We start from the raw sequence: 72,089 nt of genomic DNA on the forward strand, positions 1-72,089 counted from the left end.
TATCAGGTCTCTCCTATGGGTGTCAGGGTCCCAATCACTTGAGTCCCCACCTAATGCCTCCCAGGATCTGAATTATTAGGCAAATGCAGTCAGGAGCCAGAGTCAGGACAAGGATCTAAGTACTCTGATACAACTTGCAAGTCCCTTCAAAGCAGTCTGGATTGCTAGTGGAATCAGTGGAAAAATGTGTTTGCTACTCAATGGAGCAAAGTCTTCATATTATTTTTGATTTTCCTTATTTTTTCCAATTATTTGTTTATTTTAGGCATGAATATTTTTAAAATCAACATATACGTTTTTGTACACCTTGTCTAATGCTCAAATCAGTATAAACATGTCTATCCCCTCAAATATGTATTATTTCTTTCTGGTGAAAACAGGAAAAACTCTCCTTGCTTTTCAATACGCAGTATATTATCATTATCTATGGTCACACTACTGTGCAATAGAACATTAGAATTATTTCTTCTATCTACCTACAACTTAATATATGTTCAGCTTTCTCCAACCCTCCCTCTACTGGTAACTACTATTCTATGAGTTCAACATTTTAGATTGCACATCTGAGTGAGATCATATGATGTTGGGCTTTATGTGCCTGACTTTTTTAACTTAACATAATGGCCTCCAGCTCCATCCATGATATCAAAAATGACAGGATTTCATAATTTTTTGACTTACTAGTATTTCACTGTTTATATATGCTACAGTTTCTTTATCCATTCATTGGTTGATTTACACTGATTATTTTCATTTCTTAGCTATTGTAAATAGTGCTGTAATCAATGTGAGAATCCTGGGGTCTCTTAATATACTGATTTCATTTCTCTAAGATATACACCCAGTTGTGGGATGGTAGAAATGTTACTTTTAAAATTATGAAACTAAACCATAAAGTATATCCCCTGCCTAGCTTTCAGTCACTGTTAGATGAAGATGAATTCTTTGCAACACATTCTAGTAATTCTAAGTTTCTTCTTTATCTATGTGAGGCCATTATTCCAAAATTCTCATTTATGTAGGAGTAAAGCATTGAACACAACAAATCCAATACTCCCTGTATTTTTTTTTTCAATGAGCGAAATTTTCCTAAATAAATTCAGCTTCTGAATTTCCTTCTATCCATCTAGAACAGCGCAGTAATGAATTCTACTGTGTACCAAATCTCAGTTACCTGGTGATCTCAAAGTCCCAGGTACTTACACAGGGAAGGCATACAGGTGTTACATCTGGTCTCAGTGCATAGATTTGTGCATTGCACCTCAGCAGCTTCTTATTTTCAGAATTACAAGAGAATCTCAATTTGGATAAAATTTTACTTCAGGACTGTACATACTACATGATTATTTTCACAATTAATATGAAGAAATGTTTGATTAAACATTCATTCATTATAGGACTGGCATTATGGTGTAGCTGGTAAAAGCCATTGGCTCTGATGCTGCCATTCCATCAGAACACCGAAGAATTTCCTGGCTACTCCACTCCCCATCTAGCACCGTGTTGATGGCCTCGGAAAATGATAGGAAGATGACCCAAATGTTTGGGCCCCTGCCACCACGTGGGAGACCTGGATGAAGCTCTTGGCTTCTTACTTCACCTTGGCCTAGCCCTAATCAATGTGTCCAACTGGGTAATCAGTACATGGAAGTTTCTCTCTCTCTCCCTCTCTCTCTCCCTCTGTCTCTCTCTTTCTCTCTCTCTCTCTCTTCCCCTGGCTCTGGCTCTCTCCCTCTCTATAAAGTTGACTTTCACATAAGTAACTAAATCATTTACAATGAATATGTTATGTATTGTTTAATTCATTTGTTTTTCTCAGGGAATAGATAACTGTGCTAAGCAATGGGGATACTGCACAATACACTTGTCTAGGACCTGTGCCTTCACAGATCATAGACTCCCAAACAAGTCAAAGAACAATATCATCTCATTGCCACAGGTGTCTGTGTTCTAGGTAAATGTAGAGTGTTCTCAGGGCACTTAGAAAAGACATATAATCTGTGGACAGAGAAAGAAATTTCAGGAAGTGTTTTTCAAAACTAGGTGTAAATCATGAGGTGAAACCAGCCAAGGAGAGAAGAAGAGTATGCAGGAAGAATGACAACTCGTACAAAGCTTGGAATTAACAGAAACTAGCGTGGTCTTCAGGGAAGCAGAGTATTTGTGTACTATATATAGTGTAGTCAGAGGATAGTAGATAAAATCCTGGGAAAGTAAGCCAAGAGCTGAACTTGCAGAACCATATAAGCCAAGTTCAAATGTGGGTTTTATTCTCAATACAATGCATGAAAGGAATCTGTGCATTGTTAAGGAAGAAGATATTATCCTCAAATTTTAATTTAAAAAATCACTATAATTGCAAAATCAGTAATTTTTAAAATGGTATTTTAGGCACAAGCAGATACTGTATAATGTAATATATGTATCATTCCATAATTATTTATGAATTTCTAGATACTCAGACACATATGAACAAGTACAAAACAAACATCCCTTCATAGAGCTTTCATAACAATGATGTAAAATAAATACAATAAATTGGTAAGTTACATATCATTTTGTAAAGTCATAAACACAAGGGAAAATATGATCAGAACAAGAGCACAGGATGAGGGTTTGCCCACGGTGTTCACGGCAGCACCAAGAGGTCAGGCTGCCTGGAGCTGAGAGAGGCAGTGACGGACAAGAGCAGGGTGCTCACTGCAAGAACTCAGAGCAGAGGAGTGGCAGTGTCATACCGACGTTTATGAAGAACTGCACTAAATATTGTTTTGAGAAAAACTGTAAAAGGCAAGTGAAGCAGAAGAAAGCCTTCTTAATGAAGTTGTTTGTGAGGATAATAATAGAGGGAGTCCATAGTGATCAAAAATGCATATATTTGAAGTTAGAGGCAACAGGACTCACTGATGTGGCCTAAGCAAATGGATAACTGTAGACTCCAACTGGACCTGGTAAGTTAGTGTGTGAAATAGTCTTGGGAAGAGAACATGGTTTTCATTCTGGATATGATAAATTTCAATGTGATTTCACAGTCTAGAAGAAGGGTCCGTTAGTCAATTTGATAGATAAGTATGTTAGTCCCAGAAAGACATCTCGTCAGAGATCTGAATTTGTGAGTCTGTCAGCAGATAGAAGTCTATCAAGCAAGGTACTGGAAAAAGAAAGCAGGTTGAGATGAAATCATTTCAACATTGAAAGATCAGGGGTAAGTAGGGTTTCTCTGTCGCTGCTGGCCTTTGAAAGGCAGAGAGAGGTAGGAGCCTCATTGCTTGTGGGCTGAGGCCCCTGAGGCATTCTGTTATTGCATCACTAGCAATGCTACCCTGGGAGGCTCAGCACTTGCAAACTCCTATGCGAGACCCTGATGCTGGAGTCACACAACCTTGAGAGGAACTAGGTTTCAGCTTTGTATGAAATGCATAGAGACACTTAGGTTAAAGAGATTTACAAACAGATCCTACAAATTAAGAATACAAAAAAGAAGTTCTAGTGTCTTAACATGATCCCTCTTTTCAGAACAATATTGGACTGGAGAACTGAGATTATGCTAAAATGACTAAGCTTTTTTACATTTCCTAAAAGTTTTGCATATAGAAACGTTTCACCATGGGATGTATTCCTATCTAATGATAAGTTATTAAATATAAGAAACAGGAAATATTATGGCAGGAGAATATCCGAGCATTTTAACAGTGACTTGTTGAAACAGTCAGAAACAAGGAATGCAAATTTCTATGAGAACATACCTCTGAAGAATTTTATGAAGAACAAATAATTAAATTTCATTTTGGAGCTGGTATTGTGGCATCATGGGTAAAGCTGCTGTCTAGAGAGCCAGCATCCCATATGGGGGCCACTTAGTGTCCCTGCTACTCCATTTCTGACCCAGCCCCATGCTAATGATCTGGGAAAACAGCAAACGATGGCCAAATCAGTCGGACCCCTGAAACTCATGTGGAGACCTCAATGATGCTGAGGGCTCCTGGCTTCTGCCTGAGTCTGTCCCTGCTGTTGTGCACACCTGGGGAGTGAACCAGCAAATGGAACCTCTCTCTATCTCTCCTCTCTCTCTCTCATCCTCACTCTCTCTCTCTTTCTCTAGTTCTCTGTCCCCCTCTTCGTTCTGTAGCTATTTCAAATAAAAAAAAATCTCTTAAAAATCACGTTTTATCATAAACATGGATACCAAGTTAGAATAAAGGTTTGTTTTTTTTTTTTAAAAAAAGATTTATTTTTTGAGAGGCAGAGTTAGAGAAAGAAAGAGAGAAAGAGAGGCCAGCACCGTTGCTCAATAGGCTAACCCTCCGCCTGTGGCGCCTGCACACCGGGTTTTAGTCCCGGTTGGGGTGCCAGGTTCCAGTCACGGTTGTCCCCCTTCCAGGCCAGCTCTCTGCTATGGCCCGGGAGTGCAGTGGAGGATGGCCCAAGTGTTTGGGCCCTGCACCCACATGGGAGACCAGGAGAAGCACCTGGCTCCTGCCTTTGGATCAGCACGGTGCGCTGGCCATGGTGGCCATTGGATGGTGAACCAATGGCAAAGGAAGACCTTTCTGTCTCTCTCTCTCACTGTCCACTCTGCCTGTCAAAAAAAAGAAAAAAAAAGAAAAAAAGAGAAAGATAGCTCTTTTATCCTCTGGGTCACTCCCTAAATGGCTTGTTTGTGGCTGGGCCAAGCTAAGTCAGATGTCCAGACTGTATCTGGATCTACAACTTGGTGCAGAGGTCCAAATACTTGCACCATCTTCTACTGCTTTCCCAGGCATATTAACAGGAAGGTAGATTGGAAATGGAGCAGCCAGGACACAAACCAGTTCCCATGTGAGATATCTTGGTGTAGTAGGCAGGGCTAAACTTGCTGTTCCACAACACCAGCCCTGGAATATTATTTTTAATTTAAAATAAATAAATACCCAATAAATGATGTTCAGTGATGTATAGAAAAAGCAAGTTACAAAGTTAAAATATTGTGAAAATCTTACTTTGTTGCTGATGAAGCTTAGAAAAAAAGCTAGCATTGATTTGGCAAGAAAAAGCAAAATATTCAAACGCTAATTTATCCCTTTAATGCTGCTTATATTGAAGAGTTATGCACAGCAAACATGATATATATTTAATTGAAAAACTTTGATGTGTTAATGAAACAGGTTGGAATATTTTCATTAGTACCATGTCACACATTCAGCTTATTTAGGTCAGTGGCAGAAGTCAGGAATTATTTTCAAAATATTTAAATTTTAAAATTCTTCAATAACTTAGATAAGTTTTTATTTAATATATGCCTATATCACTTCTAGGCAAATCAATATGACAGGTAAGTGATCATAGAGTATTTTCTACAAATTCATTATTATATTATCAACTATTACAGATTATACATATATTTAAAGAATATGTGCACAAACAGTAAAAAGCTTTGAGAAGGAAAGAATTCGTAAGTGAAATGGTGATTGAGGGGACAGTGAGACAAAGTGAAGCCAAGTGGAGAGATGGATCACAGATGAGGCTATGTTCAATTATGTCAAGCACTGTTTTTGGCTCAAATAATATTTGAACTGAAAATTGACTATTGGATTTTCCAAAATAGAGGTCATTGTTGACCTTGACAAGAGCAGTTTTTGTAGATTGGTGCAGTAAATTGGGGGTAAGAGAGCATGAGAAGAGAAGAACTAGAGGCACAGTACATAAACTGGTGACTCAAGAAGTTTTGCAACATAGTGAGGCCAAAGAGGAAAAAAAAAAATTGGGCAATAACTGATGAGAGAAAGTTATCAAGAAAGGCTTGATACTTACACTTGTAAACATGGATTTCAAAAATGTACCAAGATAAACAGCTTTTACTTTCTTTTTCCCACTAACATTTTAGTCTCATATATTTGTATAATTATCTAGATAATGAATTATGGGGTATACATTTTATATCAGATAAGAGAGGAGAGAATTCCTTGGTGACACGTTTTTAAATGTAGGCAAGAAAAGATTATCTCTCATTCTCAAGGGAGATATTTTGTTATTAGAGCATTTAAGATCAAAAGAAGTTTAAAAATGCTGGTAATTGCTTCATTGTGGGTTATGCACATTTCTCATAGCTTCAAATTTCTTAGAAGAGTAGGAAGCAAAGTCATTGGGTAGTAACAACATTAAAATAGCTGATGTGATTTAAAGAGTAAGGAGAAAGTATAAAATAAGCAAATAACGCAGTGCCATTATCATGGAATGGTTAGTTCTTGCATGTATGCTGTGTGTTTTAAAGGTTTACCTAGTATTTATAAGTGCAAGTTTAAAGTAACAGTTTTTTTCTGGCTTCAGGTTTTTGTACAGTGCATTCTGTTGAAGGGGTACATGCAAAAATTATGGACTATAACCCACATAATGCTTATCAAAATAACACCATATGTCTGTACTGAACTTGGTAAACAGTGTTTAGATACGGAGCCTGAAGGAAAGAAAGTAGTATTAGTGACTAATGATGCCAAGACTGGTGGCTTGGGGGGCATGTGAAACAATTCAAATTAGTAAGATTCAGAAGGAAGCAGAAATTATCTAAAATTATGTATTTTAGTTATTTGTTGAGGAGATCCAATACTAGATATGCTTAGTTGGCAGTAAGGCATAGAGAACTAGAATCCTCTTTCAGAAAAGCAGTGTGAAAATCAACACATAGAAAGTGCTTTAATCCACTGGAAAGCAGGATATGGTAGACGACATCTGTGAATAATTAGAATAAAAGAAGCCCCAGGGGCAACCCTTGCAGAAAACAAATATTTATGAAATGTTCAGCTAGTGAGCAGCTAGTAGAAAACTCCAAAATGACGGCCAAAGTGCTAGAAAGGAAATTTTAGGGACACATTCAGTGTTTGCTTCTAAAATTTATAACATAGAAACACAGAATATGCATTAGTGGAAATGAAATGCAAAATCCACTTATCCCAAAATCATTAGGAAATTCAGGGTCATTAGCACATTTCAAACTTACCAAAGGTTAATAGTTCAATGGCAAGGGATCTGTTATTAGGTAGCCATATACGGGCTGTCATTGTTGTTCAACCCGTTAAGCCTTTGCCTGCAATGCTGGTGTCCCATAGGGATGCCATTTTGATTCCCTGCTGCTCTACTTCTGTCCAGCTCCCTGCTAATGCACCTGGGAAAGCAGCAGAAGATGGCTCAAGCCCTTGGGCTCCTCTACCCACATGGGAAACTGGGAAGAAACTCTTGGCTCCTTGCTTGGATGGGCCCAGCTCCAGCCATTGCAGCCATCTGGCGAGTGAACCAGTGGATGAAGATCTCTTTCTCTATCTCTCTCTATATTTCTCTATAACTCTGCCTTTCAAAAAATAAAATAAATCTGTTTTAAAAAGGTAGCACATGCTACAATAATAATAAATCAAGTAAAAACTCAAATACTGTCAAGTATCTCTCAATGCGTATATGTTCTGAGAAATACATCTTTAGGCAATTTTGTTATTATAGGAAAATCATAGATTTTACTTTCACAAACCAGGATAAGCAAAATATTGAAAGGTATGTAGGTCTCCAACAGTACTTTTCATTTCACAGACACATGATTCAGGAAGGTATCTTGGAAGAGGTGCTGGGTCATCCGTGCTGTCTTAGTGCCCCTATAGTACTCCAGTGATGTGTGCTTATTGATGTACTTAAAGTCCCTGAGATTCTTGCCCTGCTAGATAACAAAAGCTCCAATGTATTGCCTACAATGTCAAAACTATCATCCTGCCCTTAAAAGCCTTAACACCTGATAATGACAAAGCGTCCTCAGGCATCCATTTCCAGGATAGGAAGTTTTCATATATATTTAAGCTATGAATTGGCAAGCAAATTTCCTCCACAATCAACTTATCTAAAGTTTCCGAAAATTCATGCAAATACTTACAGACTTACCACTCAGTTTAAGGTTAATGAACAACAATCCTTGAACTGTCGAACTCATCCAGAACTGATGGTAAATTCAACATTGTTCAGGAGTCCAGTTCTTTCTTTCGACATAGCGCTGAGACAGACGCTCTGCTGTTGCTCTACAATCCAGATCACTTGAAAACTTTCCGTTTCTGAGGTAAGTTCTTCTCACACTTTCGCAATTTTTTGTTGCCTTCAATAAGGGGAATAGTTCAGCAACAGCTTCTTTTACCTAGTGTTTTATTCTTGAAGATTGTAGCAATGAAAGAATGTGATTGCTGACTGATGAGCAATAACTATCATTGATTTTCTACCTTCGTGATCTTCACTCACTTTTAATTTTGTTTCGAAGTCAGTCACTAGTTGTGATTGTATTGGAAATAGTGGATTATGGACGTACTGGCTTACAGTAATTGTTTTATGAAGAAGAAGGAGTACATTATAAAATAAAGATAAAAAGTGTAGTATACCAAATATACATTAGTAAATCATTAATTATTATTATTGAGTGCTGTGTACTTTACATGATTGCTGCATTTTTATGACTGGCAATCCAATAGATTTGTTTACACCAGAATTACCACAAATATATGAATATAATGTTGTGTTACATTATGATGGCTAGGATGTCACCAAGCAATAGGAATCTTTTAGTTAAAACCCAAGTTAATGTTTTAAAAGATTTACTTTATTTAATTGAAAGGCTGAAAAAGAGAGAGGGGGAGAGGGAGAGAGAGTGAGAGAGCGAGAGATCTCCATCTGCTGTTTCACTTCCCAATGGCCACATCAATGGAGGACGTGTGTGGCTGAAGTTAGGAGTCCAGAACTCCAGCTCGGTCTGCTATCTGGATGGCTGGGACCAACCTGGGCTATCTGCTGTTACTTTCCCAGGTGCAAGAGCAGGGAGCAGGACAAGAAGCAGAGCAGCCAATACCTGACATGGCAATCAGATACTGGATCCTGGCTTGATAAGCAGCACTTAATCCACTGTTTTACAATGGCAGTCCTTCAAAATAAGTTTTAAAGTAAAAATAAATCTCTGAAATACTCCTTTTGAGCAACCTCAGAAAATAACTCATTTATCTTGCTTATTACTTTCTCCGGTAATTTACATTTGATATATCTCCTTTCAAATAGTTTCGTTATGGGTGAAATTTTGATGGAAATGCCATTGTATTTGTAGCTAAAGGAAATGAAAAGTTGGCTTATTTTCCTGTTAGACAGATTTCCACTTCTATTATTGTAATATAATGAAGTGCTTTACCCCTCTCATGCTGATGCTATGGTATAGAGTCACACTAGCAAAGGCAGCTTCATGAGACACTTGATGTTTAGTTGCAAACTAAGAAATGATATATACATTCTATACTTTTTTTTTTTTTTTTTGGCTAGGAAACATATCTAAAAGACAAATCGATAAAAATCATTGAATGCCATCTTTATTCCTATGTAACATCCTCTACTTCTACCCCACAAATTATGTATTTGATATATTTTAAAATAAATTTATTGACACATTAGATTCACAGGGTCACAGCAAATACATGATAATTATTACAATACATGTTCTAGTCAATTCTCATGTTTAAGTGATGTTAATACAAAGAGAACAGATTCCATGTATTTGATAGATGATACAATTCTTTTTTTTTTTTTTTTGACAGGCAGAGTTAGACAGTGAGAGAGAGAGAGACAGAGAGAAAGGTCTTCCTTTACCGTTGGTTCACCCCCCCAAATGGCCGCTATGGCCAGCGTGTTGTGGTTGGCGCATATATGAACTTCTGTGTTTCCACAAATTTTTCCATTCCTTGCTTTTCCACTTATGCTTCATTTGACACAAAAATATTTAGTAAATTTGTCTAAAGCCAACTGAAGACTTTCTTTCATTTGGTATCATTTATGACACACTCTAATCCATCCTCTATGGCAACGCATATTTTATTTCATTCAATTATACTCTATTTACTCTTCTCGATAAATGACTGATCTTTTCATTACCTGAGCATATTTCCAATCAATTGAATTAGATTCATTTAAAGTAAGATTTATTTAAAATGTATTATATGACAAAATACAAAATCATCATTTTGAAAAGACAAAATGTGATCCTGTAATACTCAGATTAATCCTTCTAAAGAAGTGTTATTTCTCTAGATTATGTCATTACAGAACATTTTACTTAAACTCATGATGACAGTCAAAAAAATTCACAAACTTTATAAAAATTAGTCTGTCAAAAAAAAAGACACTGCTATGGTCACATCACTCAGAGGAATAACGCTACTTACAATTATCTCAATGGTCAAGCAAACCTGGTTTATGTCTTTTTTTTTAATGAGCCACATGTCAGCTGCATAAACATTAGCTTTCATTTCTTCCTAGTTATTTCCACTACATTAAAATATTTTAATCTATGACTGTAAACCAAGATAAGGCTGGCAAATGTTTGACAAGTCATAAATTCTGTATTTGTAAAATAAATGTGGATTAATAAATGATGGGAAAATTTCCCACTGAAGACTACTTTCACTGTTATATTTGGAAACTACATTAACAAATTTATGATTCTCATAAATTGAAACAATGAATTTTTTCACCTTGGAAGACAGTAGTAAATAGATTCTCATTGTATTCTATTCTCAAATTGTGCTCTGCAGTGTATTTCCTCATATTAATTGATGCATCTGGAAATGTTTATTAGAAAAAACTCCATGCACTGCTGAATTTTCTTTTTTATGAATTATAACAAATCATCAAATACAGGGAGCCATGCTTGAATTCTCAGTATTGAGACATTTTTACATTGATGTATAAAGGGATTATCATGTGTTAGCCACAAAAATATTATATTTTGGCCACAAAGTGATAGGTTGAAAATGTTTAAATCCAGACTATATCCTTCAAATGCAATACTTGGGAAGTCACATGTAACAACTGAAACATATTGGCATATTTAATGTCACCAAGACAAGTAGGGTCATAAAATAATATATAAATTCTCTAACTTTTGACATTTCTCATCTCACATTTCCAAAACTGGTGAATTGTTTATTTAGTTTAAAAGATGGTGCCAACATATTTAGAGTAAGAAAGTTGACTAATTTTATGCAGACTCAAAATTGGGAGGCTCATTTTTACTAATGACTGTTTTCTGAACAAAGTGATATTTTATTGTCTTTCACTGGTGCATGCTTTTTTCCTGATAGTGTTATATAAATATATATATACACATACATAAACATATGTTTTATTTATGTATATATATATGTATATGTATATACACGTATACATATACTCATCAGGCCATTGATCTTATGGATCAACTATATATCTCTTTGAATACACATGTGCTAGTGTTTATCAATGGTGATACTACCTTAGTCCATTTTGTGCTTCCACATTAGAATATCACAGTCTCAGTAATTAACGAAGAACATAAATTTATTTCCTTCCTGCTTTGGAGGCTGGGGTGTCCAGGATAAATGCATTGGCCTTCAGCAAGGACTTTCTTGCTGCCTGGTCATGGCTAAGGAAAAGGGGAACTGAAACAGAAAGCAGCTGAAAGTCATCTTTCTTAAGGAAGCTACTCATTCATGAGAGCAGAGATCTTATGGACTAGTTATCTCTTAAAGTTCCCAAATTACAGTACCATTAAAAAGACAAATAAACCTCATGAGTTTAGGAGGGGGCAAATATTCTAGTTATAACTAATTATATGACTTCCAAACATATAAATGGACAAAGAGACTGGTGACAATATATATTTGCCAGAATAGGAAAACTAATTGAATTTAATGTTCTTACTGCACTTCTAAGTTTCTCAGCAGTAGCACATATATTTACTAGGGCAATTTGTATTTTCCAAATTCGGCCTGAGAATGTTTTCCATGTCCCATATGGTTTTATTTATTTTATTTTATTTTATTTTATTTTATTTTATTTTATTTATTTATTTATTGACAGGCAGAGTGGACAGTGAGAGAGAGAGACAGAGAGAAAGGTCTTCCTTTGCCATTGGTTCACCCTCCAGTGGCCGCCGCGGTAGGCGCGCTGCGGCCGGCGCACCGCGCTGATCCGATGGCAGGAGCCAGGTGCTTCTCCTGGTCTCCCATGGGGTGCAGGGCCCAAGCACTTGGGCCATCCTCCACTGCACTCCCTGGCCACAGCAGAGAGCTGGCCTGGAAAAGGGGCAGCACCTGCCCCAATAAATCCCTATTCATGCCTCTCCCTATGTTTTATTATTTTACTTATAGTTTAATGCCCATTCAGTTTCATATGAAAATTTATATGGGTATTCATTATTATAATTTTAACAATATTCTCTATATTAAAGTACTGCTATTTAATAGTCTCTGAATGTCATTATCTGAAGATAAGTTATGTTAATGTCATTCAGATATTATTAATAGAAAGGTTATCTAGAGGATTCAGTAATTTCTTGTTCAAATGAAGAAAATAATATAGGTAAAATAAGGTTGATCATAAAAATTAACCACATTCTGTGAATTTATGAACATATTGTCAAACTTTAAACATTTATATTTAATTATATCCTAAAGGTAGGGTTGCTAGTCTGCAAAGGCACATGACAAATGAAGGTCAATATTTTTCAGCTAGTTACTAGTCTATATCTGTCAGACCATAAACAACAATTTTTTTTTTCTACTTCACACACAAAACTTTTCCTAATGATAAAATTATAAACTGGCTTTATAAGCTGTATTAATTATTCAAAGTAAATTTTGATAAAAATAATTGCTCTACTTTTATGAAAACATGCTTTTTCCTAATGAAAAATATCAGATTAACATTGTTCTGTGAATGGTAGTGAATTCAGACATGAGTCATGTGCAGGATAACTATTTATAATGCTTTTCAACTTCCCAAAATGTAATTAAAAATTCACTTGCATACTTACAAGTACTTGTAGGGCCTCAGGTTTAAAACAAATCCACTCACTGCATAAACAGCACGCTGAAGTCAGGAATGTAGGCATCGCAGCACAAGATAGGGGCATTTTAATCACTACATCAAATGTCAGTTCCCACAGACTTAATCTTACGAGTTATCTCTTGCCAAAGGAAATGTAGACTTGATTTCGAATTTCCCTATATCTATTTCCCTATCAGAATTAGAGTGTAGGATTAGACTCTTAGGAAAAATTTTCCTCTCTCAAATCTCTTCTAGATTTGTGGACTTAAAGGTGGTGATGGAAATGTAAGCTATATAAATTACAATGATCAGGTTGAACACTTGGAGTTTACATACATACACAAATGTATTTTCACAAATGCACACTTATTTCTTTGCGTGTCAATATTTAAATACACACATGAATAAAAATATTATCTCATTCCATTACAAATTTAGCCCAATAAAGCAAAGGGCCAAGAATTCCTTATTTATACAATAAAATAAGTATATATATATATATATATCATATCTTTTCTTATAAAAAATTCAGTTCAATGCTTTTTCCTATTTCTTTGATTTTTGTATCGGCTTTAGAATATTTTGAATTATACTCCTATTATAAGCTCCTTAATTCTAAGCCTTTGAACATTTTACCCACTTTTTTCCAACAATCTACTAGTTATAATAATAGTCATTCTTTTGATTTGACAATTCCAAAAAAAAAAATCTCACCTGTATTACATTTTTCCTTCAGTACAAAGTTGATCTTTACAATGAAAAAGTTTTCTGTTCAAAAATATCAGCTTTATCATAAGTTTCTGGAAAATGTATTATTGATAGTCCTACATACTGTATTTATGAAAAAACAGTTTTGTGTTAGATTCAAAAGTCAGATTATGCATTATACATAAAAAATTCTTTTTTTTAAAGATTTGCTTATTTATTTGAAAGTCAGAGTTACATGGCGGGGGGGGGGGTGCGTCTTCCATCCGATGGTTCACTCCCCAGTTGGCCACAACTGCCGGAGCTGCGCCAATCCAAAGCTAGGAGCCAGGAGCCTCTTCCAGGTCTCCCACACGGGTGCAGGGGCCCAAGGACCTGGGCCATCTTCTACTGCTTTAGCGGAGAGCTGGATTGGAAGCTGAGTACCTGGGACTCAAACCAGAACCCACCTGGGATGCCAGCATTGCAGGTGGTGGCTCCACCCGCTATGCCACAGTGCCAGCCCCCTGCCTAGTTTTCATGATCAGATTGACCTCCTCAATGATGAGATCTTTTAAAAGATGTATTTTTTTTTATTTATTTGAAAAACAGAGTTGCACTGAGACAAGGACAGAGATGGAGGTGGGGGAAAGAGAGAGAGAGAGAGAGAGAGAGAGAGAGAGAGAGAGAGAGAGAGAAAGATTGAATCTTCTCTCTGATGGTTTACTCTTCAAATTGCCTCAATGGTTAGGGTCAGACCAGCCCAAAGCCAGGAGCCTGGAACTCTATCTGAGTCTCTTACATTGGTGACAAAGATCCAAGTACTTGGACTATCTTCTGCCGCTTTCCTAGGTCTATTAACAGGGAGGTAGGTTGGAAGCAGAGTAGCTGAGACCTATATGGGATGCCAGCATCACAGTGGCTTAACCTCCTAGGCCATGATGGTGAGCTCCAAACAAGAGATATTAACTTGATCTCTACTAACAAGAAGAAGTCAAACACCTTTGTATTTAGAATCAAAATAAAGGGCAATGGCTGGCATATAGAAGAGAGAGAGAATGAGGTAGGCAAGCACTGCCAAGACACTAATATAATGGTAAGGACTTTGAATGTTTTTCTAATAAGAATTTTTTATGGGGCCGGCACTGTGGAGCAGTGGGTTAACACCTTGGCCTGAAGCGCCAGCATCCCATATGGATGCCGGTTCGAGCCCTGGCTGCTCCATTTCCAGTCCAGCTCTCTGCTATGGCCTGGGAGGGCAGTAAAGGATGGCCCAAGTCCTTGGGCCCCTGCATCCACACGTTAGACCCGGAGGAAGCTCCTGACTTCAGATTGGCCCAGCTCCAGCCATTGCGGCCAATTGGGGGGTGAGCCAGTAGATGGAGGACCTCTCTGTCTCTGCCTCTCTTTCTCTCTCTCTGTCAACTCTGACTTTCAAACAAATAAATGAAATCTAAAAACAAACAAACAAACAAAAAAAAACAAAAAAAAAAAACAAACAACTAAACAGATATTGACCCTAATCTCTCTCTGTTACTTCATGTTTTCCCATGCTTATGGCATTTGCCACCACCTTAAACAGTGTCATGCAAGTTATATATTCACATTACCAGTATGTCTTTTTTTGAAGATTTATTTATTTTCAAGGCAGAGAGACAAAGAGATCTTTCATCTGTTTTTTCATTCCCTAAATAGCCAATTCAGCTGGGGCTGACCCCAGGATTCAGGCCCCAGTAGACAGAGATTTCATCTGGGTAACTAATCTGGGTAGCCAGAACTCAGTTACTTGAGCCATTATTCTGTTTTCCTAGGTTCGTTAACAGGGAACTGGGTCAGAAATCAGAGTAGTAGTATTTGTGACTCCAGCTCTGACATGCGATATGGGTGTTCCCAGACAGCAGTTTTACCTGGTGTGCCATAATGCCCACAGGTATTTTGTCTTGATTTCTTCAATATACATATCACTGCATGTATGAAGTCATACTTGTATGGATATTGCTGTGTTAACATCGAAGACAAAACAGTGGAAAACAGATGTGCATGCTCAATAAAATATATTAACACGCAAATCATAAAGCATTCAAAATTTTATTTTTTTGCACTATAACATTTTTTGGAAAGGGATTTTTAAATATTTTGCTCAGGTAAAATAACTGAAATCTATAAATTCTTTTAAACATGAGAATTTAATCATTTATTACTTTAAAACTTTTAGTCCTAAATTTTACATTATGAAACTTTAGATATAGCAGCACTAGAAAGGTTAAGGGAAACAAGATCAATTTGGACCAGAGGCCAAGAATATTGAACCACTGAGATAACAGTTCTCCATGTGAGGTACAGTCTTGAAGATGATCTGGAGTCTTGATGAAGATTGAGAACAGACAACGGCCTTGTCCTCATGGTAGCAGGGAAAAGTAAGGGGAGCCTCACTGCAGGTTTGTTACACACGAACCTGCTGCTGCCTGGTCTGAATGGCAGTTGATGGACTGAGGATTTACATCTCAGACTTCTGGGCAAGTGGGTAGATACTCCGCAACCTGTTTCGCTTTCTTCACCCAAGTGCAGTCCTATCTCATTCATCAAAACAGTCATTCTTATTCAGTAAGCAAATCTTTTTGTCTGGCGCATCTGTTTGATGTGAAAGTGGTAAAGTAATCTTTTAGGCAAAGACAGAAAAGAAAGCACACTGAAAACCTCATTATAAATGTTCCACTTTATCTTTGCCAAAAGGCTGGGAAGTGGTTAGTACACTTGAAATTCCAATTTGAAATGAAACAATGCCTCACATTTTTGAGCAGATGATAATTAATAACCATGCTTGATAAATTAGGGGCACAAATAGTTTTCAACACAGGTAGATTAATCAGAGCTCTCCAGAGAAGCAGAACCAAAAGAGGATTTACTTGCAGCTAATAGCTCCATATAGTTTTTTGAGCATTGGAATTAATTATACTATTCACCTATGTGTTGTTTTTCATACCTATACTAATTTGGCAGGAAAAATAAATATTACATTCACATTCTATCATTAGGAAATGTAAAAGATTCCATTTCTATGTGAAAAATAAGGAAATGATCAGCATTATATGTCATACTATGAAACTATTGTGTAGGCAATTCCCAATTTGTTAGTATGTTGAGTGGTTATAAAACAAAATATGTATTTTACATATTTTTAAAATTTGGGATAACACAAGATTAATTTTTTGTTAATGCATTGTAACTTTGTACTAGAAAAATCAAAGGTATTAAAACAAATGTATTATTTGCCTATATGTGAAGACACTCAGATTTTAATATCTAGATTTGGTAAAAGAAAACAAAAAGTGAAAGTTTTTGCAGTTATTGAGCCTGTCATAGCATTATTTACATATTTGATACACAACTTTTAGGACAGTTGGGTTTTGGCAGAAGCCAGATCTCATTTGTGTGGTGACTAACGGAGCATCCTATTGCAGAAATACAGTTAAATGTAATTATTGTTTCACAGTAAAATCTGACAATTTCACAGGGAATGTTTATACTTTAAATAAAAATGTCTGAATCAGTGAATTATTTTTCAATTATACTCAATAATTCTATGTAGGCTATATATATGCTTGAAGTTACATATAAGAACATTATATATATTATAAACTCATATTTATATATTTTCAAATGAAGAAGGATGGAGTGAGTGAGTGAAGTATGGTTACCTTCTTAAAAATTGTATCTATAAAATGTATGAATCTGTTCTCTGTATATTAATAAAAATTAAAACCAATGAAAAGAAAAAGGCAAATGTTCTAGTTTATTTGAAATATGACTTGGTATATATTGTATTGTTCTGTTTTTTAAAATATCTACTTATGTATTTTGAAATTCAGAGTTACGGAGAGAGAGGGAGAAACTGAAAGAGAGATCTCACATGTACAGGTTCAATTCCCACAAGCCTGCAGCAGCTACTACTGGGCCAGGCCATAGGCAGGAGCTTCATGCAGGTACCCTACGTGGGTGGCAGGGACCCAAACACTTAGCCATATTCCTCTGCCTTTCCCAGGTCCTCAGTAGAGAGCTGGATGGGAAATGGAGCAACCAGGACATGAACCACTGTCCATATGGGATGTTGGTGTCCCAGGCAGCCACTTTACCAACTACACCACAGTGCCAACCCCAGTATATGGTATTCCTAAGCTGTCTGACATTGCCTGACTTAAAATGCACAACTGTGAACAATAATAATGAAGAAACATTGCTCAATCAAATATATGAGAAAATTTCAGCTTCCATTTAAGCAAAATAATTAGACTCCAGGACATGGAAAAGCAAATTTTATAAAAAGTGTTTTCTAAGATAAAGGAAAGTATCTTACAAATGAAAAAAAGAATAATATTCAGTATTATAAATAGTCATGCCTGCTGGTGTTTGAACAGAAAATAGACAAAGAATTCTTAGACTTTATTTGTAAGAACATCAGTGATACTCAAATTATAGTTGGGCTAAAATCAGGATAAGGGGTTGTCATGTGTTCTTAAATATCAAGTCATGACACAACTAATCTCCATATTTGGTAATATACATATTTGGTTCAACCACATTTCTCAGGGTTATCATCCTACCTAGGTTTTTTTGTTGGGGCTGATTCACTGTCTACTTTCAAGGAATTCTCTATCTAGTGGCAGAATCAACAAAGTTGAATTTGGTTCTTTATTGTACAGTGGGAGCCTGGAAACACATCTACAGAACAAACACCTGAGTCCTAATGGGGGGTCAGTAAGCTTGCCTGAACAAAGAATATTAGATAGTTTTTAATGTTTACCTTACCTAGAAACTAGGAGAATAAAGTGAAACTCAAAGTAAAGAGACAAGATTTATGAGCTTCATTTGGATATCTCACCTGGATGGCAGGGCCTGTACACTTGACTAATCTTCTGCTGCTTTTTTTTCAGGCCATTAGCAAGTAGCTAAGACAAAAGTGGAGGAGCCAGGACAGGAATTGGTGCACATATGGGATACAGGCATTGTAGGTGAAAGCTTTATCTGCTAAGAAACAATGCTGGTCCCTGGACATAATTGTATTAAAGAATATTTTATTTCAACAATGTGGTCTGTCACTTGGAAATACAATTGACTTTTATATTAAATAGAAACATGAATTATTTTTTAAAATATTTTTTATTTATTTGAGAGGTAGAGTTACAGACAGAGAGAGGGAGAGACAGAGAGAAAGGCCTTCCATCCACTGGTTCACTCCCCAAATGGCAGCTATGACCACATCAGAAGCCAAAAGCCAGGAACTTCTTCCAGGTCTCCCATATGGGTGTAGGGGCCCAAGGATTTGGGCCATCTTCTGTTGCTTTTCTAGGTCATAGAGGAGAGCTCGATCAGAATAAGATCAGCCGGGACACAAACAGTGCCCATATGGGATGCCACAGCACTGGCTCCAACAAGAATGATTTTTATACCTTAAAAATTTGTGAGGTGTGAAGATTAATTCAGGATGATGTCCATTTCTCTCATTGTTGTCATTATTGCGTTCTCCAATTTCTTGTTACCTAAAGAGAAAAAGAAGTTCCTAGCTTGATTTTTTCTTTTTGTTGATGAAATAAATTTTAGCATGTGTGTGAATCCAATAGAAGGGTGCTTGAACTTGACACTTAAATATCCATTGAGAAATATAAAATGTGGCTAGACAAGTATTCTTGATGCTAAACAATTTGTTTCAATTTTTAACTTAGTTTTTGATGTTATATTCTATTTATATTTACAATTCTATTATCTTGAAGCAAAAAGGAAGAAAGAAAATAACTCAAAAGAATGATGCTTATCCACTATCATTTTACAAAACCTTGATGTATGAATGAAATGTTAAAAAATGATTCCTTGCCTTTTGATAAGATCCTTTCCTTTGATAGAAATTGTTATGTGTCAAATTTTCCCCATTTTTGTTTTGTCTACCAAATTCCTATTAAGAGGTTAATCTATTGGCTGACTATAAGGGGGTTTCAGGACAGGCTGCTAAATGATTCAAGTAGACTGTCTCCAGTACGTTGAGAAAATTACTGAAAATCAATACTCTCACACAAGATGCTCAGACATTGTCTATCTTCAGGATGGTGTTAGTTTCTGAAAAATTTTCAGCTTTGTGTAATATCTTCTTCACAAATTAATTTGCCATACATGCTGCTGGTTCACTGCCTATAGACATGTCAGAAAGTGCTATTCTCTGTTGGAAAATATTTCCTCCTCTTATACCATGTGCAGCAATTCAGCTACCGTGGAAATACTGTGTAGGTTTTGAGGAAGAGGATTTCTTTTTCTGTACCAATTGATGAAACTAGAGATCAGGAAGAAAACTATAGGTGTTTAGGGAAAGCGGCCTCATTATGTTCCCATGACAGAACTTTCTTAGAGAAAAGGGAATACAAAACTAGTACTTCGAAAGAATCTTGATGATAAAAATCACACATGTTTTTTTCTGTTAAATTCTTCCCTTTTTCATCTCTGCAAGATGAGAACAGAAGTATATAGAATTTCCCCTTTTCTTCATAATTACCTGATTCTAAGAATGGTAATCATTTTGTCCCTTACACAATGGAAGGGCATTTGATTGTTCAGTACAGTACAAAAAATTAAGGAATGAATAAGAACCCTAGCTTACTCACAGAAACACACAAACGCACACACATATATACACACACCACACACAGAGATCTGTGAACACATTTGCTATATTGGATTAACTTTCAATTTTTTGCAAGTAACTGAGTAGTGACAGTAAACTTCTATTTAGTTGATAATAAATATTAAAGATGCTTACCACATGATTTAAGAAAATGTTTAATTACACTAGCCAAACTCCCAGGTAAATGGGCTCTGAATATACATCATCTGCTACATTTCCCAGCCTATTAGCAGGCAGCTGGATGGGAAGAGGAGCAGCCAAGGCATGAATCATCACCCACATGGGATGGCTGCATCCCAGATGTTGGATTTACTTGCTATGCCACAGTGCCTACTCTTTAAACCAGCATCTTAACCATTAGGCCAAATGCTCACCCTGTAGCAATAATTTCACAAGAAGACATTCATTTAATTAGTTCTAGGTTCAGAGTCCATTTACCTGGGACTTTGTGTAGTTTTACAGATATGCTTAAATAAACCAGTATAGGAACATTATTTAAAGTTTGCAGTAGCAGTTAAAGCAATATGCTGCGATACCTAGCTGGAAAACTGAAAAGACAAATGTAAAACAAAATTGATTGAAAAATCTAAAAATCTTAGTGTTTATAGAATCAGAGTTCTCAGTAAAACAAAGAAAGATTTAATTATAATAATTTAATGAGTAAGAGGGATGTAAAATAAAATATGTTTGAACATGAAACGTCAAAGTTGTGAGGAGTCAATGTTATGAAAAAGAGTAAACTGTATCCTTAAAGTAGACATGAAGGAAACTCAGTGTATACAACAATAGCATATAAGTAAGAGGGAGATGATGTTGGCTGTTCAAGATTTTCTTTAAGATTTCTTTTATTTATTTGAAAGACAGAGTTACAAAGAGAGGTAGAGACAGAGAAAGAGGTCTTCCATCTGCTGGTTCACTCCCTAGACGGCTGCAACGGCCAGAGCTGCGCTGATCCAAAGCCAGGAGCCAGCTTCCTCTGGGTCTCCCATATGGGTGTAGGGGCCCAAAGACTTGGGCCATTTTCTACTGCTATCCCAGGCCATAACAGAGAGCTGGATTGGATGAGGAGCAGCTGGGACTAGAACTGGCACCCATATGGGATGCTGGAGCTTCAGGCCAGGTTGTTAACCACTGGACCACAGTGCTGTCCCTGGCTATTCAAGACTGAATAAAATATCTATGAAGAAGAACAGAATATAAATATCTTTAGAAGGACAGAAATGTGTGTTCTAGATTCTAACATCAAAATAAGTGCATTTAAATTGACTTAAAATATTGAGCAGATTTAAGGCCCACTGTAGCTGATTGTTTCTAAACTTTGTAGAATAAGTCTGCTTTAGAAATGCAAGAGGTGGAGAGGGTCTAGAAATAGCACAAAATAAAACATTATGCAAATATTGCTACCCCTTCCTACTTTAAGGGTCACAAGTAAGGCTGAGTAAACAGTGTTTACCTGAGAAGATACCAGAGAAAGTTTTCAGTTTTAATTGCAGCAAGAAGTTTGAAAGGGTCAGGAGAGTTAGGAATGAGAGTTTGTGTTTCAAAGAAAGCACATATTTTAGAGTGTCTAGTGAAATGAACCAGGAATAGAAGAGGTGGCTTTGAGGAAAAGCAAGCAGTTGCCTCTCCATATGGTGGCTAGGATGAGGGGAATGATATGCAACCAAGGGAGCCCCATGTTGGGAGTTATATGCATTGAGAACATAAAACAGTATATATGCTAAGCGTCCCTTATCTGAAATAGTGGGAATCAGGAGAGTTTGATTTCAGAATTTTCCTGATTTTGGAATATTTGCTTATCTATGAAGAGTTATCTACAAGATGAGATCTAAGACTAAACACGAAATTCACTTTTGCTTCATATATATCTTACATACATGACCTGCAATTAATTTATGCAATATTTCAGGGGCACTCACTCTTTGGCCTTGAATTTTCACATGAGGTCATGTGTAGTTTTCTGTCTGCAGTGTCATGCTGCTGCTATAAACGCTTTGCACTTCAGAGTATTTTGTATTTTTAACCAGTCACAGAATTTCCTAGAGTGTTGCAACAATGCTCAATGTGGTTTGAACACACCAGATCACATTACAATCAACATTAATTTAATGAGCCAAAACTCATCAAAGCACATACATTCTAAATAAACACTTAGTCTCAGATATTTCATCCTATGTGATGTTTTTTTTTTCTTCCTAATGTATTTGTCATTAGTGTATTCATTCTGAATTTCATTGGTTTGTTTATCCTATGAACATTTATGAATATGTGTTTAGGGTCACTTTCTGCTATCTAGATAGCAAGGTATCACAAATTAAGATATTAAAAACAGAGTCTACATTCTCTAAAATTGCGCTGATATATATATATATATATATATATCTCTTAAAGAAAGCAAACAAAATTTTTGATATAGACAGAAAAAAGGGAGGATTTAACAAACTAGGATACTGCAAACCCTAGTGCAATGAGCTAGAACAAAAGACTACGATGGGGGTCTGCTTTGTGGCATAGGGGGGTGAAGCCCCCTCCTGCAGTGCCAGCATCCTGAATGGCCTCTTGTTTGAGCACTCACAGCACCACTTCCAATCCAGCTCTCTGCTATGGCCTGCAAAAGCAGTAGAAGATGGCCCAAGTGCTTGGACCCCTGTACCTGTGAGGGAGACCAGGAAGACGCTCCTGGCTCCTGGCTTCAGTCATTGCAGCCACATGAGGAGTGAACGAGAGGATGGAAGAACTCTCATTCTCCCTCTCTCTCTCTCTTTCACTCTCATTCTCTCTCTCTCCCTGCCTCTGCCTCTCTGTAACTCACTTTCAAATAAATAAGTAAATAAATTTTTAAAAAGACTACCAGGACTACTAGGTTTATATTTTCTACAGATGCACATCTTTTGGCTATTTTTAATCAAAGACTTCACAAATAAATAAGAGACAACATCTTCATTAATGATTTTAGTTTTTACTTTTGGAAAAATTATTTTTTCTGAAAACATATTATAAGCCATTTACCAGCATTGTATTTGATTGGCTGGTTTGTTGATTGATTATGGTTTTGTTTTGTTTCTTCATTCACAGGGTCCTGATGGAATGTAACAGCATGAGAATAAAGACTTGCTTGGTGGCAATATGCCTGAGGAGATAAATCTTCCTGAAATGTTCGAGATTAAGTCAACTAAAGTGGTTCTGCAATAGTTGGATATATCCTAGCTCTCTGTTAACAAAATAATAGGAACGTTTTCCCCAGCAAGGAAGAAAATATCCTTGGCCACAGATTACCTCAGTATTGCATTTGGACATATAGGATACCTAACATCAGAATTGTGTCACTCTAAAGTCATATGAATATTCACTCTGTTTTATATTTTTCTGTCTTCTTCTTCTATTTTTTTTTTTTTTTTGACAGGCAGAGTGGACAGTGAGAGAGAGAGAGAAAGGTCTTCATTTGCTGTTGGTTTACCCTCCAATGGCCGCCGCGGCCAGCGCACTGCGCTGATCCGAAGCCAGGAGCCAGGTGCTTCTCCTGGTCTCCCATGGGGTGCAGGGCCCAAGCACTTGGGCCATCCTCCACTGCACTCCCGGGCCACAGCAGAGAGCTGGCCTGGAAGAGGGGCAGGCGGGACAGAATCCGGCGCCCCAACCGGGACTAGAACCTGGTGTGCCGGCGCCGCAAGGCGGAGGATTAGCCTAGTGAGCCGCGGCGCCGGCCTTCTGTTTTATATTTTTAAGAGATTATTTCACTAAATTGACTCCCAATTTGCGGTATTCTAAAAATTTACTGAAAGAACAGGGACACAAAATCTTTTCTAAAGTAGAAGTGAAATGAAACAGTGAAAAATTACTGTGCAAGCTGACACATTTTCTCTTCTGTTCCACTTTACTCAATTGTTAAAGTTTTACTGAAAGGCTGATCCTTAGTAGTAGGCTAAGCCATAGAGTAGGCTAAGCCTCTGCCTGAGGCACTGGCATCCCATATGGGCTTCGGTTTGTGTCCCAGCTGCTCATCTTCATATCCAGCTCTCTGCTTATGGCCTAGGAAACAGTGGAATATGGCCCAAGTGCTTGGACCCCTGCACCTATGTGTGAGACTCCTGGCTTCGGATCGGCTTAGGTCCAGTCATTGCAGCCATTTGGTGAATGTACTAATGGATGGAAGACTTTTCTGTCTCTCCCTTCTTCTTTAACTCTCTCTCTCAAATAAATAAGTAAAATCTTTAAAAATAAAAATACTTTATTGAAATGCAATGGCTATCGCTTCTTTGTATGTAATTTTAATTATGACTTCTATATTAACCTTTATCTCACCTCCATTTTGTTTATATCTGCAGAACTACTAGGATTAGAGGATTTCACTCCACAGTGAGGGGGTCTGTACTTTCATTTCACATATTTCTTTCTTTTCAATTTTTATTTGACAGAGAGTTAGACAGTGAGAGAGAGACAGAGAGAAAGGTCTTCCTTCCGTTGGTTCACTCCCCAAAATGGCCGCTACGGCCAGTTCTGCATCGACCTGAAGCCAGGAGCCAAGTGCTTCTCCTGGTCTCCCATGCGGGTGCAGGGCCCAAGCACTTGGGCCATCCTCCACTGCCTTCCCGGGCCACAGCAGAGAGCTGGACTGGAAGAGGAGCAGCCGGGGCTAGAACCTGGCACCCATATGGGATGCCAGTGCTGTAGACAGAGAATTAACCAAGTAAGCCACGGTGCTGGCCCCTCATTTCACATATTTCAAAGCTGTCTCTCTTGCATAACCTGAATTTGACATGGAATAATACACCTTCTACAAAAACTTTAAAAATGATATTCATTTCTTCATGTATACATCATGATGTAATGATTGTTATGAAAAGAAAGGAACAATGAACAACTTTCATCATTTTATTGTCTGAATTCTCTTTCTGTTGTGTATATGTGTAGTTTATTTTCTCAATAATTGCTTATTTATTGAAATTACAGAGAGAAACAGAGACAGAGACAGAGGCATACAGACAGAGACATTCCAAATGAAGGTTTATTCTCCAGGTGCTCCTAATAGCTTGGATTGGACAAGGAAAAAGCCAAGAGCTTGAGAATCAACCTGTGTGTCTCATTAAGAGGACAAGGATCCAAGTACTTGGGTCATCACTGCTGCCTACCTGGGTGCACATTAGCAGAAAGTTGGAATGCAAAGAGAAGAGAGAGAAGGAGACAAACACACACACACACAGTGGGGGTGGGGGGCAGGAATGCAAGTACTAGGCTGTCTTCTGCTGCTACCTAAGTGGATTTACAGGGAGCTGAATCAGAAGGACAGAGTAACAGAAGTAACAGAGTGACAGTACAGGCACTTGGATACAGGATGGTGATGTCCAGAGCAGCGAATTAATCCACTGCATCACAATGTCTCCCTCAGTAATTTATACTTTTGATGAAGAAGAAAAGAAACTCTAAACACTTTCATCTCAAAAAACAGGCAATCTACTACATTTTTTTAATATTCAGTATTTCTCATTTTGGGCAACCACAGAGTAAAGATCAATTAGGATAAAGAATAAATGCAGAACATTTTTTGAACTCTGACATTAATTTTGAAATCATGTAAGATGAAAGAAGAAAGGAAATATTAGCAATGATTCTTTTAAAATGCTCCTTCATTTGACATGCAATAGTTTTATAACACACTTTCCTATATGATAAGACATGTAAATATGTAGATTCTCTTGGTATTTGTCAATTTTCTCTTTTTCATAACCTTCCTCAAATAAAATGTGAAAGTTTCTGTATAGATAGAAATAAAGTGCCATGTTCTTTAATGTGCTACCTACACAATGAAAAGTTTGACTAATAATCATGAAATAATTGCTCTCACAGGGATCTCTTGAACAGAAACTATAGATCCAACCTTTCCTTTTCCCTACATATGCTTCTATTTGCAGGATTTCCTACAACAGATTTTCCAAATTTAATATATTTTCTTACTTTTTGTCCTCACATGAGAGAGGGAAGGAGGAAAGGACAGAGAGGGAGAGGAAGAAATAGAGATAGAGAGAGAGAGAGAGATAGATAGATAGAGAGAGAGAGAGCAAGAGAGAGAGAGAGGGATTTTCTCTTACTGCTGGAATTGAGGACTTTAAAAACCAAAGTCCACAATAAGATAGTATGGAGTTTTAAAAAACATTTCAAAATGTCTACCCATGGAAGAAAAACAATGCCACAAATTTTGAACTATATTACTGTGAAAGGGTTCCCTTCAAACACCCTAAAAAAGAGCAAGATCATGTCCCTATTCTTCATGTCATCTTCCACTTTTCTTCCCAAACCTACCTGTTTGCATATCTTTACTCCTGTCAACATGCAGGTATGTGGGCTCACCTTTTCACATTATAGTGCTTACAACTAAGTCTCTCCTGCATATTGTGCAAGTATAAAAAATAAACTATTCCTTAGAGTAAATATTTTTATTTCCAGACAAAATCTAGAAGTAGATAAATTATATCAGCATCTACTCATTCAAATTCTTGTCCAGTAGCAGAACTTCAGTGATAAAATGTATTGGATCCAAAATCATGCAGTATTTTACTTCATATTTATTGCATACATTTCTTTAAGTAATTTTAAATAATTGAATTTCCAAGAAATATAAATTAAAATGCTAAATAGGAAAAATAAAAGTGCACAATAAAATTATTTGGACATGTCATATGGCTTGCCTATAATTTTTTCCACATTAAATTTTCTCAACTGTCAAAAAGCTATTAGGAACCCTCATTTTGGCAGTATATCTGGTGGCAAAGTGGTTTCTTTACAGATAGTTAGGTTTCAAATTTCTAGAGAGACTGGGTTGCCACTGCTGTTTACATAAATATGTGGTTCATTACTGTAGGTAATGAGCCTCCATCTGCACTTCTACAATTTTCTACTTCACAACTTATGTTGTAATAAAAGCTTAAGTATTGGAAAAATTCTTAATATTTTCTGGTTCTGAGAACATGCTGACTTTCTAAAATTGCCTAGTATTACAAGAATCTGCCAAATGTAATTGTTGATTTAATTGAAATTAACCAAAGAAAACTTTCAGTTATCAAAGTTCGACAACAGATTTTAAATCATGATTCTTTAACATAACATTTGGAAACCAATCTTTTATTTTTGTAATATTTTCAAATCTCCAAAAGGTTTTCATAGTTTTATCACAATGCAACCAATATATAGATCCTTAGAATTTGAAAAAAAAAATGTTCTGTAATTCTCACTAGGAAATAACTTTAAATAATGTTAAGGAACAGATACATAAGAAAATGAAGTAAATTTGCTTTGAGCAGTAGTTCTCATTCTGTGCTTCACATTATTTCAGGAGGTTACTAAAGAAAATACATGTCTGGGTACCTTTCGAGTCCTTGAGAATTATGCCTCCCACCCCAAACCAAAAGTTGAGAATGTTCTTTGAGGATCATACATCCTCATAACAACAAAGTGTCCATGCTAAATATGGCTTGTGAAATTCTATTTGTGTTATGAAATGTTGGCACAAACACATAAAGATTTGATGCTAAAATTCAAGGTACATAAAAAATACACAAAATGCAAAGTGACCTTGCTTTATAAAAGTTCATGTAATTTTGAATTGTTGCATTCACATGAATTTATAAGGTCAAACTTATCTTCAACAATTAATATTTGCTTATGTTAATGAATTCTGAATGATTTTTCCCATTTGCTTATTCTTGTATAATAATTTATATCTCTGAGTTTTCATAGCAATCAAAGATGAGTATTACTCTTTACATATAAAAGTAAAACATAAATTTACACACTGGAGATATAATGAGCTCATCTAACATAATATGTATCTAGCCAGATTCTAAGAGACAATTTTATTGTCAAAATATATTTTAATGTCTTACTCAGTTATTCAGTGTGGAATCACTTCACTATGCTATTTAGAAAAAAATCATTTTTTCTGGAATTTGTTCTATTATTCTGATAATCATTTGTTGATTAGGACTTCCATGATAAAATACTGCAGACTAGAGGGCTTAAACCACAGATATTTATTTTCGCATTGATGAGAGACCCTGAAGTCTCAGAGTCTCAGACCCAGATGTCAGCAGGATTGTTTTCTTCTGGGCACTTTCTTTTTGGCTTCTTCCAGTTTTTCATAGGGACTTTTCTTTTAGTTTGTTTGTGTCCTAATTTCTTTACAAAGATCACAGTTTTAATGGAAAAATCTCCTGTAATTATCTCATTTATCCCTATTTACCTTCCTATATATAATGAAGTCATTTTCTGTGATACTGGAGCTTAAATGTACAGTGTATTAGTTTTTAGAAAATACAATTCCATCTACAAAAATGTTCACCAAAAATTTGACATCAGCTTAAACCAGCAATTATCCAACTATACAGAATTTATCAGTACTCTCCAAAGTCCCCTCTCTATATCACATATTTATATTACTGTCATGCAAGTAATATTACATTTGTCCCTGCACTTGTGTGCTCAACTGGGCTTTAGTAAATGGCATTTATAACTCTTATTGAGATGATTGATGCATATGTAATTTTACAAACAGATCTTCAGTACCTAAAGGTCAGGAAGTTTTTCTTAGTTTGTTAAATTAAGTTTTTTGCACATCATTCAGAATTAATGAATATTGTTGTATGAATAATTTTAACATTAGAATTTAATATTACTATTTACTATTCATAGGAAAGGAATCAATAAAATTTGCAGAACTTACATTATAGTCTTTTTTATATTTTCCCAACATGGTGAATGCATAGGACATTTGTACTTTGGTTTTGTCAATGTTATTTTCATTTTGATGAAACATCTGACTTTTTTAAAATTTAGGAATCCGCCTTTTCTTATCAGCTCTCATAAGCATCCAGTCAATGAGATTCTCCTTTCCAGAAGTCTGAATTTGAAACAGATCACAAAAATAGGACAGATTAAGTGTTCAGGTAACCTGATGATAATTCTGTGGTCTCTCTTATCACATCCTTTGGAGATTGAGGTGGTTTATATTTCCTTTCGTTGTGTGATTCTGTCAGCTACCTAGAATCAGTTCAGCTATCCAGTATTTGGCTTCACTCAGTCAGATTTAGTAATCTAGCAGATTGCTGCCAGAGAATCCAAACTTAAAAGTTGGGGTATTTTGTTACTTAGAAGCATTACTCTATTTAGTAATGAAGTGTTGTATATTTTAAAATAACTAGAAGAGAGGATTTTGAGTGTGCTTTTACAAACAAATGATAAATGTTTAAGGTGATGGATATGCTTATGACCCAAATCTGATAAACTCAAGTGTATATATGCAGGGAAATATCATATTGTATCCCAATTATATAATTATTATGTAACAATCAAAAGTTATAAATATTAAAAGCATATATTATATGTGCATTTATTTTTAAAGATTCTCAATATTTCATGCTTAAAATTCCAATAAAGGAAACATTTTTGGTGGTGTCAAAAGTATCATTCTACATATAATGATCAATTATTTTAAAAAAATGGACTTGCAGACAAGAAGATGGCTATGGGAGTCAGCTACAAATTTGCTGTGTTAGCATCCCAGCAAATTGTATTTGTTGTGTTGTGTTGTGTCCATGATATAAGTTTTGCGATCACTGTATGCTATCATGCTACAATTAGTTATTCATCACATGAGGATTAGACTGGTTATTCCTTTCTTCTTGTGTGGGGAGACAATGTTCTTCCAAATCATCTCTGCAAGTTTTCATGGTTTTAGGTGATGGGAAGATCAGTGGTACCTTAGAGATTTAAATTCTATGTCCCCCTCCAAAAGCATAGTTGCTCATAAGTTTACCTGCTTATAATATTTATTTTAAGAGTAAAGGTTTGGAACTCTTCCTGGAGCAAGGACAGTCTATTCAATAAATGGTGCTGGAAAAACTGGATTTCTACATACAGAAGCATGAAGCTAGACCACTATCTTGCACCTTACACAAAAATCCACTCAACATGGATTAAAGATCTAAATCTACCATCCTACACCATCAAATTATTACAGAACATAGGAGAAACCCTGCAAGATATAGGCATAGGCAAAGACTTCTTGGGAAAGACCCCAGAGGCACAGGCAGTCAAAGCCAAAATTAACAATTCGGATTACATCAACTTGAGAAGTTTCTGTACTGCAAAAGAAACAGTCAGGAAAGTGAAGAGGCAACCGACAGAATGGGAAAAAAAAATATTTGCAAGCTATGCAACAGATAAAGGATTAATAACCAGAATCTACAAAAAGATCAAGAAACTCCACAATAAAACAAGCAACCCAATTAAGAGATGGGCCAAGGACCTCAACAGACATTTTTCAAAAGAGGAAATCCAAATGGCCAACAGGCACATGAAAAAATGCTCAGGATCAATAGCCATCAGGGAAATGCAATTCAAAACCACAATGAGGATTCACCTCATCCCGGTTAGAATGGCTCACATACAGAAATCTACCAACAACAGATGCTGGAGAGGATATGGGAAGAAAGGAACACTAACCCACTGTTGGTGGGAATGCAAACTGGTAAAGCCACTATGGAAGTCAGTTTGGAGATTCCTCAGAAACCTGAATATAACCCTACCATTCAACCCAGCCATCCCACTCCTTGGAATTTACCCAAAGGAAATTAAATTGGCAAAATAGAGCTGTCTGCACTTCAATGTTTTATTTCAGCTCAATTAACAACAGCTAAGACATGGAATCAACCTAAATGCCCCTCAACAGTAGACTGGATAAATAAATTATGGGCTATGTACTCTATAGAATACTACACAGCATTGAAAAAAAATTAAATCGGTCTTTTGCAACAAAATGGAGGAATCTGGAAAACATCACGCTGAGTGAATTAAGCCAGTCCCAAAGGGACAAACATCATATGTTCTCCCTGATCGGTGACAACTAACTGAGCACCTAACAGGAAACCTGTTGAAGTGAAATGGACACTATGAGAAACAATGACTTGATCAGCCCTTGGGCATGTATTCAGAACAAACAATAAATAACAACATCACATACTGTAAAAGGTTACCTAAGCATGCCTGCATACTTACCTCAACTTACACTACTCAACATAATATATACTTATAGACTGATAGATAATATCCATTATCTTAGCCAAAATCAACATATAGTTGCTAAAGAATTCAAACATGTTACTATAATTGAATAAAATTAGAAATAAGTGAAAGAGTAAAAAACCTGTTCTATATGGTTAATACATACAACATGATGATTTTTTAAGATTTCTGAATACTACAGTTTATTTTAAAAATTACTAGTTAAATTTATAACATCGTTAAACAAAGAAATCAGCCCATGCATGCAAAATTATGTCAGATTACCTTTAAGAATATTTACCATTTTTAAATGGAACAAAATTAACTCTTCCTTTCTCTGACATCCATTACATCATCAGATATTTTTCCATCTGTAAAAAAAATTTTGATACCATAAGTCTAGAGGCATTCAAAAATACAAACTCACATACAACATCCTATTTATGCAAATAGTGCATCTGCTACTGTATAAGAAAGCCAGAAACAATTTCCAAATAGATTTAGACACCCATAATTCAGTGACGATTGACTTAACCAAAACAAATTATACCACAAATATTTAAAATATTAATTTATTCCCACAATATCATTATGTACAATCTGTTCATCGAGTCACTTCAAATTTCCCAGGAATTTGGATGTCACATCATATTTTCACTGCCCAATACCTATTGCTGTCAATTCAGAAAATTTTCTTCTGTATTTAATTCAGTATGATTATGATTTCTCAAAGTATTTCACATTGTTAGCAAAAAAAAACTTTGTTGGTTATGGTTAAAATATTTCCACTACTTACTTATAAATTGTGGTTAAATAAAGTATTATACAATCTTCTTTTGTTTAAATAATTTTAGAAATATTTTATATGTAAGGAAATGTTGACTGTGCATTTGTGCTTTTAATTGGATCAGTGATATGTATAAATTAATTGTAAATCATGATTTAGTGTTTTAGAATAGTGTTGACGTTGTTTATCAGACTCTGGTTCAAGGCTGAAATACTGTGTATGAGCTTCCTGGACAAACCATAGACAGTTAGGAGGCTTTACCTGACTGGTCTCGTGTGTGAATGCCTAGCCAATGCATTATTGTTTTCTGGAGGAAGTGAAGTTAAGGACTCAGTCACTCACTCACACCAATCCGCTTCCTCCTCAACCCAACATGTTCACCTGCATTTTTGTATTCCTCTTAGTCCACCTGTCTCCATTCAGATGAGTTTCTGCTTAGACTTAAAGGTTGGGAGGAGGATTGACTAGGAGTATACTCTGAGTTAAGGTGATTTACTTCTAGCCCTCCTTGTTCCTTCACTCTTCTAGATCCAAGTGGTCCACAATATGGCATAAGCCTTCCATTTGAAGTTCTTCAGCATTGAGACAGGTACCCATATCTGTGAAACATGTCATCTAATTAACTATGGCACGATTCCATGTGTAAAAGTGAAATGCCAGACTTCGTCTTCTTCTCTTCCTCCTCCTCTTCCTCCACCTCCTTTTCCTTTTCCTTTTGGTTTCTTCCTTATACTATCCCCACAAATAGATGTCATTTTTAGTCAAGCTCTTTGTCATAACTGATCACCTTGAAGCTTCACAGCTACACAATTACTCTTATGTTTCTCCCAACCACTCTGTGAATAAACTTGAAAAATTATTATCTATCTATATTATCAAAAGACAATTTGAAATTCTTTTAGAAAATTATGTGCTTGATATGTCACATGGTTTCCTAAATCAGCATTTGAAATGTGAATCAACATTTGCTAAATGTGTACAGCTATTGTGTTTGTGGTGCACGGAATGCTTTTGAATTTACAAACATATTTAGTAATAGTCTGAGTTATGTTAAGTATTAAACTATTAACAGGAGAAATAAATTCTAGTACTTACATTGGCCATAGATAATGCTCAATAAAAGTAAAAAAATTATGAAACAGTTATTGGTGCTGCTTATCTTTAGGGAGTGTTTTATATTTTACTCTAAAGATTTTTCTGAATCTTTTATTGCAATTTTTTTTCCTAAGAGTGTGGTCATCAATATCAATGTCTATCAAACCTATCAAGGTTCTTAAGCTCATCTCAGTTTTTAATGCTTTCCATTACCACCCATTCTTTTTTTGAAGATTTATTTGAAAGGCAGAGTTACTGGGTGGAGAGTGGAGCGCAGGGAAAGAGATCTTGCATCTGCTGGTTCGCTCCTCAAATGCCGCCACGTCCAGGGCTGAACCAAGGCTGAAGCTGGGATCCTAGATTGCTATACAGGTCTATTACATGGGTTGCAGTGGCCCAGGCAGTCAGGATATCCTCTGGTGCCTTACCAGGCACATCAGCAAGGAACGTTATGGGAAGTGGAGCAGTCCACCTGAACCAGCACTCAATGGGAGTGTCATCAATGTGTCATCACAGGAGGGGACTTAACCTGCTACACCACTAAGCTGGCCCAATGCTTCACCAACAGTTCTATTGGAAATGTTAGAATTTGTTACACCACACATGTTTAGGTCCAAATTATCTTCAGTAACTCTATTCTCTACCTCTTCTATTTTGTTCCCCTAAATCTCTTTCTTCCTCAAGCAGCCAAAGCAATCAATCATATACCATTATATGGTCATTTAATATCACTTCTGTTTTGCAAGTCAGGGAATGGTTTATCAATGTCATTGCTTTCCTTTCATACATTGTTCACTTCTCTTCCTCATATTCATTCTATAAGTTTAGGAATAATGACTTCATTTTCTTATTTCATTATCGATATGTCAATTGTTTACCATTTATTATGTGCCAGTCTTTGGTTTCAATGGTGAGATTTTTAAGGATACAAATTGACAAAAATAATTGTTCCCATTTTCACAATTTTTAGTTTATATTGAAGAAAAAAAGTATAAACACTTATATAGAATGGAAAATGGTAGAAGATATTAGAATGAGGATACAAACAGGTTACATTACATAAAGCAATCATACAGCATTCTTTACAGTATTAGAAGTGAAATCCACTACTGTAACTGAAAAAAAAGCATTGCAGACTGAAAGAAGAGCAGTTCTTTGGATGGATTTTATGGCAGGAATATTTGTGATGTATTAAAGGAAGGATACAGCTAGTGGGGCTGGAATGGTATTAGTGAGTGAAATAGAATAACTTGATGCTAGGTTGTCAGGAGGGGGATGATTGTGCAGTTTTACATGAAAGTTCTCTAGCTTTTACTTTGACAGTAGAAACCCTAAAGTGTAATATGCATTAATATGAGATGATCTAATTCACTTTTGGAGGGATCATCCTCAAGGAAAAGTGGAAAATAGAGTTGATGAATATGGGAATACAGATAAAAAGAAAAGACTCTTAGAAGGCTAAAGAAAAAAAGCAAAGGAATTGGTGGTCCCTTATGGATGCAGAACAAAGAGTAAAATTATTAAAAAATACCATGTTCGAAATGTATTTCAGACTGTATTTATTAGTATATTTTGTGTAATAGGTAAGATAGAGGCACCAAAGGTGGAATTGCTTTTTTAAAAAATTGGTTGGTTTTCTTTATTTTTGGGGGCTGAGCAATTTGAAGACACAGCAAATTGATTAATTCAATCAGATATTTGGAGTGTTGAGATCTTTTTTTGTTCAGAGGTGAGGTATTTGAGGACAATCCAGCAAAAAGAGAGAGAGAAGGTGAGGGCGAGAGAGAGAGAGAGAGAGAAGCAGTACAATGAGAGGATGGACTCTGGTAACTTCAGGACTAAGTGAATAAAATACTTTGAAGAGGGAATGATCAAATTCTGCCACTACATCAAGAAGATGAAGAAATATTGTCTACTGAATTGAGCAATATAAATATGTATATATGTATCCCTTGAAAATTAAAATATTTGTGGTATATAAGTTGGATATAAACATAACTAAAATTAGCTGTATGTACAATTAGAGGAGTGCAAGTGAAGACGGGAACAAAGGTAATTCTCTCAAATTTTTATTGTAAAGGAGAAAAACAAAAAAAATTAGAATAAAGAATACAATAATGTGTAGAGTGAGGTGAAGTCAAGAAATTATTTTGCAATTGAAAGGAGGATAAAGCTGCATGCATATTTAGATGAGAATGGAGTTCTAGAGTTGAAATTAAAAGTTCTCTTCTTTAAAGATTTATTTATTTACTTGAAAGTCAGAATTACAGAGGCAGAGGCAGAAAGAGAGGGAAAAGTCTTCCATCTGCTGGTTCACTCCCCAGTGGCCACAATGGCCAGAGCTGAGCCAATCTGAAGCTAGGAGCCAGGAGCTTTTTCTGTCTTCCAAGTGGGTGCAGGTGCCCAAGTACTTTGACTATCTTCTACTGCTTTCCCTGGCCATAGCAGAGAGCTGGATTGGTAGCAGAGCAGCCAGGACTTGAATTGGCACCCGTATGGGATGTTGGCACTGCAGGCAGCGGCTTTACCTGCTATATCATAGTGCCTCGGACAAAAGTTTTAAAGTGATGTAGTATTTCAGGAGATAGATGGAAGCAATAGGCAAGAATGAGTGAAGTTTTTGCAGAAATGTTTGAAACAAGCAAAACAATCTTTCTCTATGAGTTCTGTTCATTAAAGAAAGAGAAATATTAAATTTTAATGTTCTTGGCCTGCTGGTCCTATTTACTTTCCAGATTACCCATATACCTTCCTCAAGCATTCTCTTCAAATATCATTGTTGCTTTCTTTGGAGAGACACAGCAGCATAGTTTGATACCATATCACCTGGACAGAAGACCGAAACTTTTTATACCTTCATATAAAATTCTCCTGGAAATCTTTAACGTGTTTTAGCTAAATGTCTATTGAACATGTTCAACATCTCAAATACACCATTTTAAGTATATATATAACAATAAACCATACTTCTCCTCTTTTGTACATAGAAATTTTATGACTTGAACCAGACTTTGTTCTTATCAACCAAAATTAATTTAGGGCTCAATTCTTATACCAACTATGTTACTAAACTCTAGGTTTGGTCATTGTGTCTTGGTTTCCAGAGCAGTGGCATTGTAAAAGAAACAAACAAACAAACAAACAAAAAACAAGTCTGAACTCAAAAGAATATGATTAGACACATATGCTTAGGTGTGTTCATACACCTAATATAAAGTGTAAGGGTACTAGGTCTGTCTAAAACAGCATCTATTCAAATGGCTGAAAAGGGGTGCATAGCCAAAACCTTCCAACAGCATTTTATTTCCATTGCCTAACACTCAATATTGGAGTTCTGACATTAAACTAATAATGGAATTTCTTAGGCAAAAGTTTCTCTTTCTAAGAGTCCCACATACACAATTACTCTGACATACTTCCAGTCAGTATGCTGTGAGGTGTATAATTTAAAATTGCCCTATAAAAGTGTTTACTTTAAAATTTGTCTTTATTTATAAGACATTTTCACAAGCAAAATTGCAGCATTTTCATCAGCTGATACTTTCGGAAACTAAAAAAAAAACATTTCAAAATATTTTCACAGCTAGAGACCAAGGCATACAATTTTATAATTTTCTGTAAAATGAAAAACTACATTATAATCAGCCCTAACTCTTTGTAAATTCTATACATAAAATGGAAACTTGGTACTTTAAATCTAACAGTGAGTAACTGGTACTACTTTGTACTTCTCATGAAATTTCACAGGCAATTGGTGACAGGAAAAGCAGCTTACACTCCCTTTGCCAAAATTCCAGTTTATGCAACTGCCTTATGGGAAAGCCACTAATAATGGCTGCAAGTTCTTAACACGTTTGAGTTCTTTTCATTTACCAAGACATGATAATCAGCTTTGCCAGGCTGCCTTGGCTTCCATCTCTGCCAACTCACAAATATATCTTTCAAAAAGTCCATAAACAAAGTGTAAACTGTTTCTGTCTGCAGAGCCTTCTGTTAAGAATTTAAGCTCTCTTGTTGTTTCAAAAGAGAAAATTAAATTGAAGTCAAATTGAAAATTATAATCCTTACCAGGAAAATAATATTTAGGTTATATTCAACTCTAAATGATCTGAACATCATAAGAAAATAAAATGCAAGTTCTTTTTTTATATAAAGATTTATTTATTTATTTGAAATACACAGAGAGAGAATGAGAGGCAGAAAGAGAGAAGTCTTCCCTCTACTGGTTCACTACCTAGATGGCTGCAACAGCCAGAGCTGTTCTAATCTGAAGCCAGGAGCCAGGAACTTCTTTTGGGTCTCTCACGTGGGTGCAAGGGCCTAATGACTTGGACGATCTTCTACTGCTATCCCAGGTCATAGCAGAGAGCGTGATCGGAAGTGGAGCAGCCAGGACTTGAACCAGCAAAATGCAAGTTCTAATACAAAATATTTGAATATCTCAAACATATGTCAATGAGACCTATTCCTCTGAGTTTTTTTTTTTTTATAATTCTGTGAGAAAAGAACATATTTTTGTCCAGTATCAACAAAATTGTGTTATGCATACCCTGTTTCCTTGTCCTTTATGGTTTTGTTCTTCCACTACTTATCATCTGGATTTCTTAGTTCCAGACTTTTAAAAATAATGTTTACGGGAGAATAAAATTAGCTTTCATCATAACATTGAGCTATACATTTTGTTTGTTTTTAATTTGAGCTGCATAACTCACTATCATTACAACACAAAAACCATGATATGGTAGATGGCAAAAATTGTCTCTTATTTGTTTTCTCTTTTTCCTCACAAACTTCATTAATACTTCACTTAGTCAAATGACTTCCTTTGACCAAAAGAATGTTAGAACATTTGGTTTCTTTGTTAGTCGTTAGGAAATGTAGTAGAGATCACTTCTCAGCCTCTTGGCTAAGATCAAGTGTGGGAAATGTAGTAGACTTGGAGAAACATATTTTAGATCTTCCTTCAAGAAAATACTTTCTGTCCAACTTCAGGGAGTGTGACTGAGAAAACCAGAGATAGCAATGCCTTCAGACCGCCTCAGAGGTTGAGATACTTATCATTGGAAATGAAGCTTCTCTGTTAGTCACTACTAATTCTGGAGCTCCCTAGTGGACTGGAGCAAGCAATTGTTGGAGCGGTTTTATAATTTGTCATCTCACCCTTCCCAAACATATTCATGTATCTCTTTGCTTCTTTTTGTAGATTTTAGAGACTAACACCTTGCACTTAGAAATCCATCCATGGACTTGATTCTGCAAACTCTGACAAGACAGAAGGCATCTGCACCATCTGGACAGGAAAGGATTAGTTTACTGGGACAAGATACAATACATGGAGAAATTAAAGTCTCTCTCAGCTGATTCTACATTGGACCAACCAAAGGATGGCCATTAATTTAAATACATGGCAGAGCTAAGCTGAAATGAGTAGGAAGTCACTCAGCTGAACTCAAACCCAAATCGCTAACCCATAGTTTGTGATATGGTTCATGGTTGCCATTTTATATCATTTAATTTTGTGATGGCTTAGTAAAGTCTTTCTTCAGGAAACAAAAAATCTGACACTTAAACCTGAAAGACTTCAGTAAAGTAACCTTGCTATAGCACTGATTTGAGCAGGTGAACCAGCAAAAAGTCCAATTGCTCAAAATAAGTAGGTACAAATTGCTGAAACTGTGAAGAGGTGTCTATGAGTGGAAATCACATTGACAGTGGTATTTAGCTGAAAATATATGGACCACTTTGCAAAAATAAACAAAATGTTCGAGGAGAGAAAATACATTAGAAAGCCTGGCCAAGAGACTCAAGAATGATATCTAGGTAGTAATTCCCAGGGAACTGTTTCCAAGGAACAAATAAAAGTCTAATAAAGATCTATTCTTGGCCAGCGCCACAGCTCAATAGGCTAATCCTCCACCTGTGGTGCCGGCACCCTGGGTTCCAGTCCCGGTCAGAGCGCCGGATTGTGTCCCGGTTGCTCCTCTTCCAGTCCAGCTCTCTGCTGTGGCCTGGGAGTGCAGTGGAGGATGGCTCAAGTCCTTGGGCCCTGCACCCCATGGGGACCAGGAGAAGCACTTGGCTCCTGGCTTGGGATCAGTGTGGTACACCTTTCCCAGCGCTCCAGGCACAGTGGCCATTGGAGGGTGAACCAACGGCAAAAGGAAGACCTTTGTCTCTCTCTCTCACTGTCCACTCTGCCTGTCAAAAAAAAAAAAAAATCTATTCTTTCCATTTTTTCTAGAATAGAGAGAATTTCTAATACGTGCAATCATTCTGGATTTCAGAATGAAAAGGGGCAGTAGCTTTAAGAGGAACAGGAGTGCCCACTGAAGGTAAAAACCACCTTAGCATTGCATATTGGGTGCATCAGAAGCAGTGAACATCTCTTCAGTTCATGAATTTCAGAATCAGGAGTTGCAACCATTTATAAGTATAGCACAGAAATTTAAACTTTGAGGCTGGGGACATAATTTTGTGATTTTTACTTGTTAAAATGGCAGAAAATATGTGGAACAATTGTGAATAATTTGTGGCCAAGTTACTCATTTGGTAGATTGTAAAAAAATGGGTGGAAATTTTTTTTTTATCTAATTTTATGTACTTCAGTAATAACTTCTCCCCATGACTCTAAGGTTGCCCGTGTGACTTGCTTTGCCAATACGACAGTAAGCAGATATGACACAAACAGGGGCTTGAAAATGCTCATCTTCAGGGTAGATTTGCTTGTTGCTCCAAGAAACCATGACACCACATAAACCACTTAATCTCCTAGTGTATAGAAGACCTCACAGGATAGAGATGAGGCCTCAGAGCTATGGCTTTGGTAGAACTACAAGCTCCCTTCCCTTAGCTAATTGATAGCTGAAAGGAGGCACATGGTTAAGAAAACTGATATGGGTAGAGTCACCCATCTGAGTCAGGCCAGGTTGCTAAGAAACAGAATATAAAGTCAAATAAAATTATTGCAACAGATAAGTTTGGGGGAAGTCTGTTACACAAAATAAACCAAGTAAAATGATAAAATGTGAAAAACACTGAAAAATTTCATGAACTGAGGCATACTATAGCACAAAATAAATTTTGAGATTCATTAAAAATATGATCCTCAAACTGATTTATGCATTAGTTACTCTAACATTTCAGATTTATTTCCTTCTATCTACTCCATGAAAGCTTAGGTTTCAGTTGTGAAGACAAGCATATTGTTACACTTATGGTTTGATTCATGAAAGTAAGCTAGTTTCAAATAATATTTATTTATTTCAATTAATTACACCAGGATTGGTTAGCTGGGAAAATTGTATCAATCATGTTGGATAATTTGATCTTCAGATATATAACTTATTACAATAGTAATTGTTAAATAACCAGTACTTTTCATTTAAAAGTCATAGACTCTTTATTTAATTAGTTGTTTCAAATTTTGAATTTACAGTTAAGCATTTCTTTATTGAGTGTTTAAAAGAAGTAAAATATGTCATCAAACTGCTGAGATCAGAAAACCTAGGCTAGAAGTTTGCTCCCTTACACAGTCCTTTCTGCCAACAACAGCTGGGCTATCAACTTGCACTCATAACTATCTACAGTAAGCAGCTTGCCCATAGCCAAGGCAATAATTATAGAAGCAAATGGTACATCCATTTCCTTCCAAGATTTAATTTGGCACACACTGTTTGAAAAAAAATAGCACCTTCACAAATATTGATCCAAGTTCTAAATCTAATATTCTTGTAGTGTTTTTGACCCAGGTAGATGAAACATATTGAAATCCTTTCATTAATATGTAAACTGAATCATTTTAAAATTGAATTTTTATACTAATATCCTTGAAATTGCTTATGAAAACTGTGGTGGACTGTTAAGCTTCTTATGCTAATTTTGAATAGATACTATCTCTTTTTGTTTCAAGACCTTAACGTTTCACTGTAAGGTTCTGTTAGTCAATTTCTTGCCAGGAAAATATAAAATACTTTTCAATCTTATTATTCATGGTTTAAATAGTTGCTACTTCTTTTGTTTAATTTTTATAGAGTAAATTTTAGCAGAATGTTTTACATAAGTCATCTTACTGTAAAAGATGATCATGGTCATATTGTATAAATATTGCCAGGTGATGTCATGCCTAAAATTCCAAATTAGTAGTTTGCAAATATTGGTGAATTAAAAATAAACCTGGACGGAAGTTTGTCAGTAGTTTGGATACCCAGATTATCCTGTTGCTAAATAAATGTGTGTGTTCTAGAATTCAGGAGCTACCATTTCAAAGGTATTAATTAATGATGAAATCCCTTAAGTTAAGATATTAAATAACACAAAAAAGTTTTCTATTCCTATACACAAAAAGGGAAGCATTTTAAAATAATTCCACTTTAACTGTATGACATCATCTTTTTTTTTTTTTTTTTTTTTTTGACAGGCAGAGTGGACAGTGAGAGAGAGAGACAGAGAGAAAGGTCTTCCTTTTCTGTTGGTTCACCCGCCAATGGCCGCCGCGGCCGGCGCACCACACGCTGATCCGAAGCCAGGAGCCAAGTGCTTCTCCTGGTCTCCCATGGGGTGCAGGGCCATCCTCCACTGCACTCCCTGGCCACAGCAGAGAGCTGGCCTGGAAGAGGGGCAACCGGGACAGAATCCGGCCCCCTGACCGGGACTAGAACCCGGTGTGCCGGCGCCGCAAGGCGGAGGATTAGCCTAGTGAACCGCGGCGCCGGCGACATCATCTTTTTTAAAGATTTATTTATTATATTTTGAAAGGCAGAATAACTCACACACACACACTCTCAACCCCCCCAACACACACAGAGAGAGAGAGGGAGAGAGGGGAGAGAGAGAGAGAGAGAGAGAGAGAGAGAGAGAGAGAGAGAGATCTGGATCCAATGTTTCACTTTCTAAATGCTACAACAGTCAGGATTTGACCAGGCTAAAGCCAGGAGGTTGGAATTCCATCCACGTCTCCCCGCTGGGTGGCATAGACCCAAATACTGGGACTAGTTTTTGCTACTTTCCCAGGTGCACTAGCAGGGAACTGGGTTAGAACCAGAGAAGCCAGGATACAAACTGGTGGACTGAGAGGGGATACATTACAAACTGCAGGCCATGCCTCTGCATCAGAATGTCAGACCCTGTACTGACTTGCTAAAACATTCCTGAATTAGATCTGGTTTGAGGCCATATGAAAGATGAGACATCAATTTGAAAAGACCCCCATCATAGTAATATGAATTCTATTAAATTGAAGCAAGAATGAACATCGAGTTTATGGTGAACCTTGAGTTGAAGAATAGTGAAATCACATACGAATTATGGAAAGTTTATGGAAAGGGGCTGGTGCTGTGGCATAGCGGGTAAAGCCTCAGCCTGCAGTGCCGGTTTCCTATATGGGCACCGGTTCCAGACCCAGATGCTCCAGTTCCTATCCGGCTTTGGCCTGGGAAAGCAGTAGAAGATTGCTCAAGTGCTTGGGCTGCTGCACCCACGTGGGAGACCCAGAAGAAATCCCTGGCTCACGACTTTGGATCAGCACAGCTCCTGCCGTTGCTGTATGCAACTCTATATTTTTTTCACTTTTATTTAGTAAATATAAATTTCCAAAGTACAGTTTATGGATTACAATGGCTTTTCCCCCCATAACTTCCTTCCCACCTGCAACCCTCCCATCTCCTGCTCCCTCTCCCATTTCATCACATCAAGATTCATTTTCAATTATCTTTATATACAGAAGATCAATTTAGTATATACTAAGTAAAGATTTCAACAGTTTGCACCCACACAGAAACATAAAGTGTAACATACTGTTTGAGTACTAGTTATAAGCATTAATTCACATTGAACAACACAATAAGGACAGAGATCCTACATGAGGAGTAAGTGCACAGTGACTCCTGTTGTTGACTTAACAAATTGACACTCTTATTCATGGTGTCAGTAATCTCCCTAGGCTCTTGTCATGAGTTGCTAAGGCTATGGAAGCCTTTTGAGTTCACCGACTCCAATCTTATTTAGACAAGGTCATAGTCAAAGTGGAAGTTCTCTCCTCTCTTCAGAGAAAGGTACTTCCTTCTTTGATGGCCCGTTCTTTCTACTGGGATCTCACTTGCAGAGATCTTTCATTTAGGTCTTCTTGTTTTTTGCCAGAGTGTTTTGGCTTTCCATGCCTATAATACCCTTATGGGCTCTTCAGCCAGATCTGAATGCCTTAAGGCTGATTCTGAGGCCAGAGTGCTGTTTAGGACATCTGCCCTTCTATGAGTCTGCTGTGTATCCCGCTTCCCATGTTGGATCATTCTCTCCTTTTTAATTCTTTCAGTTAGTATTAGCAGACACTAGTCTTGTTTATGCGATCCCTTTGACTCTTAGACCTATCATTATCATCAATTGTGAACAGAAATTGGTCAAATGGACTAGTGAGATGGCATTGGTACATGCCACCTTGATGGGATTGAATTGGAATCCCCAGGCACGTTTCTAACTCTACCATTTGGGGCAAGTAAACTTGAGCTTGCAACTCTAACTTTCAAATACATCAATAAATCTTAAAAAAGAATAGAAGAAAAAGGAATCCTTTCAAACCCATTTTATGAGGTCAGCATTATTTTGACACTAACAACCAGAGATACAGCAATAAAATAAAAATGAAAGCCAGTATCTTTGATAAACATAAATGTAAATATTTTCAACAAGATACCAGAAAACCAAATCTAACAGCATATCCAAAAGATTATTCACCTTGACAAGTGTGATTAATCTCAGGAATGCAAAGATGACTTACCATATACAACTCAATAAATATCATAGACCAAACAACACAATAAAATAATTTTAAAAAATCATATCTGTAGATTTAAACTAGGCATTTGGACAATTCCAACATCCCTTACAAAATCTCTGATAAAATTAGAGATGTAATGTCTCTCAATATAACAAATCAACAGCTAATGTCATACTAAATGTGGGAAAGCTCACAACGTTTTCTGTAACTCTTTCTCTATAAGCAGTTGAACCATACCATTGAGAAAATGGATCTAACAGACTTTCTCAGAGCATTTGCTACAGAATGCACATGGTTTATATGATCACATTGAACACTTTCTATAACAGACCATATAAGAGGAACGAATCAAGTCTCAGTAAATTTTAATAGATTGAAATCACATTATACACTAAAGTGAAAGGTATTCCTTGCTTATTGATTAGAAGAGTCAATATCATTAAAATGTCTATACTGCATAAAGCAGTCCACAGATTGAATGCAAATCTTATCAAAATACCTATGACATGCTTCACAGAACTAGAAAGTAAAATCGTAAAATCCATATTGAATCACAAAACCCCAGAATAGCCAAATCTATCCTGAGCAAACAAACAAGCAAACAAAAACAAGCTGGGTATTAGAAGATAAAATTAAAAAAGGAAAGAAAATAACAATACATACACAGAAAAATTAAAGAAATGACTGTGTGTATTAGCGTTGCTGCAAATAAAGTTTCATCAAACTTGGTTGTACATGTTTGTCGAATCAATGATTAAGAATGATAATAGTGCTATAGTTTTAATGATCTGTGATTATTTTAAGACTTACTGCACATGGAAGAAATTATCATATTTTCATATGATTATTGTTACAGCACTTGCCTGTATTCCTGCTGAACTAGTGACTCTACTTGTTGAACACTTTATACAGTGGAGCATTAAACTTTTAACTATTGTAAATTAAAAAATATGTTATCTCCGGCCGGCGCCATGGCTCAACAGGCTAATCCTCCGCCTTGCGGCGCCGGCACACCGGGTTCTAGTCCCAGTCGGGGCACCGATCCTGTCCCGGTTGCCCCTTTTCCAGGCCAGCTCTCTGCTGTGGCCAGGGAGTGCAGTGGAGGATGGCCCAAGTGCTTGGGCCCTGCACCCCATGGGAGACCAGGAGAAGCACCTGGCTCCTGCCATCGGAACAGCGCGGTGCGCCGGCCGCAGCGCGCTACCGCGGCGGCCATTGGAGGGTGAACCAACGGCAAAGGAAGACCTTTCTCTCTGTCTCTCTCTCTCACTGTCCACTCTGCCTGTCAAAAAAAAATGTTATCTCCAAAAGAAAGAAAAAAGAAATCAAGAAAGAAAAGAAAGAAAGGAAATGGAGAAGGAGGGAGGGTGGATGTATCATTACATCCTTAGAACTGTATCTTTGAACTATAATGAATCTGTTCTACTTGTGTTAATATCACAGTGAATAGGAAAACAAATTGTTTAACTCTATTGTAGAATACTAGATGATGACAAAAGGGCATAGAAAATAACATATTAGAACATTGTTGATGACTCTTAAATACATTAAAATGACTAACAGTAGTGAATTTCAAAATATATGATTGCCTTCGAATAAAAGTCCACAAGAGGTCAATTATCCTTTCAATGGGTACAACAATCTTCTCTGACACCAGAGTGGTTGTACCACTGCAAACAGCAGAAGGATTTGTCAGGTGACAGAATTTGTATTATTCCCTAATTATGCCTATTGGTGGTTTCATGTCTATAAACAGTTTTCAAAATTTATCAAATGATATATTTGAAATAGTTCATTTTTTTAAAGATGTATTTATTTGAAAGGCAGAGTTACAGAGAGGCAGAGAGAGAGAGAGAGAGAAAGAGAGGTCTTCCATTCTCTGGTTCACTCCCCAGATGGCTACAATGGCCAGAGCTGCATCAATTCGAAGCTAGGAGCCAGGAGCTTCCCTGGGTCTCCCACACAGGTGCAGGGGTCCAAGAAATAGGGCCATCTTCTGCTATTACTTAAAAACAGAAAGAACAAATAACCAATGTCTATGTTAAAATTTTGGACATTGTTACTTGTAATCCCTGAAAACAGTCATTTGCAAAATAGTTTCTGAATTTCTACAAAACAGTTTCTGTGGAAAAATTCAGGGTATTTCCAATTGTGTAATTTAAATAAAATGGTATTGGGGTGTATGTTTGGCACAGTTGTGCCTTGGGGTGCTCACCTCTCATATTTGAGTCCCTGAGTTTGAATTCTGGCTATTTTCCATCCAGCTTCCTGCGAACATGCATGTTGGGAGGCAGCTGATGTGCCTCGAGTACTTGGGTCCCTGCCACCTACATGGAGACCCAGATTGAGTTTTGGGGTCCTTACTTGTTCTTACCTAGCCCTGAGGGTTGTGGGCCTTTGAGGTGTGAAACAGCAGCTGGAAGATCTTCGTGTGTTTGTCTTTATATCTCTTTGCCTTTCACATCAAAGTCAAAGGATGAAAGCAGTGATGTTACTGGTAATATCTTTTTTAAAGATTTATTTATTTATTTATTTGAAAGAGTTACATAGAGAAGAAGAAAGAAGAAGAAGAAGAAGAAGAAGAAGAAGAAGAAGAAGAAGAAGAAGAAGAAGAAGAAGAAGAAGAAGAAAGAGAAAGAGAGAGGTCTTCCAACCTCTGGTTCACTCCCCAATTGGCCTCAACGGCTGGAGCAGGGCTGATCTGAAGTCAGGAGCCAGGAGCTTCTTACAGGTCTCTCATGCAGGTACAGGGTCCCAAGCACTTGGGCTATCTTCTGCTTTCCCAGGCTACAGCAGAGAGCTGGATCAGAAGTAGAGCAGCCCGGTCTCAAACTGGCACCCATATGAGATGCTGGCATTGCAGGCAGTGGCCTTACCTGCTACGCCACAGTGCCGGCCCCAATACTATCTTAGAGAATAAAAATGAATTGAAAAATTTTCAGCGGCCGGCGCCACGGCTCAATAGGCTAATCCTCCACCTTGCGGCGCCAGCACACCAGGCTCTAGTCCTGGTCGGGCGCCGGATTCTATCCCGGTTACCCCTCTTCCAGGCCAGCTCTCTGCTATGGCCTGGGAGTGCAGTGGAGGATGGCCCAAGTGCTTGGGCCCTGCACCCCATGGGAGACCAGGAGAAGCCCCTGGCTCCTGGCTTCGGATCAGCGTGGTGCACCGGCCGCAGAGCACTGGCGGCGGCGGCCATTGGAGGGTGAACCAATGGCAAAGAAGCAAAGGAAGTCCTTTCTCTCTGTCTCTCTCTCTCTCTCTCTCTCTCTCTCTCACTGTCCACTCTGTCTGTCAAAAATAAAATAAATAAATAAATAAAAATTTTCAGCAATCAGTAGTACATATCTAGCAAATGTGCAACTTTGATTTGAACACATTTTTTTAGTAAAAATGAGTGGAGATTGTAATAAATCTGCATTAGTCTTAATTAATATTTTCAATTAAGAATTCAAAAGAGTTTAGAATCTCTAGTTTAGATTTCTTTTTATTTTTTAACGATTATTTTAGATTAAAGAGACATAAATCCCTTAACTGTTAAGTCAGTAGCCAAATGCTGGCAACAGCCAGGCCTGTGGAATCCAGATCTACTTTAGTGACAGAAACCCAACTACTTGAGACATTGCCTGCTGGTCCCAAGGCTGCCAGAACAGAGATCTATAGGGAGCAGAGGCAGAACTAAAACCTAGGCACTCAAATAAGGAATGTGGGCACCCTAGACAGCACCTTAACCTCCATGTCAAATGTCTGTTCCTAGTTTCAATTTCTTGAGGTATATTAAAAAGTACACACAAATAGACAAGTATTTGAATTTTTATTGATATTATTTCAGAAAAAGCAATATAATATGCAGCATTTTAATATTACTATATCAATATGCTTACATTTTTATATATTATGTAAATACCTCTAACTGAAATATTTACTAGCCTATACAGATATAACTTCTGCAGTTAATTTAATTTACTAAATTTTCAATAATAAATTTTAACATTTGTTCTATTATTTGAATATAACATCTTTTCATGGCGTGTATTGCAATATAGATAAAGAAATAAGATATTACTTCGATATAATGTTTAAATATATAGTATAACTCCCAAGGAAGCTGAGCTCTATGTCTATGTGTGATAGATTCCACAATGGCCTATATAAATTTAAAGAGGCATAATCTTTTCTGTTGAAAACAGGGCAAGAGATGGGACCGACGCTGTGGCTCAGTGGGTTAATGCCCTGGCCTGAAGCGCCAGCATCCCCCATGTGCGCCAGTTCGAGTCCCGGCTGCTCCTCTTCTGATCCAGCTCTCTGCTATGGCCTGGGATAGCAGTAGAAGATGGCCCAAATGCTTGGGACCCTGCACCCACATGAGAGACCCAGAAGAAGCTCCTGGCTCCTGGCTTTGGATTGGCGCAGCTTCGGCTGTTGCAGCCATCTGGGGAGTGAACCAGCAGATGGAAGACCTCTTCCTCTGTCTCTACCTCTCACTGTAACTCTGTCTTTCAAATAAATAAAATAAACCTTTTAAAAAATTAGGGGAAGAGACTACCATCATTTCTCAGTTTTAAAACATATTTTTTTAAAATTTGTAATTATAGGTTCTTTATGATTCTTTATGATGTATATGCAAATCTTTCAAAATTAAATAAGCCTTTTACCACTCTTAGTATCCAGGACTTTTTGACAGGCCTGGGGTTCATTTCTTTGAAATATTAATCATTAGGGGAGATATTCCAGGTTTTTTTTATGTTACATCTGGAGCATAATTTCAGTGAGCAACTCAGTCTACAATGATAAAGTATTTCCTGTAATATAAAGATGTTTGTTTTTATTTTTAATAAAGCTAATTAGCTAACACAGATTTTTACCCTAATCACCAAATAAATTTAGGATGAATAAAATGACAAATAATACTGTCAGGACTTCTTGAGGACTAATTATTATTATTATCTTGATAACATCTATCTAATGCTGTGTATCTACTAGTTTATTATTTCTTTTTGTCTTTGGAATGCAGAGTTGGCTCCTCGTTGCATGATGCTGACCAGGGAATGATTAAAGCAGAGGAATATTGCCTCCTGTTATTTACAGGTCACACAGAGGAAACACAATGCTGTCATCTAATTCTGATCAAGTTTCCTGCTAAGGCACTCTGGGAAGCAGCAGGTGATATCTCAATTGCTTGGGTCTTTGTCACCCATGTGGAAGACCTGGGATGGAGATCCAGGCTCTTGGCATCTGCTTGGCCTAGCCCTGACTTTGGTGGACATCTGGGAAATGAACAAGTGAATGAAAAATCATATCTCTCGGTCTCTTGTTCTGTTGCTCTGTCTTCCAATTATGAGAAAACAAAATAAACACTTTTTAAAAAAGTAATAAAAGGAAGGCCGGCGCCGTGGCTTAACAGGCTAATCCTCGGCCTTGCGGCGCCGGCACACCGGGTTCTAGTCCCGGTCAGGGCGCCGGATTCTGTCCCGGTTGCCCCTCTTCCAGGCCAGCTCTCTGCTATGGCCCAGGAGTGCAGTGGAGGATGGCCCAAGTCCTTGGGTCCTGCACCCCATGGGAGACCAGGAGAAGCACCTGGCTCCTGCCATCGGATCAGCGCGGTGCGCCGGCCGCAGCGCGCCAACCGTGGCGGCCATTGGAGGGTGAACCAACGGCAAAGGAAGACCTTTCTCTCTGTCTCTCTCTCTCTCACTGTCCACTCTGCCTGTCAAAAAAAAATAAAAAATAAAAAATAATAATAAATAATAAAAGGAAATCACATAGACACATCTTTTAACAATTTACAGAAGTTGAATGTCAGCTAAAATTCAGGCTGTGATGCTAAGGTGGATATTAAATATTGCAAAAACTGGTGACAAGATTAAAAGGCATTATTCTGATAAAAAGTTTTTTAACTGTCTTTCTCTATACTGGAGCAGTAAGCCCCCTTCCTATTCTGCCATTTTGGAATCTCTTTTGGTAAATGCAAATTTTCCTACTCTTACTCCTCTCATTCCAAAATCCTATAGAACCCACAAATAGGTAGAAGAGAACAGATAACAGCAAGAATTTTTAAAAATAGGGGCAGGTGTTATACTGTGGTGGGTAAAATCAGCATCCCATATGGGCAATGTTTGTGTCTAGGCTTCTCCACTTCTGAACCAGCTCTCAGCTCCTGGCAATGGCCTGGGAAAAGCAGTGCAGATGGCCCAAGTGTTTGGGTCCATGCAGCTATGTGGGAGATTCAGATGAAGGTATTTGCTTTGGCTTGGCTCAGCTCTAGTTGTTGCAGCCAATAAATACATCTAAAAAAATCTTCACAACAGTTTCTATTTGTTTTGAGGATCATAATTTTGTGGTAAATTTAAAGTTAGGGAGCACAGCCATAGGAAAAATTATCTCCCTGGCATTTATTTAAGAAGTCAGGCATGGGTTTGGATAGTGCATATTATTTTAATTTTAATTATCAGTAATTTAGAAAATGCTGTTCTTTCTAGTATGTGTTGAAAATATTGAAAATTCTTTATAAATACAAAACAGTTGTTTTTACCTTATTCTCAAATTAATTTACTTGGCAAGTAAAAAGGACATTTAAAACCTACTCTGTAGAGGCCTGCTTTACAGCACAGCAGGATAAGCTGCGGTCATGATGTCCTCATCCCATTCGGGCATCTACTGGAGTCCCAGATGCCCCATTTCCAACACAGCTCCCTGCTAATTAGCCTGGGTAAGAAGCAGCAGACGCTCAGTTCTGACACCTGACATCCTCGGGGAGATCTAGATGGTGTTCCTGGCTCTGGCTTTGGCCTGGCCCATCCTTGGCTGTTTTGGTCATTTTGGGAGTGAACCAAGAGGTAGAATATATATTTTTCTCTACCTTTCTCTATCTCTTTCTCTCTTTATCTGTAACCCTGCTTTTCAAACAAGTAAATTTTTATCAATCAATGAATCAATCAATAAAGCCTGCGATGTAGACATATGCACTCTTGATGCTACTCATAAAGGAATGGTTTTCTTTTTGCATAGGACAAAAATACACTTTATGAATTATAACTGTAGTTTCACGGTAGTTTCATACAGAATAGAGCTAAGTGGAAATCAGTACTCATTAAAATTCTGTTTAAATAAAAACAAGAACAAGACAAAACGTCAAAACCTGAAACATCAATTACATAACCAGGCAGCCGGATTTAGAAGAAATGCAACACTACTGATATCTATAAGTTAACAGTGCATATATTCTAGATTATTTTATTTTATTTGTTTTTAAATTATTTATTTATTTATTTGGAAGGCAGAGCTACAGAGAGGCAGAGAGAGAGAGAGAGAGAGAGAGAGAGAGAGAGAGAGAGAGGTCTTCTATCCGCTGGTTCACTCCACAAATGGCTGCAAAGGCTGGAGCTGTGCCAATCTGAAGCCAGGAGCACGGAGCTTCCTCCGAGTCTCTCATGTGGGTGCAGGGGCCCAAGAACTTGGGCCATCTTCTGCTTTCCCAGGCCATAGCAGAAACCTTGATTGGAAGTGGAGCAGCTGCGAATCGAATCAGTGTCCACAGGGGATGCTGGCACTGAGGCGGCAGCTTTTATCCACTACACCACAGCACTGGCTCCTTCTATATTAAATTTAGAGCAAACTGTATTAAGTGCAAGTTTGTGAAGAAATGGTATGCTTTAGAGTTCTCTTCATTCAGAGAAAACCATATATGTCATGAAGATTTCTCTAATTTAATTCCTTTACATTATTATGCAGATCACTAAAACTTCAAATCAGTCATTTCTATTAGAAATGGCAACTGGTTATAGTGTGAAATTTAAATCTCAAGTAAAACAGCTTCTGTCTATCAAGAAAATTCCAATATTTAGTCTCTGCACAGCATGTCCACATGAATCAACAGATGACTTTTCAATTTATTTTACAGCTTGGACTAAGTCTATAAGACTTGCTTTGAAAATATAACTTGTTGGGGCCAGTGTTTTCGTGCAGCAGGTTAAGCTGTGGCTTGTGGTGCCTGCATCCCATATGGCTCCAATTAGAGTCCCAGCTACTGTACTTTCAATCCAGCTCCCTGCTGATGTGTCTGGGAAAGAAGATAGCCCAAGTCCCTGGGTCCCTGCCACCCCTGTGGGAGACCTAAAGGAGGTTCCTTGCACCTGGCTTTAGCACTGGCCATTGCAGCCATCTGGGGAGCAAACCATTTGATGGAAAATCTCTTTCCATCTCTTCTTTGCTCTCTATAGCTCTGACTTTCAAAGTAAATAAATATTTGAAAAAGAAAAATGAAAATTTAGGAAATATAACTTGCTCATTTTAGACTTATTGAAGCACCTTTTGGGCAGGCGTTTGGACTAGCGGTAAGAAGGTGGCATCCTGTATTGTAGTGGCTGAGTTCTGTAATTACTTCCAGCTCTTGACTCCAGCTTCCTGTTATTGCAGCCTTAGGAGAAGCAGTGATGGTTCAGGTACTTTGGTTCCTTCCACCCACATGGGTGACCTTGATCAAGTTCCCAACTCCTGGTTTCAGCCTCAGCCCAGACCCATTCTTTTGAGTATTTGGGAAGTAAATCAGAAGATGAAATCTCTCTCTTTCATTCTGTCTCTCACTCTCAAATAAATAATATAGATAGATAGCTAAATATATAATTATAAATTATAATATATATTTATATATTAATATATAACATAATATATTTAATATATAATTTATATAATTATAAATATATAATATTTAAATAAGCAAATACCATAAAGGCATCAAATCTAACATATTTCATCTATTTTTTCTCCTCATCATATTTGCTTGATATCATAGTGTTGTATATGTATAGCTTTTGAAATTGAAAAGTATTTGCTCATTTTTAGATTATATCGTTCGCATTTTTCACAAATCTCCTTGTGTGTTTGTCATATCTATACCTCTAGAGGATATCATCATCTGAGCATTACGTGTTAGAAGGGACATTGAGTTCATGAAATGACCCAGTCACATGATGACCCCAATGCTATGATTAATGAATGATCTATCCTCACACTCTTGGAATTTTAAATTATTTTGCAACTCAAAGAAGGCTCCAGTGTGCATTACCTGAAAAAATGTGTACAGTATCTCAGCAGACCTCAATACAGGTGGGATTGGCTTTGATGGGTAAAGGCAGACGGATGATAATTAGACATTTTCCAAATGTGGCCAGTGGTGCTTAGAGACATGGGGACATGAGAGTAGTATTTATTTTCCTCATAATTAAGTATCTCTACTTTTATCCACTCTATGCAGTTGCTAACCCTTTTCTGTTTCCTCAGAAAATAATTAGCATGAGCATCCTAATTTCTCCCTGCAGCTTTTCTTTCTCAAACTGAGCCTGGCAGCAGTCTTCATGTCGAGGGTGCTGCAGCAATCAGCCTCCTTTCTCACCATGTTCTCTGAAATATGAGCATCATTAAGGTGAGCAGAGATGTATGGACAGTCACCCCCCACACTGGTGACTTCCTGTCACCTAAATTATATTTCCTGTGTATTTCTCCTTTATTCATTCTTTCTAGTTTTCCATTGCTAAAACTATATTTATTCAGACAAACAAAAAGATCCTGTGTGCTTGTGAGTTTTTTATGGAAATAAAATGATGCAGACATGTGTTGCTCTTTCCTAAGTAACACAGTAAAAAAAAAAATCCACATTTTTAAATCATTTAGAATGTAAAAAGAAAACCTGTGGCTTCCTTTGTTGTCCACATCTCTACCTTCTTTAATTTCCTGAAGTATCACTGAAAGATTATTATTTACATCAGAATTAATTCCATTATACCCAAGAGTCCATTGATTATCTTTCATTTTATACATAATGATACACAAGGTTAGATTTTGGTTGTTCTTGGCAGAATTATACTGGTCTGCTGTGGTTCCCTTCTTCTTTCTAATTGCCCACATTTGTCAGACCAGGGGAACACAGAAGAGCTTGAATTAGTCACTTTAAAGAGTGCTCATTTGAATAATTAAAATTAAATATTTAGCTATATCCAAAATTATAATTGAGGGGACAGAGAATTCCAGATGGCTGACTAGGGTACAACCAAGCTGCTCTGGAATATGAAAAGAAAAAAGGAAGGACTGCTTCCAGGAGGAAGAAAATATCACTTACCTATACAAACACAGCTGACTATGATTAAGACAAAAGAAAATACTCAGACACTACACTCTGGGCTCACCTAGAACCAAAGCCAAAGCAACAAGCCAGGAGTCCGTGCATACCAGCTAAACCATAATCTCTTTTACAACAAGAGCTACTCCATAAAGAAGAAAGGATGAATACACACGAGGGGGAGATGTCAATGGAGTGACACAGGAGACATGAAAAAGTAAGATAACATGTCCTCTCCAAAAGAATTCCGGAATTAGATCTTGACTTGAAGGAAAACTATGAAATAACAGATATAGAATGTGCTGTACATTGTTATTTAATGCTATAATTAGTACTCCAATGGTAGTTTTTTCACTTTATGTTGGTATATGGGCAAACTGTTGAAATCTTTACCTAATATGTACTAAACTGATCTTCTGTATATAAAGAGAATTGAAAATGAACCTTTATGCGAATGGAAGGGGAAAGGGAGCGGGAAAGGGGAGGGTTGCGGGTGGGAGGGAAGTTATGGGAGGGGGGAAGCCATTGTAACCCATAAGCTGTACTTTGGAAATTTATCTTCATTAAATAAAAGTAAAAAAAAAAATAATGATTGTGAGGAAACTCAATGAGATACTAGAAAATACAGAGAGACAAATTAAAGTAATGAGGAAATCAATGAATGATATGAATGAAAATATTGCTAAAGAGATCAAACTCATTAAGAAGAACCAAATAGGGGCTGGCGCTGTGGCATAGTGGGTTAAGCTGCCGCCTGCAGTGCTGGCATCCCAGCTCAGTGCTCCACTTTCAGTCTAGTTCTCTGCTATGGCCTGGGAAAGCAGTAGAAGATGGCCCAATTCCTTGGGGCTCTGCACCCAGATAGGAGACCTGGAGGAAGCTCCTGCCTCCTGGCTTCGGATTGGCACAGCTCCAGCCTTTGCAGTCATTTGGGGAGTGAACCAGTGGAAAGAAGACCTCTCTCTCTCTGCTTTTTCCTCTCTGCAACTCTGCCTTTCAAATAAATAAAATAATTCTTAAAAAAAAATTTAAAATGATCCTAAAAGGTTTGAAAATCATTTTCAAATTAGCAGAAACAATGTAGTGTATGTTTTAACAAAAATGAGTAGCTAACATGAAAGAAGAAAACGAACTGCTGACATCTTAAAAATAGTCTTTTATGTACTTTTGGGTTAAAATTAAATCAAAACTGAACATAAAAAATTTATAATTGACGTTTAGTAACTGGATATAATTCTTGGTTACAGTGTGCTGATTTGATGCATATATATAATGTGTAATGATCAAATTGGGATAGTTAGCATTTCTATCTTATTAAATATTTATATTTCTTGAACTGAGAACCTACAAATTCCTGTCTTTTGTTTTTTCTAAATGAATAACAAATTGTTTAGATGGTTTTTATCCTACTGTGCTGCAGAACACTAGAACTTTCTCCTCCTATCTGATTCTACTTTGATGCCTATTATCCAACCTTCCTCCATCCTTTCTCCCTTTTTCCTGCCTACCATCTATGATCATTATTTTATTCTCAACTTCTGTGGAATCAATTGTTTTGGCTCCTGCATATGAATGAGATTACATAGTATTTGTCTTTAAATTTCTGGTTTATTTCACTTAACTTGATATCCTCCAGTTCTCTATGTGTCACTACAAATGCAATATTTCATTGCTATTTATGCCTGAATAATATTCCGGAATGCACACATGCACCACATTTTGTTTATCTATTCTTGTGCTCACAGACACCTTGGTGTATTTTATTTGGCTGTTGTGCTGGATTGGCTGTGTGTTGATTGTATTTGTGCTGCAATAAACCCATGAGTACAGATGTATGACTCTGATGTACTGCTTCTGTTTCCTTTAGATATATCCCAGATGTGGGATGGATGAATCACATGGTAGCTTCATTTTTAGATTTTTGAAGAAACTTCATAGTGTTATATAAAATATTTTGAGAACCTCCTCAATGTTTGAATTAATTTACATTCTGATATGGCCTATAGGAGTCTCATTTCTGTACATTTTCTCCAGTATTTTTTTTAATTTTTGTCATCAATTATAGTCATTCTAACTGGGGAAAAATGATAAATAGTTAATTACAAATATTATATACTCATATCCATAGCTTAGAATTCTCTAGTATGTATCCAAAGAACTTCCTACTTAGATGTTATATGAACTTCCTAGTGTCAGGAATTGTGTTCATCATTTTATAAGATTATAATTCTCATAAATAATAGCATATGGCAACTCATTGTTAGCCCCATTTTACAGATAAGATAAATGGCACATAGAAACACACATAACTTTCTGCAGGTTAAAAGAGTTGATGGGGAAAAGTGTAAATTCAAGTCCAGTTTGAACAACTCTGAGCCATCTGTGATTTATATGACATACAGTTTAGAAATAAGTTTGTAATTGAGAATTCATTGTGACTTCATTTAAATTTTTAATTAATTCTACAACTCTGGAAAATGAAATACTACTCATCCTTAGCAGCTTGGGAAAAAAAAAAAACATAAATCTAAAAATTCTCCAAATTAGAAACAGTAGTTTCTTGCCATTCTGCTTCCTTAGCAATTCATCACCTTCTAAACAATTACAACAGAAAAATCAATTTCTCAAAATACCAGAAATAGGCTCAGACTGAAATGGGGTCAAGTCTGTTCTTCAAAAGTGTAACTTTGAGCATCTTTAAGCTAGTTCTCCAGAAACATAAGTGACTTTCTTTATACCTCTTTGAATTTAATAAAATAGAACATGAAAATAACTCCACAAAGTGCCCACAACTTGGTGTGTGTTCAACAAAGGGCAATCATTATTTTATTCTCCTATCTATATATTTCTAAAAAAATACACATACCTCCCACAATTTAAGAATAAAAATTAGGTAAGCGAAACATACCAAAAAGTCTTATAAATTCAGTTGGGGCTGGCACTATAGCATGGCGGTTAATGACCTAGCCTGAGCGCTGGCATCCCATATGGGTGCCAGTTCGAGACCCAGCTGCTTCTCTTCCAATCCAGCTCTTTGCTGTGGCCTGGGAAAGCAGTAGAAAATCGCCCAAGTCCTAGGGCCCCTGCACCCACGTGGAAGACCTGAAAGAAGCTCCTGGCTCCTGGCTTTGGATCAGCTTAGCTCTGGCCATTGCAGCCAACTGGGGAATAAACCATTGGATGGAAAATTTCTCTCTCTCTGCCTCTCCTCTCTCTTTGTAACTCTGACTGTCAAATAAATAAGATAAATTAAATTAGCTATTTTATTAGTTCCTCTTAAATGGGTAAGATAATCAATATAAAAATATTTCTCTTTTACTTCCAAGCTTTGTAATATCTAATTTTACAGATTTCATGTTATTATTACAATTTGGTAATAATTCTCAGTGCAGTATGGGTTTTTTTTATTCTTAAACAACAATCTGAGAAGGAAAGACCATCTCAGCATGGGCTGTCACATTTCTCCTGTGGCTCATGTTCTCTTGCAAACAGCAAAAACATTTGAACTATGAGCTCTATAAATTACCAAGAAATGACTGATAGCATATTTCTTAGAGGACAAGGAGAGAGAGATTTTTTTTTATTTATTTGACAGGTAGAGGTAGACAGTGAGAGAGAGAGACAAAGAGAAAGGTCTTCCTTCTGTTGGTTCACCCCTCAAATGGCCGCCAGGGCTGGTGATACAGCGATCCGAAGCTAGGAGCCATGTGCTTCCTCCTGGTCTCCCATGGGGGTGCAGGGCCCAAGCACTTGGACCATCCTCCACTGCCTTCCCGGGCCACAGCAGAAAACTGGACTGGAAGAGGAACAACCGAGACTAGAACCTGGTGCCCATATGGGATGCCAGCGCTGCAGGCAGAGGATTAACCAAATGAGCCACAGAGCCGGCCCAAGATTGATGTTTATCATGAGTGAATGACAAGCAAAGAGGGACTTCATTTTTATTGTACTTCAAACTGAACAGAAAATCTAAATTGCTATGTTTCCTGGGTAAATTTAAATAGTCCAGGGTTTGTTTGCATGGGTCTTCCCATAATTCCCCACTTTCTGTCCATATAAATCATTCTTCAAGCACTGTACTCCTTACATGAAAGATAATTCTATTTACTGCCCTTTTGCACACATAATGAATGGAAAGACATCGAAGTAATTACTCTGTGATTAGGCAAGGACTAAGATATCGTGAATAAACCTCTATTCATTAATGTCTTATGGTGCCCCATGCTGTGACTTTAGCAGTTCTATGTTTATGCTCTTGAATGCTATCAACTTATGAACATCTGCAAAACGATCCCACATGCAGGGAACTTTAAGATAGGTCATCAAGAGGCCATATCTGTTATATTGTGAATATTTTTACTTCAAAGTCAAAATAACCTGTAGTGAAGTATATGTAATAACAAGAGAAATTGCAAGCAACAACAATTATCTTAAATGTCTCACTTTATATTTAAGTATCTTTACTAAGACATAATTGATATTACAGAGAGCTCTTCAACATGAGCAATTTGATACATTTGGAAATATAAAAACATCCACAATTCCATCAAGCCAATCAATACACCACAAATTCCTCAACTCCCCAAATTTTCCTGAGCCTCTCCCCCATGATATCTGCCCTCTTCATAAACATTTAAGTAAACAATACTGTTTTTTTTTTTTTTTTTTTTTTTTGACAAGCAGAGTTAGACGGTGAGAGAGAGAGACAGAGAGAAAGGTCTTCCTTCTGTTGGTTCACCCCCCCAATGGCCGCTGTGGCTGGTGCGCTGTGGCCAGGCGCTTCTCCTGGTTTCCCAGGTGGGTGCAGGGCCCAAGCACTTGGGCCATCCTCCACTGCACTCTCGGGCCACAGCAGAGAGCTGGACTGGAAGAGGAGCGACCAGGACCGAATCCGGTGCCCTGACCGGAAATAGAACCCAGTGTGCCGGTGCTGCAAGGCGGAGGATTAGTCTATTCAGCTGCGGCGCCGGCCTGATAATTCTTGTAAGTTGAGTAATGTAGTATTTATTTTTCTCTTGCCAAAATCATATGAAACTAGAAATCAATAAAACAAGGAAAATCAGATAATTCAGATATGTGGCTACTAAACATACATTCCTAAATAACCAATGACCAAAGAAAACTCAAAAATAGAAATATAGAAATGTAGAAAATTAGAAAAATAGTTTGAGTGAGACAAATGAAAACAAAATACAACATATCAAAACCTATAGGATGCAGCAAATGCAGAAGTGGGAGAAAAGCTTATTGCAATAAACACCTAAATGGAAAAAAAAAAAAGATCTCAGATAAACACTAATTTTTATTTCTCAACAAGCTGAGAGCAACTGTGACTAAGCGGGCAGAAAGAGTATAAACCAAGCACTTCCTACACAGAGACTGGCCCATCTCTCTCAAGGCTTTGGCTGCTCAGTCAGTATGGCTAGTGGATTCGTCTGGCAGATGTCTCCACCTTGTTTTCCTGAAAGTTAGGAATACCCTTATGTTTGGTGTGTGGGATACTGAAAGCTGCTCAGTCTTGGCAAGGGAAAAACATGATGTCAACGTTAACACTCACGGGAATCTGAGAGCTCAGGATATGACACAGTCTAATGAGTCACATTGGCACCTGCCATGTTCTCAAAAGCGGCAAAGTCTCTCTACGTGACCATTTGATAAGTTCCTTCATTCTCCAATTTCAAGCAAATCTCATCCTTTTTGTTCCATTCTTGCTGGTCCCACCATGCCTACTTATAGCAAGAATTCTGCTGGGTCACTAGAGCTAGAATTGCCCCACCAATGGCACTAGACCCAACAAGCAAGTTTTTATTCATTCCTAATGAATATAGTATGAGATCTTATTTAAACAAAATTTCATGCATCACTCTATGGATGCATTCTTATCGTTATTTTTACTACTGGAAGATCAGATATGTTTTCAGAACAGAATTTTAAAGCATAGCATTTTTGTGATATTTCAGTATCGCTTTACTTGGTGCAAGAAATTGAAGGAAATAAGCACTCAGTGAAGGTCTCATATGACTTCCAATTCAACCTTCGACAATCTCAAAACAGAAATGCAAATGTTTGTTTAAATATGTTATCAAAAATATAAATATCATGGTTCATGTTACAGCAAATTCCAGAGTAGCAAATGTGAACTCATTAATTCTAACATATATATACAATATATTGAATATATATTGCATGTGCATTCTAACAGTATGAAATATAAGCAGCATTTGAATGATCTTTTTAAAATTGGATTAATTAATATGAAAAATAAAGAGGCAGAGAAACACAGAGAAGGTCCGCATCAGTTGGTTCACTCCTTATATGCATGCAGGAAGCTAAGAGCTAATAACGCAATCCAAATATATCATCACATGGGTGGCAGGGACCAATGATTTAAGTCATCACCACTTCTTCCCAAGCACTTCCTTACAAGGAGCTGGATCTTGGGATAAAACTCAGGTACTCAAATGTGGGACGCAATCATTTAAAAAAATTGAAACATTTATTGACAGATTAATTGCTCTTACGGTATTGGTAAATTTTAAAAGTAGTTCTATTCAAATTTTATTTTCAAAAATAAAAAATTTCGCAAAAGATTGGTTTGACAGCCAATGAAAACCTCTTCATTTTATTGATTGATTAACAGGAAAAATTAACATAAACAGAATAACTATTCTTGATGCCTACTTATGATGTTTTGTCTTCATAATTAGGCCAAATGCCCTACCCTTGTAATGATATATATATATATTCATTAAATCCTAGAAATATCTCAATACAAATAGAATAAAAAGCATGTGCAAACAGAGAGAACTGTGCCATTTCAAACTGAATCCACTTAAGAGTAGTTTTTAAAATTTCTTGTCTGTCTATTTATTACATGTATATGACACAAATTCAAAATTATAAATGGCCATAAGATAAAAAGTAGGCCTCTTTTACCCTTGACTTTCATTTTCCACTTCCAAATTTTCTTCTCCAGTAATGCCCATAGCAAATAGGCAGGCAGGAAGACAAATACACAGGTAGGTTAACAGACTTATCTAGCTCTGTGGCCTTTGAAAGATTACACAATTTGTATCTACTTAGTTTCCTAAGCTATAAAATATGTAGAAATACCTAGAAATAGATACGTATTTTTTTATTGACAAATGGCATTGTGTATTCGTCATTATACTCTGCTTGATTTTCCTTTTCTTCCCGAAGATCTTGGACCTCATTCCATATTACTTACATACTAGTGTCTTCATATTTTTAAAAAATGTTTAGCTTTTCTAGTATAATTGTACTAAAATTAGTTTCATTCTAAATTTAAGAGTATACCTTGATCAGCTCAGATATGAAAATGTCATCTTCAGACAAAATAGTCAATAAATTAACTGCCTTTAAAATAGAAGAGATGCTATCCATTCTAATATTTGCAGTAGCTTTCTTTCCATAATTTTTCACATCTTCAAAATTAATGGATTTGTAGTTCCACAATGTAGTAATGGAAAATATGAAGTTTCATATTTCATACACTAAAATACTCTTAGTTATTTATAGATGTATGCAATAAGATTTATTCAACAGGCACTGCTCTGGTTTCTAAAGTTAAAGCAATAAACTCAAATTATATGGATAACAAAATAGAGTTTTCACATAAGTATTGGAAAGAAAGCAATATACGAATACATTTTTATGAATAATACTTTAGGAGCCCTTTTAAATTAAAAAAATAATAACTTTTAAGAAAATAGAAATATGATGAGTATTCCTTAATCTGATACAATGTATATGTAAAACCCTAAATCAAACCTCATAACTAGTGGATTATACCTTAATAACTTTTATGTTGAAATCAAATCCTACTACCACCAATTTAATTCACCAGTGTATCAATGGTCTTAGTTACTGCAAAGAAGCATCTGATTTAATTAATGTTGGGGAGTTTGAAAATAAAGTCATTATGTTCACAAGAATTACTGTATATTTAGGGAATCATATGTGTATTTGAAATATTACAAGTATATGGAATATGTGTATAGAAAAATATAAATTAATAAATGATCTTAATGGGTTCACAGAATATAAAAATCATTTTATTTCTATCATTTTTCCAGTTATATACTGCTGCCCAAAATGTCACAGCTTCTAGAAATGACTTTCTTTGAACCCATGGTTTTGTGATTTGATAATGCTGGTAGGCCTTTATTAAGGAGTTCTTCCATTCTGTGTTACATAAACAAGTTTCTGTGGCATTCTGCAGGAGTCTGGCTAATCAAACATTCCAGATTGCTCCGTTTATATGTCTGATGCCTTGGTTAAAGTTGCTGAAATGCTAGGCCTACACATTGACTCTCCAAGGATAGCCATAAAGAGTACATATCAACTGCAAACACTCAGACAGTATATCTAGAGAGAGGAAATGCAAATTTCTCAGGCTGAAAATCTGCATAGAATAGTAAATTACCAAAAGCCATCCCAGGACCCATAACGATTCAGATATGGCAATGACCCCATCTCTCCTCAAAATAACTGGTACTCACGTTAAAGATGTAAAATAAGCTCTGTTTTAAGTACTGTACACAGATAATCTGATTCATTTTTTACTCAGATAATTAACTTCATAGATAGGAAAATCAAGGCACACAGAGGTTAAGTAATACAGATTAGCCTTTAAAATTTTTTACTAGGGATATGGTTTTGTGGCTAAGATGCTCACACACCAAACTGAAGTATCTAGATTAGATTAAACTGGCTCCAATTTCTTGCTAATGCAGAATTTAGGAGGCAGCAGTGATGGCTCAAGTAATTGTATTCCTGCCACCCATGTGGCAGACATGGATTGTGTTCCCAGCTCCTGGTTCTGAACCCAGCCAAGACCCAGCTATTGTGAGCATTTGAGGAGGGGACCCAGTGGAAGGAAGCTCTCTCTTACTATCTGTATCTCTGTCTTTCTGTCAAATGTTTTTGAAAGCATAATTCCTCATTAAAAGCAAAAACAAGCAAAGAATTTGGAAGTACCACTTTAGAGATGAAATGTATGACATGTTGGTTCCATATAAGTAAATTTCAAAAGCACATGCTTTTGTAGCAGTATTAATTTACTACACAACATAGAAACAATCAGCATTAGCAAAATGATAATTTGTAAATAGCCACATAGTGCAAAAAATCCAGCTTATTTAAAGAGCCTATGAAGTAGAATGTAGGTGGGAAAATAATCATGCTACAAAAAAATCATAAAATGTGCCACTGTTGGAATAGTGAATAGTGGTTGTGTATATGTCTGTGTGTGCATTTGTGTATGTGTATGTGTGTGGCGTTTGTCTGATACAAAGAATTGTAGGGCAAAGAGAACGTGCAGTTTTCTATCTGGGAAAACTTAATCAACATGTATAACTGTCAACAGCTTTCCTAAGACAGGTATAATTTGTTGCACATGATTAAATGTTTAGTTCCTGGCTTAAAAATGAAAATCAGCATTGGACTGGCAAAAGCTGATTTTTTTCTGATATCTAGCGCTGAAAAAAAAAACTGTTGCATAACTTTATTTTCAACAAATCATGTGACTGGTTTGTAACTTATGCCACCTTTATATTTGGTAAATTAGGTTTGGGGGAATAGGAACAGAGAAGACAAAGGTTTAATGTACTGGGATGTATAATTCATGGTTAATAAATTGTAACACACAGTCAGTAAAGAAATGGTAGTTTAAGGAGAATAGAGGCAAAGAAGCATTTCTTTTCCCCATCACATGTGCTTAATTGGCACAGATCTGCTTCTGGGGGCCAAGAAATAATGAAGCTGGGGCAGCCCTCAAATCTGAATTCCTATGAAACTGTTTAGGAGAAAAACAAAACAAAACAAAGCTGCATATGCTTAAAAAGGAGAGGTTCTCCTGTTTCATGTGAAACGTTTATAGAAATTATATATAAATTAACTTGCATCTGTTAAAGTAAACAGAATGTTTATATAACTGTATTTTTATATTCGTAGATGTACACACACATTAGAAAACTAGGCCAAATTTTGTTAAGCACACAATGTATTGATGAAGAGAGCTATTTTTATATGGCATGCACATAAAGTGAGCCTGTATACATTTTGTAAGTAGGAGAGATGGTCAAGCAAACATTGGAAGACACACATTTATTCAGCTTCCTTCTGAACTACGAGGCAGACTTTATTACCTCCATTTCATATATGAGATGACTATGGTTTGAAGGATTGAGACACCTGCACATGTTTTGACTTGTTTTAGGCTGTGTCTGATATTTCAGTGTTGATTGGCTAAAATACAAATTCCATTATATTTTCTATTTGTATCCACTCGTTTACAGTAAGATAGAGCTGGTTCTTGTGTCCAGTATCCCACAGTAGATACAGATCCTTGCTAATATGCCTGGGAATGCAGCAGAATATGGCCTGAGTACTTGGGTTTCTACCATCCATGTGGGTGACCAGGATGAAGTTTCTAGCTCCTTGCTTCAGCATGATCCATAGTTGGCTGCGGGAGTCATTTGGAAAGTGAACCAAGAGAGGAAAAATCTCCTTATCTTTCCCTCTATATTTCTGTCACTCTGTCTTTCAAAGAAATACTTAAAAAAAAAAGAAAGCAGATTTTTCAAAAAAAAATTTCTTGGAATCATTAATATTTTTTCTATTATCTGAAAAGCAGATAAAGAGTCAGTGAGAGAGAAGGGGAGGGAGGGAAGGTAGAAGGGTGAGAGAGAAGGAGGGAGAAGGAGAGAGAGAGAGGGAGGGAGAGAGTGAGGGAGAGGGAGAGGGAGAGGGAGAGGGAGAGAGAGAGAGAGAGAGAGAGAGAGAGAGAGAGAGAGAATGAGTCTCTTTAATTGACTCATTCCCCAAATCTCATAACAGTCAGAGCTTTGCTAGGCTGAAGCCAAGAGGTGGGAACTCCATTGTGGTCTACCACATGGGTGGCAGGGATTCAACCACTTCATCCATCACCTGCTACCCCACCAGGATGCAATTGAGAGCAGAACCAGAACTTGGAACCCAAGCATTCAAATTTGAGATGTGGGCATCCTATGTTATTTTTTAACAGCTGTGTGAGATGTGTGCCCTGATTTTTGGATTCTGAATGATTTGGTTAAAGGGTATATTGAGCCTTAACAATTGAGTGTTAATCCGTTCTACAAATCAAGTTGAACTGGGGGTAGCTTCATTATTCTCCCCTTAACAATTACTAGTACATATCATGTGTTAACTTTTTTATTCCTTATTGCTTATTTATGAGATTTTATACATAGTGCTTTTTTATATTTTGATTTATGTGTTTGCTTGAAAGGCAAAGTTAGAGAGGTAGAGGCATAGAGAGGAAGAGAGAAAGAGAGATCTTCTATCCACTGGTTCACTCCCCAGATGTATGCAATGGCTGGAGCTGTGCTGATCCGAAGCCAGGAGCCAGGAGTTTTACCTACGACACCACAGACCTGGCCCCTTCACAGTGCTTTAAATGTTGTCAACAAGCCAGTGAAAGCTCCATTTACATCTTGAACTTTGATTCTTCATGAACTGTAGGTTTTTTATTCACTACATACATTTCATTTTTATGTTGAAAATCCATTTCAGGGGCTGGTGCCGTGACATAGTGGGTAAAGCTGCTGCCTGTGGTGCCAGCATCCCATATTCGAGACAGTTTGATTCCCAGCTACTCCACTTCCAATCCAGCTCTCTGATATGCCCTGGGAAACCAGTAGAAGATGGCCCAAGTCCTTGGGCCCCTGGACCCACTTGGGAGATGCAGAAGAAGCTCCTGTCTCCTAGTTTTGGATTGGCTCAGTTCTGGCTGTTGCAGCCATTTGTGGAGTGAACCAGTGGACAGAAGACCTCTGTCTTTCTCTCTGCCTCTGCTTTTTCTGTAACTCTGCCTTTCAACTAAATAAATAAATATTTTTTAAAAAGAAAATCCATATCAAACTGACCATGTCCATATTGATAATTCTTTCTTAATAATATATGACACATATGATATATTAGATTTGTGATCCTTAGAACAGAATTATGAGAGAATTTCCATTAGAATTCTCATTTTGAACATGAGGAAATATGAATTCAGAGATTACTATACATGCCTATATTTCGTAAGTGGTAGCAACGGGATATAAACCCAATCTGTCCTCAGAACCTATCCCATCAATCATGAAGCCATGCAGCCACAAGTCTTTCTCCATGATTTATCTCAAAGTGGGTCACTTCTCCATCTTCACATCTCCAAGTGCCACTACCTTTTGCCATGCCTATGCATTTGTAGTCAGGTTTCTAATAGTTCTCTCAAATTTTTATGTCAATAATACATTTTTGTTGTGTTTTTCTGTTCACGGTAATAAACTAACCACATGCTAAACATTATTCTAAACAATTTTAATGTATTATTTCCTTTAACCCTGGAGGTCATTGATGAGATAGATTTTATGATTCTCATTTCACATGTGAAAACTAGGACACAGAATTTCAGAAAATCACTCATGGCCAGAAAGTGCTGAAGTTAGAAGCATACCTCATCTGTCTTTGAAATCCATGCTCTGAAAACCACCACAGTATTATATGTAGGATCTTCAAAATGTTCATGAATAATGTATATTATGAAAAAGCTATGTAAAAGCGGCCTGTGTTACAGCGTGGCACTTTAAGCCACCATAAGCAATGCCAGTATCACAAACTCCAGTCCAAGTGCTGACTGCTTCAGTTCTGATCCAGCTTTGTGCTGATGTGCCTGGGAAACCAGTATAAGATGGCCTAATTGGGTCTCTGCCAGCCAAGTGGGAAACCCAGATGGAGTTCTGGGCTCTAGGCTTCAACCTGATCCAACCCCAGCTACTGTGGCCATTTGGGGAGTGAACCAGTGAATGGAAGATCTCTCCTTTTCTATGTCTTTCTCCTATTCTTTGTCACTTTCACTCTCTCTGTCACTGGGCTCCAGTGGCACTGGACTTCCTTTTCTCTCTTAACCACACCATGCTTTCTCCCCTCTGGGTCAGTCCAACTGGGTATTCAACTGGCAGACTTTTTCCATCACACAGGTGTCATCTCCAATGTTACAGCATAGTCTGTCCCCTAGACCCTTTCCTAAAACCACAATCTATCTCAGGTACACCCCACAATCCTTTATCCCATGTATGGAATACATACTTTTTAAAAAAATTTTTTTTGAGTTGATTTTCTGATTCTTCTCACCGAAAAGGAAGGGTGGAAGAGTAACCACAATTTAACAAAACTATGCATGGATTTCAAAATTTTTCCACAAAAATAAACTTTAAAAATATTTGACAGGCAAGAGAGATAGAGGGTTCCCATCTACTGGTTTCTTCCCGAATGCAGTCAACAGCCAGGGCTAGGCAAGAATGAAGCTGGAACTTAATTTGGGTCTATCTTGTGACTGGCATGGTTAAAAGTATTTGATCCATCACCTGCTACATACCAGGGTGTACACAGGTGGGAATCTGGATCATACTCAGAGCCAGAACGTGGCTCAGGGCCTCTGATATGTGATTGGACCATGCTTCTTAACTGCTAAACAAAACCTCTGCCTCTAAATTATATTTTTATTCCATATTTTCAACTATCTGAAGTGCCCCCGAATATATTCCTTTTCTTCTTAATCTTCCTACCACACTATATTTATCTGTCAATCAAGCCAAATGCCTGAGATTTATCTGTGTTTTGCCTCCTTTGAGAATTTTACTTCTTCTTAGCATATAAGCATTATTAAGCAGGTTTCCTCGGCAATATTTCAACCACATAGGAAAATTCATGAAAATGTTTTCTGTAAAAATGGAATTAAATGATAAATGGGGGGCAAGGTTCTGGTGCAATGGGTAAAGCCACCACAGTGAGATGTAGGGATCTAATATGAGCAATAGGAGTCCTAGTTGCTCCACTGTTGATCCAACTCCTTCTAATGGCCTGAGAAACCAGTGGAAGATGTTTCAAGTGGTTGGGCCCTTACCACCCAAGTGGGAAACCAGCATGGAGTTCCAGATTCCTGGCTACTGAATGGTTCAGCCCTGGCTATTGTGTCCATTTGGAGAGTTAATTAGGGATGTAATCTCTCTCTCTCTCTCTCTCTCTCTCTCTCTCTTTCTCTCTTTCTCTCTCTCTCTCTCCATCCTTCTCTCCTTCCCTCCATCCCTCTCTCTCTGAAAATTGCCAAAAGAGGGACCTGTGTAGTGGGTAAAGCTGATGCCTGAGATCCTGGCATCCCATACAGTTGCCATTTATGGTCTTGGCTACTTCACTTCTGATTCAGCTCCCAACTTATGTGCCTGAGAAAGCAGTACAAGATGGCCCAAGAGCTTGAGCCCCTGCACCCACATGGGAGAACTGGAGGAAGCTCTTGGATCCTGTCTTCACCATGGCCTGGCTATTGTGTCCATTTGGAGAGTGAATTGGGGGAATCTCTCCCTGTCTCTCTCTCTCTTTCTCTCTCTCTTTGTAACTCTGCCTTTCAAATAAATAAATAAATAAATCATTTTAAAAAGATACATTTATTTTGGTGCTACAAACTTTGGAAATCCATGCATAATTTCTTTTTTTTTCTTTTTCTTTTTTCTTTTTTTGACAGGCAGAGTGGACAGAGAGAGAGAGACAGAGAGAAAGGTCTTCCTTTTTGCCGTTGGTTCACCCTCCAATGGCCGCCGCGGTAGCGTGCTGAGGCCGGCGCACCCCGCCGATCCGATGGCAGGAGCCAGGTGCTTCTCCTGGTCTCCCATGGGGTGCAGGGCCCAAGGACTTGGGCCATCCTCCACTGCACTCCCTGGCCACAGCAGAGAGCTGGCCTGGAAGAGGGGCAACCAGGACAGAATCCGGCGCCCCCACTGGGACTAGAACCCGGTGTGCCGGCGCCGCAAGGCGGAGGATTAGCCTAGTGAGCTGCGGCGCCGGCCATGATTTCTTTTAATAATACTTTTTTTTACTCTGTTTTAAACGTCCATTTTTTTTTTTTTATTTGAAAGGCAGAGTTACAGAGAAAGATGGAGAGAAACAGAGAGATTTTCTGTCTATTAGTTCAGTCTCCGAATGGCTGCAATTGCCAGGGCTTGGCCAGGTGGAAGCCAGGAGCTTCTTCCAGATCTCCCAAATGGGTGGAAGGAGCCCAAGCACTTGGGTCATCTTCCACTGCTTTCCCAGGCTCATTTGCAGGAAGCTGGATTGGAAGTGGAGCAGCCAGGACAGGAATCAACACCCATATACCCATATGGGATGCCGGCATTTTAGGTAGCAGCTTAATGTGCCACACCAAAATGCCGGCCGCCATAATACATATTTGCATAAACATTTTAAAGATATAATATATATGTATACATATATATTAAAAATTGCACCTGACTGGGGTTGTGGTGCAGTTGTTTAAACTACTGCCTGTGATGAGAACATCCCATAAGAGGGTTGGAGTAGTAGTGTCTACTACTCCACTTTCTTTTTTTTTAATTTATTTATTTATTTATTTTTTTATTTTTGACAGGCAGAGTGGACAGTGAGAGAGAGAGGGACAGAGAGAAAGGTCTTTCTTTTGCCGTTGGTTCACCCTCCAATGGCCACCGCGGCCGGCGCGCTGCGGGCAGCGCACCGCACTGATCCGATGGCAGAGGCCAGGTGCTTATCCTGGTCTCCCATGGGGTACAGGGCCCAAGCACTTGGGCCATCCTCCATTGCACTCCCTGGCCACAGCAGAAAGCTGGCCTGGAAGAGGGGCAACCAGGACAGAATCCAGTGCCCCGACCGGGACTAGAACCCGGTGTGCTGGCGCCACAAGGCTGAGGATTAGCCTGTTGAGCCACAGCGCTGGCCTACTACTCCACTTTCAACCCAGTTCCATGCTAATGCACCTGGGAAGCCAGCAGAGGTTGGCCCAAGTCCCTGTGCCCTCACATGCATGTGAGAACGGGATGAAGTTCCTGGTTCCTGGCTACGACTTTGCTCAACCTGACCATTGTGACTATTTGGGAAGTGAATAAGGGAAGGAAAGATTCTCTCTCTCTCTCTCTCTCTCTCTCTCTCTCTGTGTGTGTGTGTGTGTGTGTCTTTTTCCCTTCCTATGTAACTCTGCCTTTCAAAATAAGTAAATAAATGTTTTAAAAAGTTGCACCAAAATAAACTTAGCTTTTAGTCACACTTTGCTTTCCAGAAACATTTTGAAATACCCATATCTGAAACCACATTCCTTCTCACCTTAATATTTTCCTCCATTCCACTATTTCTAAGCTCTTGTCTCTCACCTTTGACATATCCTTATGTCTATTTCCCTATAGTAGTCATTATGAAAATTCACAACTCAAATAAAGCTGTATATTACTTTATTCTCAGAATCCTGTCTGCTAAAATTATAATAAAATTCATACTTCATTGTATAGCCTACTAGGTTCCAACTGTCTGATCTCTGCCTGTCTTTGTGATACAAACTTAATCCAAGCTCTGTTGTACCCACTGTGCTCAGGTGGCACTGGCCTTTCTTTTCTTGCTTAACCATGCCAAGCTTGCTCCTCCTTGAGTCTGCTCATCTGGGGATTCACATGGCAGGCTTTTTCCATCTTAAAAGTGTCAGCTCCATTATAACAGCAGTTTGTGCTCCATCCCCACTCCTTTAGCACTCTGCCTCAGGTATACCCTGCCATCCTTTAATCCCATATACAAGTGTTTTTTTTTTTTTTTTTTAATGTATGAGTTGATTTTCTATTTTTCTCACTTAAAAGGAAAAGGAAGGGTTGATAAGTGCAGAGAACTTGCCTCTGTTTCCCATTGTTCCTGAAACTTCCTGGCAGCCAGTATGCACTTAAATATTATTTGAATAGATGAATGATAAAAACGCAGCTGGCATTGTGGAACAAAGGTCAAGCCACTGCTTGGGACAATGGTAACCCATGTCAGAGTGCCTTGGCCCCATTGTTTCTGATCAAGCTTCCTGCTATTGCACTTGGAACAGCAGCAGATGAGTGTTCAAATACTTGGGTCTCTGCCACATATGTGGGAGACCCAGATGCTGTCCCTGGCTCCTGATTTTGGCTTGGTCCAGCCCTAGCTTTTGTGAGCATTTGACAATTGAATCAGCAGATGGAAGAGCTCTCTCTCTTTCTAGGTTTCTTCCATGTTCCAAATACATACATTATTTTTTTTAAGATTTATTTATTTATTTATCTGAAAGTCAGAGTTACACAGAGAGAGAGGCAGAGAGAGAGAGAGAGAGGTCTTCCATTCTCTGGTTCACTCTCCAACTGGCCACAATGGCTGGAGCTGCATCAATCCTAAGCCAGGAGCCAGGAGCGTCTTTCATGTCTCCCACATGGGTGCAGGGGACCAAGGACTTGAACCATCTTCTAATGCTTTCCCAGATCATAGAAGAGTGCTGGATTGGAAGTGGAGCAGCCGAGTCTCGAACCGGCACCCATATGGAATGCCAGCTCTTCAGGCCAGATCGTTAACCCACTGCGTCACAGTCACAGTGCTGGCCCCGCAAATGCACACTTTTTTTTTTTTTTTTTTTGACAGGCAGAGTGGACAGTGAGAGAGAGACAGAGAGAAAGGTCTGCAATGGCCGCCACGGCCGGCGCACCATGCTGATCCGAAGGCAGGAGCCAGGTACTTCTCCTGGTCTCCCATGGGATGCAGGGCCCAAGCACTTGGGCCATCCTCCACTGCACTCCCGGGCCATAGCAGAGAGCTGGCCTGGAAGAGGGGCAACCGGGACAGAATCTGGTGCCCCGACCGGGACTAGAACCCAGTGTGCCGGCACCGCTAGGCAGACTGTTGTCTGTTGTCTGTTGAGCCACAGTGCTGGCTTAAATACATACATTTTTAAAAAATAATTCTGGAATTATACTTTTGAAATTTTAAGAAATTCATTCTGCTCATTTGAGTACTTCATCAATATATTTTAGATTATGCTATCCTGTTCACAAATTATTATAAGTACTATATTATTGAGGTCTTGCTGTATATTCTCACATCCTGTATTTAACTTATGAAGCCCATGTTCTCATTTTACAGAAACAAAACTAAAGTTCAGAGTGGTTAAAAAACATGCTCAGAAATGAAAATTTTTAAAAAAGTTAGTATTTAACTTTTTATTTATTTATTTATT

The sequence above is a fragment of the Lepus europaeus genome, chromosome 8, assembly GCF_033115175.1.
Source record: "Lepus europaeus isolate LE1 chromosome 8, mLepTim1.pri, whole genome shotgun sequence".
NCBI lineage: Eukaryota > Metazoa > Chordata > Mammalia > Lagomorpha > Leporidae > Lepus > Lepus europaeus.